Below are 50,705 nucleotides of genomic sequence, written 5' to 3' on the forward strand. Positions count from 1 at the left end.
AAGATCCTGAACAATATGCTCTAGTTGACCCTGCTTTGAGCAGGGTGGTTGGACTAGATCTCCAGAGGTCCCTTCCAACTTCAACCATTCTGTGATATTATAACAAAATCACTTTGTTCTTTCTCTTGAATAATGTCATGCTTGTTGTTAAGCAATGATAATTTGCAAAAGAACAAGGAGGTAGAACCTAAGGGTAAGTAAGGTCTGGTAATTTGGGCAATTGGCTACAAGGTAGTTGAGCATCTCATGGTGTAGAACTGGTCAGTGGGACTGAGCTCTCTGAAACACTCCTGCTTTCCTAAGAGTGAGGGAAGTGCTGACTGGGACTTCGAGAGAGTAATGTGATGGGACAGGAGTCCTACCAGGAAGATTCCCGTAGGGCCTGCTGATCATTCACCAGTGAGACTTACGGGTGAGGCTCACTTCCTAGGTCTGGTAGAAGGAGAAGGAAGCTGTACTGAACACGTCCCCAAGGGAAAGGGAAGTCTCAGTGCTAAGCTTGAAGTATCTCAGGCTTGGACTTTAGCTACCCCTGAGAGAAGACCTCTCCAGGAAACAAAAAGAACAACTCTCTTTGAGTAAGGACTACTGCTTAGTATGAGGATTAATTTTAAACTCAGTGGGGCTGATTCTAAGCTCCCTATAAGGTAGGAGATTACATTGTGGTTGGAAATAATAGAATTCCCAAGGACTGGATTAGTCCAAAGGCCAGATAAGAAGACAAATATATCAAATTTTAATGGTTTTAATGTTTTAAATAGATGACAAGTTAAAGATTAGTCCCTTGACTTATGTGAGTCACCCTCATCCAATGACTTTACACGTGTGCTCTGATAAGGTATATTCCAGTGATGTTTTCCAGCAAAGCATATAATAATAACAACTCTGGGAATGCAAATATTAGCTGATGTCCACCAGAAATGGAAGTGAGATTTATCCTTTGATTCTTTACTTAGTTGCCAGCTCCTTCAGGTAATGCCGTACTGCTCCACATTCTGGTTGCACAGTAAAAGTGAAAGCTTTTCCTTCTGAACTTGTTTCACAGCCTTCAAAGGCTATCTTTTCCTCTGTTTTGTTGCTTTTTTGGAAAATGCTAAGAATCAAGAGTTTAAAATATTAAGTAAAGACTAGTATATTGTGGTTCTGACTACTCTTCTAGTGGCATACAATGTTTCTTTGTAAAGCTATTTTCAGAATTGTGTTGCTTTCTACACTGTACCTGTATAGATGCAAAATGATGACCCTATCCGCAGAAAAGCTTAAAACCCTATGTTTGAAATCTGCAGGAGCTTCTATTCATTCTAATCTCCTCTTTTTGAAACCCCTGTTGAGTAGCACAATTCAAGATTCAAAGATTAAGAATGTTCTAAACAGAGGGTTTTAGTCAGCTCACTATTTTCCTTTTTTTCCTCTCTTTTTTTCCTCTGCATTGTATACAGAACACCATGCTGTTAGGTAATGCCTGTATAGGCATTCAGGCTCCATTGATCTTAACCTGTGAAAGTGTTTGCTGATCATTGATTGACACAGACTACCTTTTTTACATCTCTTGGCTTCTCCAAGTCTAGTCTTCCAACTCCCAGCTGCTGCTTTTCTTAGGGTGTAACAGAAAATAACCTTGTCTCTTCATCCAAATTTTGAGTTACAACTCCCCAGTACAAACACTAATTACTTTAACACAGGTCTGGCAGCAATAACCAGTTCTAACAAACTAAACTTTATCTAGAATAAGACTTTAAGAAAAAGAGAATCAGTCTGGAAGAGACATCATATCCTGGATCTTCTCACAGCTCTATCTTTCAAAAGTTTCTGTTGAGTTTGTGTTAGCCTATCCTTTGCTTAAATGAGCCCCTTCTCCCATCCTTTTTCTGAAGAGCACTTTTGCCATTATTTTTGAGTTGTAGTTCTATACCTGGCAAAGCAGATGTGTTTTTTTGCCTAGAACAGCAAACTTACTGTCTTGAACCTTTTCTTCCCTTATCAGAAGTATTTGGAATGACTGTTTTGCCTTTCTGTTTGTTTTAAACACATCTCAGTCCTTAAGATAGATCAAAGCATCATCCACAGGGCTCTCTAAGCCTACAATACAGTAGCAGTTTCTCACCAGTCACATTTTACGGAGTCTATAATATCATTGCAACTTAGTAGTCCCAAATTCCTATGGCCTGTTTCTCATTGAGTGACTGTACAAATGAATATAGGAATGCTGGAAGGTTAAGGAAAAATGCATAAAGTAGTTACAGATCAGCTTTCAGTGAGCCTACAGATACACTATACCTGTAAAATACATTTTTATCAGCAATGGGAAATCTGAAGGATGAAACTTTTAACAGTAGTATTCTAAAATAAGCAATCTGATCTTACTACAAGATTTTTTCCTGCTATGAGTAAGTAGTTGGAGCAGATGACCTTCAGAAGTTCCTTCTAACCTAAATTACTCCATGATTGTATGAAAAACAAGGACCCTGTCCCACCTACCCAGATCTCAAATTATAGGCAGGAAACAACAGGTAGATACAGAGAGTATATACAGGAAACAATTAGATAATAGTATTCAGCACCATCAACAGTGTGTGGTTTTTTTTTTTTTTTTTTTTTTTTTTTATCAGTTATCTATCTGATACCATTTTTTCTGTATGCTTCATAACAAATGGGGATTTGGGGATAGGATTTGAAGAATAATGAAGTAACTTGGTGCATTTCCAAGAGAGTTGTGAGTGCCCTGTAGGAAGATCAGTTTAGGGAAAAGCCTTCTATACAAGTTCTTGTTTGAAATTTTCACAAGTGATTCTGGCAATGAATTTATTCAATGTTTTGGTAGTGAGTGAGAGTGCGAGCTAATCTGTGGAAGGCCCTTAAATTGCCTACCCTCATTTCATGTGGAGCCTTAGAGAAAGGTGGGTGTTGGTAGAAGGAACTTGAGGAGACAGCTGAAGTAATATGCAGTAGCTGAATGATCTTTGCAAAAGCAGTTTGCATAAGCCTGAGTAGATCAAAATGGCGCTAGTCAGAGAACAGAATGTTAGAGAAAAAAACAATTAGCTGCATGGATGCACATGCTTTGGAAATCACATTTTGGAGCTGTTATACATGGAAAAAAAAACGTAAAGAAAGAGATAGTTATAATGTGGAAGGGAAGATCTAAAGAGATCTAAGTCTAAGGCATTAACTGGGCTGTAAGCCTGGAAGACAGCAGAGATGTTGATATTGTAGAAAGGGATGGATGCCAGGACAGTCTGGAGTAAAATAAAGCTATATCTTTCTTCAGCTGCCTGATGATGACAAAAAAGATGCCCGTTCATCCATTTTAAATAAATTATATTTGGGGTTGTATTATTTGCTCAAAGTAGCTCATAATAACGTGTTGGCATATAACAAATACAGTCTTAGAAAAAATTTTGTTTCTCTGAACAGGATCAAAGACTGCAGATGTTAAATGAAAGTTCATAAGTTTAGTAAATAACACTGTGAATTATATGCTTTTCCAGTGAAGAAGGTAAATCAAAACCTATTGAAATCAACAGGATTTATAATCCAGTTTCTTTATAAATCTGCACATACATGAATGTTGAACAACTGCTAACATTGATGAGCTTGTAACTGGGGTTTGGCTTTATTCCGTGTCAAATATGGATATGTTGCATTATCTGCTAAAAGCAGAAGCAATCTCAACTTGAAACTCTTGTATTTTTCAGTGACAGTAGAAATCTCGTCTGTGAGCGTTAGGGTAGCTTAAATGGTGTCTATGGCCACAATTTACTCGCTATTTAATTTGTGGAACAGTGAGAAGGCGGCAGCTACTGAAATACGATGAGTTTTAGAAAAAACTTCTTACAGTTCTTCAGTTACAATCTCAGGAGTCTCAGGAAAAAAAAAAAAAGCTTTGAGGGTGTGGGGGGGAAAATCTTTTTGAATAGCCTTCCTACAATAATTGCACCAGCTTGGTGCACTGCAGCTTGGTAACTATTACTTTGGTTCCAAAGAGCAAAGCTAGGGAAATGTTTCAAGCCTCCACCTTCACACTTCGTTGCAGGTGCTTTGTCTATTCTTTAGACCCTCTGCTGGGTAAATCCGTGCGTGTGTCACCGTTTCCTTGTCCTTCGCCGTGTCCTCACCCGCGCAGCCTGCTTCTGAAGCCGCGGCTGCAGGGCAGCACCGGGCCTCGGCAAGGAGGCCCGACCGAGGCGAAGCGCGCCGTCCTACCGGCCCCAGGGGGAACGGCGTGACGCCGGCAAACCTCACGGGAACCGCGGCAAGCCGGGACTCAAAATGAGTGAAAACCGAAGGGTGGGGGAAATTAAAAAAAGAGAGCACGGCCTTCGGAAACCCCCCATTCCCCTGCCCTGCAGCACACGCACCCCCGCCGGCGGCCGTTGGGGCCGGCGGCCGTTGGGGCCGGCGGCCGTTGGGGCCGGCGGCCGTTGGGGCCGGCGGCCGTTGGGGCCGGCGGCCGTTGGGGCCGGCGGCCGTTGGGGCCGGCGGCGCGCGGGCGCCGGGCGGGGGCGGGGAACGGTACGAGCGGAGCCCCGCCCCCTGACGCCGTGGCCCCACCCTGTGCCGCGGGCCCGCCCCCTCCCGCTCGGGCCCTGGCGGGTTCGTGCGTGGCCGCGCGCTGATCCGCCGCCCCGCCCGTTCTGTTCGCGGCCTGCCGGCGAGGCTGCCTGCGCCTCAGTGCGCGTGCGCCGGCCGCGGCGGGGGAGAGACGGGGCTTGTTGTGGAGCGGCGGGGAAGCACGTGAAGGGCGCAACGTCATCATAAACACTCGTAGGCAACATGGCGGCGCCTCCGAGCGGCAAGGTAGCAGCGGCCGGGGGGCGGGGAGCGCCGCGGCTTTCCGCGGGCGGAGCGGGCCTGCCCGCCAGCCCTGCTTCCCGCGCCTGCGGACGCGGACCGGCCTCCGCCGGCCAGGCTGGCGGCGGCGGCGGGAGGCCCTAGGGCCCTCTGGGCCGCCGCCGTGGCGGGCGGGGGTGTCGCGGCGGGGCTTCGTCCCGCCCTAGGCGGGCGAGGCGAGGCGACACGTCGCAGCGGCCTCCGGCGCGGCCTCCCCGGTGCCCGGGCCTAGGGGAAGGCCGCTCCTAGGGGCTTGATGCTGAGAAAGGAGATCTGTGTCGTCTCCGTGGCCGTGTTTTCCTCAGGTGCGGGTAGACGTTACTGGCCTTTTCCCTTAGCCCGCACTTGAGCCGTGCGCGTGTGTCGGCCCCGGGGTGGATGTAAAGTGCTGTCCGTCGGGTCGCTTTCTTAACGTAAAGGTGCGCTGCAGATTCTCTCGAGTCTTTTTGAATGAACCTGCAGAGCTTGACAAGGAGAAACTCGAGAGTTGGTTTTCATTCAAGTGTCTATTCTGGTTTGAGGTCAGTGAACGGGACATGTTGCCCCCTTCCCCCACCCCCCGCAGAAATCTGAGTTGTGTCCTATGGTTTTATTGTACAAATACTTACATTCAGCGTTTCGGTCTTCTAAAACAGTTATTGTATAACACTGAGCTCCTGAGCAGGTAGATCCTGTAAGATTAACAATTTAGTATAATGTCTAACTGTATTTAGCCAGTGTTAGAGTATGACCAGTTTACTCTTCTGTTAAATGACAGCAAGTGGTTATTTCAGCTCATGCTGAATTCAGAACATATGTAGTAAGTTAGATCTGTACTTTGCAGTGGCTGCTGCAGGTTTTAAGCTACTGAGATCATTTAGTGGATGTTTATGTGGTAGAATTTATAGAGAGACTGATCTGGTAAGCCAGTTTATGATATCCTCTGTTTTAATCAGAAGTGGAGCAGGCAATTTGCTCAGCTGGAGTTGTTACAACTTTAAAATGCTGTAAACAGAGTTTTTGACAGCTGGTAGGTGCTGTGGCCCTACTGTCCTCCCAGCTATGCAAATCAAGTTTGCATATAAGCAGAGAGAAGTTACTTTTCTGTTTCTTCTCTCTTGAGTCTTGAAAATGAAGCAACTTTCAGCTTTTTGATGCAGGGATAATGGTTTTATTAAGAAATATTTTTCCTAGAAAGTCTTAAAAATGAGCTTTGAATCTTGCTGCTGTTTCAGTTCTGACCTAAATGAAACTTCTGGTTTTATCCATTTTAAACTCAGTCCAGCAGTTTATTGGCTGATGCTGAGTGCTTTCATTTCTCATTTTCTCATAGTTTATTTTCATATTGCTTTTATCAGGAACTTGATTTTTCTTTCCTTCTTTCCTTTCTTTTTTCTTTCCTTTTTTTTTTTTTTTTTTTTTTTTTTTCCTGGAAGTATATGTGGGAAACAGAACATGAAAAATCAGTTAGTGTTGGTATAGGCAACTTTATCATAAATGTCCACTTTTCTAATATTTAAAACATCTAAATCTTTCCTTCTCATAAATAGAGTGGTGACAGGCAATGGCCACCACGGATTTGCAGACTTTATTTACTCTTAAATAACACTTTTCAGATGTAATTCATTTGTTTCTGTATTGGATTTTGAGAATAAACTAAAAAGAAGTTTACACATTCTTTATATGACTGATACTTCACTTTAGGCTTGTGTATAGGTTAGGTAGAAAATGAAGCCACATGATTCTATGTCACTCGGAGAAGATCAATATTTCTCATTTTACAGACCCACTAAACTTTTTGAGTGGTGATATGAATCCCTGTAAAGCAATGAAAGCCTAATAACAGTTGCTAGTATTCTCAGCAAAATGTTCGAAGAGGTACTGCATCTTGAATTTCTTGCCTTTTTTTTTTTCTCTTTAAGAAAAAACACAAGCCTTTTCTCCCTAAGAAAAGACATAAGCCAAAGGCACATAACCTTGTTCCCCTCCCTCCCTATTCTTCCTGTTTGAATTCTACTATCCATACTATGCCATGATAGAAAGGTGGGGAAACTCCTGACTGCTTTCTAGCTTTTGTTTCATACATCTCTTAGAACTGACCGAGAGACCCCTAAATTATATTATCATAGTTATATAAGAAGCTAAAAATATTATCAATTAGTTATTTGTAAATTTAATATATATTCTTTGTTCCTGTTTAAGCAGTCTGTTAGGCCTGGGACTTCTACGAATTTCTAAGGTATTGCAAAACTTACAGTTATGCCACATCCAGAACACTAATGGAACTTGTTAACTTCTAATTCAGCGACATATTTGTATTCTTCATGTATTTGAATTATAGCATCTTAAAAAATAGAAATACTTGATATAGAAAACAGAACTGTCTTTCTTTCTCTAACACCTCATGAAGTGGTTGATCTGAAGTTTCACCGCTGTCAATGGAAGAGGGTCCATCCTTCTCTAACTTTTCTATGTTGTGTGCTACCCTTGTACTTGCTTGGATTCTCATTTGATCTGCCTGTGATTTGATTTAGCAAGTTGGAACAATTCAAAACTGTGCACTTATTTTTGGCAGGGTTAGTATTTTGCTAATTTAGACAGTGTATTGGATCACACTGTTTCGGATGTCATCATGGTGCTGGATGTGCTTGTGAACTATTGAAACTTCACTCCAAGTAACATAATGTAATAGTAAGACATAGTGTAACTTGGTTCAGACTCCAGCATTCTCATTTAAGGTGTTACAGGCGATGGATGTCCTAATTTAATTCCTCTTTTGCTTCTACCTGTGCTGTGTTGTAGTGATGTGTTCAGGTGGTAAACTTTTGAAAGAGTGGTAGCTGTTAGCTTGTGGGGTTCTTTAGTCTCATTTAGCAGCTTTTATTGCATGCTGTTACTTTTTTTGCAAAATATTACACAAGGTAATTGCCATGGAATGCTCATGGGACTGTATTAAATAGTTGGAGTAGATTGTCTCAGATTTCATGGAATATTGTGTTTCAGTGCACCATATCAGGTTGTGTTTTTGTTATATTTTTCACCCAGTTCCTCTTACTCTTCTCTCTTTTTTTTTTTTTTTTTTTTTTTTTTATTTCCCAGCTGTTACAAAGAATCATTCCATTAATAATTCAGTTATTCTGTATCTTGTTCTCTCGGATTCCTTGATTTCAGCTGCATACTTTACTGGGATATGACCTGTAAATTTAGTCACATCATTGTGACTATATGTACTACTTTCCTTAGATTTTTTTTTTTGTCATATTTATTTTTCTTTTTAATTCAAATCTTAGAAGTTGTTTGTGCCTCAAAAGAGTCTGTTTGGTGTTTTTCTCTGTATAGTTAACTCAATTCCAGAAAACTTAAGTTAATGCAGTGGACTTCTGGTTCATGACTCATGCCTTATTAGTGACCGTCTGCACTAGAGCAGTGTGAGCTTCAGTTTTCTGTCCTTTCTTAGAGCTGCCAGATTTTTCTGCAAGTAGTTTGACAGTACGGTGTTTCATTTCCAGTGCTTTTAATGGCATACATCAAAACAGATACACTTCATCTCCTTCTGTTGCTTAGCTAAGATCAGTTTGTTTTCCTTTTGTCAGAAAACCTGCTGTGGGCTTCACCCATAAAATAGAAAGTATTAGACAATGAGGTTAAAAGTTATGTGTGGGGAGAAGTATGAACTTTAACTTTATTTTTTCAGTATATAGGCTATTATTACAGCTGGCTTACTCTTATTATAGCTATCTTAAAGACAGTGATGACTTTCATGTTTGTTCTTGGAGTTTGATGTATCTTTGGCATATGCGTTGGTAGATCTTACTCAAATTACCAATTGACGTGAACTGTCAGAGAAGATATTTTTTACTTGCCTGTGCCCTTGCTCTTTAAGTTAAAGCTTGATCTGAGCTCTTGTTTGTCCAGTGTAATTTCAGCAATTAGGAGTATTCAAGTAGCACCGTAGCTGCTACTGAGTAGTAGTGCTGTGAAGCATAATTATTGTTGTTTTTTTTGTTTATTTTTAAATATCTTTGCTTATTCTGGCTATAAAATGTGGTTTGTATAATTAGCTTTGCATCTTTTAGGTAATTTATTGGTAGAGAGAACAGCAGAAGATTTTAGATGTAGATATAGCCTATGGTTTAAACAATGTCTCATAGTACTTTGTAGTTAAATTATGGGACATAGACTCCTTTATTATGCATATTGTTCTAATCTAGTAAGTATTTGATTTAAAATGATCACTATTTTTTCAGCCTTTATCATTTACTATTTGCAGAATCCTAATCTTTTCTGAATGTTCTGTACTTTATAAGGCTTTTTTTTGTGAACAGAAGCCTTTGCTTCTTTTGAATTTAGTTAAGGCTTTGTTATACTCATGTAAATCAAGCAGTTCATTGATAATTCTGAAATTAATGTGTATTCTTTCTATTTCTTATTCATTAAAGATTTTTGTTGCAGAAACGTTCACGATATAAACAGTGTGTTACTGCCTGAGGATCTTACTCTCAGTATCCGTAATAATTTGTATTTTCACTGAAATCCCACTATTGCTTCGTAAGAAGCAAGAATATGTGGTAGATTAAGACTCTTGCAGCACACTTAAGGCAGAACTTGGAAAAATTACCTACTGCTGTCAAGCAGGAAATCCTTCTTATGGTATGAAGTTCCCAGTGTTGTCAGTTTTTTTTATATTTATCACATCATGAGCAATATTTGTAGATGCATTTTTTTTTTTAACCTCACTTGGAAACGTGGTGTTTCTGAGACTACTGCTGTCAAGACTAGAAGGACCAGAAATCTCTCTACTTTGGGAAAAACGTTGAGCCATCAGCTCAGGAAACAAAAGGCATATAAAGTTATGGTTTTATATCTTTATTAAAACTTAAATTGGGGTCTTATTTTGTTACTGCATTTGGAACTATAGTAGTTAGATGCAATATGTTCCAAAGTTCCTGCAGTACTTCAGCTCTTTTTTTTCTTTTAGCTTGAATAAGTGTTGCAGTAGTCGGATATGAACTGATGCCTTCCCAAGCAAAAGTCTGTGGTAGTAAAGAGACGGGTAACTTAGAGACTGGTAACTTTCATATTTCCATTTTTAACAGTGAATGGTTGTAAGTAATAAAATGAGCAAATTATATGCTTTTTCACTGATTGAAACGGTTCCTGCGTTAGCTAGTCCTCCTTTTCTATAACCTCACATTGTCCCAGTACTTTTTTGTTTGTTTGTTTTTTTTTTGTTGCTGCTGTTAGATGGTTTTCTGGTCCTTTTAGCTGTCAAATATTATCATATAACCATCTAGCATATAATTTTTCATATTGTTTAGTACTGTTAGCTTTATAGCTAGTGTTACTAGAATTGAATTGCAGTGTGTGGAGTAGTTCTGTTCTTTATGTTGGATGTGAAGATTCCTGTATTAGTAACTTTTGGCCAACTGCTTTTACAGTATTTAAGTAGCTTCAGATCCTTTTTTTTTCCCCCTTTCTCTTTCCTAGTCCGTACAGCAGAGACAGTAGTTTAATGTTCATTTGTGGCGATCTATTAGTCAAGAAACGGAGAGCTGATTTTTTGGGGGGTCTCTAGAATAAAAAAATACCAACTTTCACAGTTTAACAACAACAAAAAGCAGATGAGGTGGGGAGGAGATCAAGTACCAGGAGTTCTAGTGTATCTTCTGTGGATCGGAAGATCATATTGGTTAAGTAATGCTAGCTTGATGTTCTGCAGAGTGCTCAAGTATACTGGTATCTGGCCATTGAGAGCAAATTATTGATGCAGTGGCTACTTTAATATGCTCAAGGACTTCTGATGTTAATGTTTGCAGACAGCCCCATCTTTCCTTAACTTGTGTTTTGGGAGCATTCAGACCATGGTTGCTTTCTTAGGAGTGTGCCTGCTTCAACTCTTGGGTCCACAGTGAGGTCCTTCCCCGATTCTCCAGTCTGAGGCAAAAAATAAAGTAACTACTATTGAAAAGTTGTTAGAATCAGGATTTGCACAATGCTATAATTGTTTAATGATCTGAGAGTGGTGACTGGGTCACAGTATGAGCACTACAAGCTGTTTCCATCCATCATGAGAAGCTAGATGGCATCTTGGCAGAGTGGTATTGGCTATGAGCTGTGCTCTCTGGCAGAAATGGAGACTGAGTCTGATAAGAACATAGATAGCAAGTTTGCTGTGTCTGGAAGATGGGACTAGTTAACTAGACCAGAGAGTTGCAATTCTTTTCCAAAATGTCCTGTGTTTGACAGGTTGCTACTCTGTGATGGAGAGGTAATGAAGGGCAAAAATAAGATATGAACAATCCATGCATGTGAAGTGAGATGATACTGATCAGTCAAAAAAAAATGCTAAATGAGTGTTTTTGAGACATCTTTACTTAGACAGTAATACATATGATTTAAAGCCTTCAAGGAACTTAAGGATATCATAGATGGGGGAATAAATCTGCATTTGGTTACTCTTAATTTAGTGTGATATTAAGGAAATTGTTATGCATAGAATGAACTTAAGTTAGTAAGGTGTCTGAAAACCTTTGAGTTATGATGATATATGTGCAGTAAAAAGACTGATTTTTTAATGATATTTAACCTGTGGTACTTTGCATCTTCATTTACCTTTTCTGTTGTGTTTGTAATTTAATGCGTTTCTGTCAAACTTTTTTTTGTTTACTTTTAATTTGTGTATTTGTTGTGGGGCCGACAGGATCTGCCTTCAATGTTTATAATAGCACCTAATCCTGAGGATCTGTTTATCTTTGTGCAGGTCAATAAATGCTTATGTAGAAGAAAACAAAACTGAGATTATCTAAGTCAAAGTAGTTATGCCATTTAGGGGAGGACAATTTATTAGCTTCAAGCATCTAAGCAACATGGCTTTGCTTCCCTGGGGCTCTGTTCCCATCATTAGTTACTCAGCTATGCAGAACACTGGTGTCTTACTCCAGGCCATGAGGATGGAAAGCTGGAGAGGCAGAGGGTATCTTGGGGTGTGGATTAAAATCTTAGGTACATGTCAGTTCATTGGTTTGCTGGTGGTGTGTGCTTACTAATAACACAAACTTGTCTTTTTTTTTTCCCCTCTATGATGGCATTATTAATGTTGTAGACTTAGAGGAAGTAAGAGTGATCACTCTAATCATATGAAAAGAGAACGAAAGATTAAGCTTGACTCCCTACTTCTCACTTTTTCAAAAGAGTTAATAATGAAATATTTACAATAATGAGTAGTACAGAAAAAGATAAACCAGTAGCTTGTTTTGTTATCTAATAATACAATGAGGATATTCAAGTAACTGAGCAGATGACATTCTTAAAACTGTTAAATTCTTTCACATTGAATATGAGGATATTTTAAGTTGTCCTCGGTGCTGAAGCCAGAAAGTTACCAAGATTTAAAGGAGAGTGGAACACTTACCTACATAGAGACTGTTGACAGGTAAAACTGATACAGATTTTGGTAGGTTTATAGAACTTTGTCTGTTGGGGGTTACAATTACTTTAACCCCTAATAATAGGGCAGCAGGAGCTCAATTGCTACTCAATTTATATTTGTTCCTTCTACTCTCTCTGTACATACCAGGAGCTGTCCTGAACAAGCCACGACTACATAGATTTTTGATTACACACCTTCTAAAAGTTTTAAGCATTTTAACACGCTGCTGATCTTCCTCCTATGCTCACTTTGTATTCTCCCTTGCTTTCTCATCTGCATGTTCCTCACTCACCTGCTGGTTAGGCAAGAGGCAGCATATGCTGTTGCCCGTCTTTGAACGTCTCTTGGCCGCCTACGTGTGCGCTGACTGGCCGGAAGTTTGCGTGATCATTGGGCTGCTGAGGCCCTGAGCAGGTGTCTTTGTGGCTTGTGTTGTGCTGAGTTGAGCTAAACAATGTTTGACTACAGTGTAAAATCATATTTTAGGTAGTTGTCATATTGTTGGTAGTTGTTGATTCAGACCTATTAGTATACAGACTTTTAATTTGATACTTTATTATGTAATACCTGTATGTGTAATCTAATGTTACTTTCTCTGTTTTAATTGGCTAATAGTTTGCCATTGCTATAATAGCAGAAAACAAAAAGCAATTGCAAATTAGATTCTATTGTAAGATGTGCTATAAAAAATACATAACAGCTTTTTGAATTTTATATTATAATTTTATAAAGTACAATGAAGCACAACAACTCAGTGTATCATATAATTCAAAGATGGCAGTTTTTCATAGCTGTTTTGCTATGTGATAACCTGTTAAAGTACTTTTTAGATATTATTTTGTAGGTTTAGTGCTCTATCTTTCTTTGAGTTACTTTTTTTTCTCCAGTATTTTTTTTAATGCACTTTTTAAGCTCAGTTGTATCAATTCTTGTTAACTGTTGGAGCAGTTGCTACAAGATTTGCTGTATTACTAGATAGGAATAAAACCCAACCGTGTGGCCTTCTGGCCTGTGAACTTGGAGAAGTTTCTCTCTAGAGTAATGGGAAAAGGAAAGTGAACAGTGGAAAACCCTGTTTTACTGACACCCTCCAAACTTGGAAGTATGTTCTTGTTGTTTTGATTTTTCCCCACCTTCTTCAGTGGGGCACAGGGGCAGAGAGGAGGAACTGTTAAGGCTGTGTGGAGTAACATATTTCTTCAGTTATACACCAACTAAATGTGGCATTAGGAACATTTTTCATGTGAAAAGAAAGTTTGTGTTTCTGAAAGATTAAGAGATTGAAAGTAATAAAAACATTATCTGTTGCAGGAATGCTTTGGCATGGAAGAGCTGGTATAATGGACTGGAGAAAGTGCTTCTAGACTGACAAGTTTTACTTTGTGATACTTAGTAAAATCATTGGTAGAAATGCGCTTCTACCAGTATACCTGATACCAGAAGGCTTTTCTGATGCAGCTGTCCTGATAATTGATAACTTTGGTTCGTACTTACGACTTACATGATCATGCTTGTAGATCTGGTCCAAATGACAGCCTTTTAGCTTATTATTAACTAAAAGGTAAAATTTGAATAGTGACTGTGTTTTCAAAAGAAATATTTGGTAGAAATAGAGGATCTTTTTGGTAGAAAAGAAAAAAGCTGTAACAGATTAAAGGAAAGAAGGCTTCCAGTACTTGGAAAAGAACTTGCTGTAGTGTTGGCAGTAATCCTTCAGGAGGGAGACTGGACTAAATGACCTCTAGAGTTCATTTGATTCATAGAGTTCATGATTCAACTTGACGTTTTAGAAATTTCTTGCTTGTGTAAAGTGAAAAGAAATTCATGAAGTAAATCTCCAAAAGAAGGAAAAAGTAAACTGAGTTTTACTGATTTCTTTTCTTTCTTTCTTTCTTTCTTTCTTTCTTTTTTTTTTTTACGTGTCTAGCTGGTTAAGCTTAGGGACCTAAATTTTTAGTTAACTTGTCTGATTGAAAATATATGAAAAATGAGTATGTTGAGAAAGAGCTATGGAAATTTCACTACTGAAGAAGTATAAGATCAGTCTCTGATTAGAAATTTCTGTTCTGCTTTTAAAAATATGTATTTCTTCAGACAATATTTGCTGCTTAGATTGAAAAACTAACATGATTATAAAAATTACTGTTGATATTTGTATTTCACTTCCTCAAAATCTGAATTTGGTATATTAGGGACTTTTCATTCTCTCCTTTAAGAGTTGTTTAAAAAAAGAAAAAAAAACCACAAACTTGTTTACATAGCCCTTTTTATAGAGCTTTTAAGAGGATTTATAATGTGAAGCACTGAGGAGCCTGCTGAATTTTGCCAGGGAAGAATTCTTTGGGGTTTTTGAGCATGATCAGAATACTGTGGGGAGTGTTTGCCCCAGGTATATTTTTGTACGGGCTTAAATGCTAAAACTCTGGGCGAAACACTCTGTGTATTCCTGCAAACCTTCTTTTGACACTTTAAAATGGAACCTAAGCCATTATTTGATCTAAGTCTCTGATTTTTGTGCAGTTCATCTTTTGTGCAATAAACTGTTGATTTTAATTTAAATTTAGCTTATCATTTCTATATGCTTAAATGGAAGGTAGAGAAAAGGCAAAATATTTAAGATAGCTTTTCAGTGTTTGAAAAGCTGTGTAGTATTTCCATATGAACCTTTGAACAATAATTTTTTAAAAAAATGGATACTGGGTGTATTTTTTGTGATTAGTTGATAAAATAATAATGGTGTATGGCTTAGAGAATAAATAACAGTTTAAGTAGTTTCAATTTCATTTGCCTTTTGATAATAGGGAACTGGAAAATTCAGATTAGGAGGGGCCAGGGGAAAGAAAGGTAATGAAAACCCTAGCAAGCTTCAGGCATTTGCTTCTCAATTTTGTGTGACTCAGAGTCATAATGACTACAGCAGGTGGTAAAAGCAATATTAAAATGTTGCCATTTATTTTGTTGTCCTCTTCGTTATAGGTTGCGTATGAGCAAGAAGGAGTTTTCATTCATTCACCTTGTGGAAAAAATGATGACCAGGATAACTTAATAGCAGGAATACTACGTGTCATAGAAAAGGTATTTATATAATACAGTTATAGAATCTTCTTAAATATGTTGACTAAGTACCTAATGTATGTGGCAAATCTTAAGAGTTGTCTTAAACATTGTTTTTTTTTTTTAATGAAGATCAATATATTTGATGTTTTCCACATAATTTGTATATTTGTGTAAGTTATACTCTAGTCATGCCATGAGTAGATAGGGAGCTGTGTGTGCTTTGTTAATTATGTTGTATTGAATGTTTTTATGATTGTTTGTATATTAGGAAAATGAAGTAATAGTTGACTGGAGACCATTGGATGATACTTTGGATACTTCTAATATCCTCTGTGCTGGAAAGGTATGTTTGTTATTGTTGTTCTTCAGAGACTTTCTGTTATAGGTATTTGTTCACTTATGGGTAGATGGTCTCATATCTGTTGGCAAAATCTGTTTATGTGACTATCAGTGGTATTAATAGTTACACCTAGGAATCACGTTTGTTGACTGCAGCCCTGTTTAGATAATTCTTTGTATTATATATGCGGATGATACGTGATTCATGCATAAAAAAGAAGGGGGCCATTTATATAAATAGAAAAGACCGAATGAGTGTAAGCAAATCAAGGGATACCAGTGACCTGCAATGACTATGTTCTAGTCTGGTGTTTCAGTTTTCATAATTAAGCTCAAAATATAACGATACTGTTCTAATGCAAAATAAAAATAGTCTATGGACATTTAGGGATCCAGTGAAACATAGTATTTAAGCAGTATTAAGATGATGTGACTAAAACAGAAAGATTCAATCTCACATTTAAATAGAAAGTTTATTAGTAAATGTTGGTTGGGTCTACTAGAGATGCTAAGATATATTTTAATATGATACTACATTTATCATGGTAAAACCTCTTCTGTTTAGTCTTAATGATAACTCAGATTTGCCTGTGTTGAACTGTATCATATTTCTAGAAATTTTAATACCACAGGATTTTTTTTGCCAGTGGAAATAAAGATGCTTATTCTTATGATCGTTTAATCAGAGAAATGAGCTCAATTTTAGTATATTATTTCTTTTGATATTTATTTTTTGTTCAGGATTCCAGTTCTGTTGTGGAGTGGGCTCAAACTCCTAAAGAAAAATCGTTCCGAGGAGCAGATCGTCCTAGTAGTTATGAAGCAGAATGGGACATGGTCACCACTGTTTCTTTTAAAAAGAAGCCTCATTCAAATGGAGGTACTTCCAAAATAAGTGTGTTTTTTGTTTTGTGTTTTTTTTAATCATAGTAACTTGTAACTCAAGAATTGTCTTTTAGATATGGTAAAATGGATTTATTAGGAATTGAAAAGCTGGGGTCATTTGTGATAGTGAGTCTCTGGGTGTGGAGAAGAATTTATACAGGACCAACTTGTTCCAAACTAATTTCTTCTTTAAATTACGAGAGATGTGTATTGAGAAGGCATGTTAAATCTAACATCTTTCTGTATCATTAGACGATATAGCAGTTTTATCTGCATTGGACTATTGCATTCTTCCAAACAAAAACTAGTTTTATTGCTAGAAGAGAGAATGAAAAATGTGTAGTTTACTACTCAAATGCTTTTTCCTACTGGAACAGCAGAGGGGGATGAAGTATACAACTATGTGGTGCCTGGATCTGTCTTGTGTGGAAACTTAAACTATTTTTCTTACGTCTAATGCACCTCTTGGCAAAATACTTGATCTCGTAGCTATATCATTCTTATTATAAAGTCTGAGTAGACATAGGTGTAAAAACCAAACAAACCAGAACACCCAAAACAAAAAAAAAATGGTTTTCAGGAGTCATCTTTTTCCTTTGATTCTCCCATGTTTTTCTTTGTAAAGATTAGTGTCTGTCATGCACAGAATGATTTATTTTATCACTACTTCATGTTGATTTTTACATCTTTAGAGTACATCTTCATCCAAAGTCAGTATCAGTGAGCAGTACTGACTTGTTTTTTTTTGTTCTTTGATGCTTTTTACTTATTTCAGTAGTTCTAATTCCATCGGAGTGGATGGGAGTGAATGGGAGGGGGTGTCAGATCTCCTGCAGTCATGCTGGCTGTTTTATGTCATTGGGCATTGCTTCAGTTCGAATGTATGTAGTCCTTGCCCTGTATTAGAAGAAAAGAAAAAGATTTTCAAATTCCTTCTCCCTCATTTTGGTAGTAGCCTTACAAGGCACGGCTAATATTGTGTGTGATATATAACATACATGATTGTAATATATATTATGTTTAGTTTGAGTTCGAGTTTACCTGGCAGAGATGTAGGTGGGATTCAACTTGCTACTGAAATTTGATATAGTTGTGGTATGTTAACCTGCTGGGTCACTTTTATAGACTGTAAGTGCAGCTTTAAGGAAGCAGTTGAATGGATTTGCTCATTATTTTTAAGAGTGAAGTGAGAATGCACAATGAGAAATCAGGGTAGTTGCAGTATACCTTTTATGACCAGAACCAGTGCTCTGTGTTTGTGTGTTTATGGAGGTTTTTCTTGAACAGTGATGGATACTGTATGTCTGTAGCTGCTAACGCTGGAAGTCAAACTAAAATCTTGTGGTAATCTTGTTTTTTAAGATGCTACAACTCATGCAAATGGAGAAAGCAAGTGGTCATTCCTGTTCAGTTTGACAGATCTGAAATCAATCAAACAAAACAAAGAAGGCATGGGATGGTCTTATTTGGTGTTCTGTCTAAAGGATGATGTGAGGCTCCCAGCTCTTCACTTTCATCGTGGAGATAGCAAGCTATTGATTAAATGCCTTGAAAAGCATGTTGTGCTGAGTGAGTAAGTATCGGACAACTCTCAGTTCTGATTTAAAGTATGGATTATTAGTTTACATTTTAAATTTTGTAATGTATTTTTCAGATCAACCCTTCCCTTTTTTATTAATGGAATCAAATTTCAGGTGACTGAAACTATATAATTTCACATATCTGAATGTCGGCTGAAGTTTAAAATTTTTGAATCAACATATGAACTATTTTAGAACCTAAGTGTTATGAGCTTCACAGTAGCTCAATAGCCCTCTCTAGTGGGTACAAAAGAAGATTGGGAATAAAGTTGTAATCTCATATTCAGATCATTTAATTAAAATTAAATCCTTGTCTGAACGACTGCTGTTAAGTGGAATTAACAATTTGTGTTAAAGATTGAGATCTTCTACTTTGTGTAAAATATCTGAATATTGACATCAGTGTGTGAGGTAATTTATAGCACTGTCATTTAGGTGAATTTTATATAAATATTTTCCCCAGAAATCTTTATTTATTTATTTATTTATTTTAACTGTGGGGAGTATGTTTTACATTTGATCTTGACTCTTCAAAACAACTTTCAGAATGGATGCGTACTAGTCCCCATATGATGTTAAATACTTCAGGTTGTTATGTGTTCATATTGTGTAATCTCCAAGTTCTTCATACAGTTAAAAGCCTCTTCGGGCAAAGTGTAGACGCAGAGCAAAGTAGAATGTTCTACTGTCAGCATATATCATAAATGTATTTTTAAAGGACACTCTGAAAACAATTACTCAATTTACTCTACCTGGTTGCTCTAAAAAAGGGTAATTAAGGATAGATAAAGCATTAAGAAACAATGAGATTTCATTAGAATAATAAATATGCTGTTATCAAAGGTGTTTTGTTAGCATCACTTGCAAAATAATTTTCTTATGAAAGGTCTGAATGCAGATAGTGAAATGATTTTGTGAATCCTTATAGAGAACTCCTCATGTGTTAGGAGCATCTTGAGGAAGGGGAAAAAAATGGGCCAAAGTTGCTTTTTACAAGTAGGTGGAATTGTGCTCAACTAATATTATTGGTATGAGACACTGTCAGTAGGATAGAGGGGCTGTATGTTAGTTGAACTGATTTGCAAGAGACCTTGGCAATGCCAAGATGGTGCCATCTGTGTTTGTGATAGTCTGAAATTGTGCTCAACTTGGAGAAGGTGACATGGTCAAAGTGACAAACCAGTGAAATGGTATTAACTGTAGCACTTTAAAAAGGTTTTAAAGGAGAAAATTCATGAAGACCAAAACAGATGATATTAGACACACGAGATAAAGGTGTAAGAGAATATTCTCTATACAACTGGAGATGAATAAATCCTGGATTACAGCTTCATCTTAAATCCTGAGATGTTTTTCTCTAGTTTCCCTTTCAGTTCTTCCCTAAATCTCTTCAGTTCTTTTCTTAATTTCATTACCTCTGCAGGCTCCAGGTAAGTACTCTTGACACACCCCCAGCCCTCACTCCATGAAAGAGATTGTTTCCTTTTGAGCATACTGGTACCGCTGCTTTTGAGCTACTTACTTGCAGGTATCTTCTAGCCTGTTGCTGTTAAGATAGGGCAGATTTTTGGGGCAACACACGTAGCAAACACTGGAAAAGCACTCTAGTTTTGTGTTGAGTTGCAGAAAGCTTTGTGTTGAGTTGCAGAAAGCTTTGTGTTATGTGTGATCTGTTAACAGTGTATCGCAACAATTTACTTCATTTTTTATAAACTAATTGCAGTAGTATGTACGTAATGAACAGGACCAAATTATAAGCAGGTCTACCGAGTACTCTTGACAGCACAGATAACAGATTTCCATTGACTTAGTCAAAACTTTTTTATAATTGACCCTTAACTAGATACTTTAAAGCCTGGTGTGAGGCTTTTATCAAAAATTTTTAGTTCAAAATTTTCCCTTGTACCTTTTTTCATCCAGTTGAGACCTTAACAAAGTCTGTTTAAAATTTTGATTTCACACTGCTGGGTTTTTTCACTGCAAGAGTTTAAAGCATGTCATATTTGAATATGTATAAAACAGCAGTAAGCAACAGAAAAGTTAATTAAAATCCAATATTGCAACTACTGATCTATATTGCAGTTGTATTAATTGTGGTAGAGTTCCATGTGTTCAGTATTAATTAAGACACCTGGATTAAGCTTGATTTTTTTTTTTTTTAACCTCAAAGGCATAAAATGCCTGAGACGCTGCTATGCTGTGTAACAAATCTTTCCATATTCGGAAGATTTTCTAAATATTTTGCCTTTGCAGTTGAAAGATTTCAGAATTAGGAATATAAAATAACACACTGGAATACCTTAAACCATTTACTGAAGCCACACGTTTAAGTTTCTGCCAGATATTTGGTCATCAGTTTGTGTGTAATGTTAGTTTGTGTACTACCATGGATTATTTCCAGTCCTAGGGTCACGTGCTGCAAGCTAACATGCTTTGTATTGCTACATAAAGTTAATGTTTAGTGGCAAGTCACTAGATGAGTAATGATTTTGGTTCCTACTTCAAATGCTGTCTCTCAGGTGCTTCATAGCAAGTGATTAGTTACTTACCATTCTTCCTTTATGTGACCTAGTGCATCCTTAGTTCTTGTCCTTCATAGACTCTGGGCAGTTGATGGGAGCTTTTCTGCTGAGGCAGTGCGAAACAACATTCCCTGTTGGATGAGGGTAGAAACTTGTATTAAGAGGGGCAATCATAATATCCTGTGTGCTCCTTTTTTGAAGAAGGCACTTGGTGATCTGTAACCAGGTATATACTGGAGTCTTCAAGAGACTTACCAAACAGAGCTCCCTGGTAAGATGAGCCAGAGAAACCTGTGGTCGTATTCAAGCATTTGGGATGTGTTGAGCTGCTTGATACTGCTTCCTGAAATGGTCCTGAGTGCTGCAGATTGGAACATCAGGTGCTCCAGCTATGGAGATCAAATTTGAATGAAGTTAAGCTTTGGTTGAGCAGGGACTTCCCATTTTGCTTTACTTAGTTTCCTATCTTCTATTTAACGTTTACTTTTGGACCAAAGTCTTTTCTGTGGGCTGGTTGTGAATTATGATGCTTTTTTAAGGGAAGAAAAAAAATATACTGCATAACTTGTGGAAGTCGCAAGCTTCAGTCTCTATATAATTTTTATAATCATAATCTTTCCTAATAATTTTGTGCTATTATGCATGTAAATATAACATGCCTTTTAGGGGAAGATTTTACTTAGTTGTCTGGATACGATAAGCAAATACTTGTTAATGTAATCACTAGTAGTTCAACCTTTGGTTTATATATGTATGTGTGTATATATATACACACATACATATATATATATGGGAGTATTGACACTAAAGTAGAGTTTAGCTGTTTTCTAAAATATTTCTGTCATAGGCGGTGGGTTTTTTTTCCCTCCATTTTTACTGCCTCAAAGGTTTTTGCCCTTCTCTAACATTGTTCCTTTATAAAACGTTAGATCATTGCTGAAATCATTATGTGTAAATTGACTAAAATGGAACAAAATATTTGTGATTTTTTGCTTTGGAGACTATGTACTACTTAGTTTGGCTGCACAGGTTTAGTATTGAGAACAATACTATGCTGATCACTTTCTAAATATCTAAACTTGCAATTTGTTTTGAACATTACCCAGATAGCTGTAGCTAACCAAGTAGCTGCCCAGAGGGAACGTCTAATTAAAATGGCAATGTCTTACAAACTTTTTGTTCTTGTAGTTAGGGAAAGCATAATACATGACTCAGCCTTTGCCCTTGCTGCCTTTTAGCAAAAGCCAGTTGAGCTTTATTAACTGTTGCTGCCTCAGATCTCTAACTATGGTGTCTGGGTGTCTCAAAACGAGATCCTCTGTCGGCTTTCATATCCGTCAGTGTTAAGTGCGCTGTCGTGATGGAATTGAAGAGAGATAAGGCTTATTAAAGTTCTTATCTTCAACTTTAATATCATGGTAGATGATGCAAGAAGTAATAAATATTTTTTTTTTTCGTTTGGAGGCTGGACGTAGATTTCAACTTTAGAAGAGATCAATAAAGAAGGTATTTTATAAATGTAAGGTCTATGCAATGGATTAAAATCAGATGGCTGAAGTTCTTAGCTTTCCTCGGTTTTGGCTATTTTTACTTCAAGGCTGGGATGTCAGACTGGCTGCAGTCCCTCAACTCTCTCAGTTCTATAATGTATGGACTTGTAAACTGGGGTGGTTCAGAAGCTGAGTAATGAGTTGATCAGGTATTCCTGCCCAAGGTGGGGAGTAGAGATTGGGGGAGAATGACAGCAAAAGAGTAGAATAAATACTAGGAGCAGCATGGTTTTAGCTGTCGTCTTTTATCCTTTTCATCTGTCTACGCAAGCCTGTGAGAGCATTAGATCTTATACTGAAGTATAAAAGTGTGTGAATACATTGAGTTAGGCTAAATAAAGTTGATGTAGCTTTTGGAGTCTATGCAAAAAGACATTTGTACAGCTGTAATGAAATGGTTCTGTTTCACAAAATGTCTATGGTGTTTATAAACTCTATCAATATGAATTTTAGAATTGTTTGGGCTGACAGTAGCTGTTGTAATACTGTTGGTTTGAAACTTGTTGATTTGGATACATTCAATGAAATACAGTTTGTATTACTTATGTATGTTTTACAGGGTTCCTTAGGGTAAGATTTACTAACTGATAAAAAGAATTCCTTAACTGTATGTGGTGACTTGGACTCTTTTTCACTTCCTATGTTACGTTAAAGGTATTTCACCATATATATGTAGACACTGACCATGTCTTACTCAACTTCCTTTCCTATATCAGCTATTTTTTTTCCATTGTCAGATACAGGAAATACTATTTATTCTTAAAGATAATTTTGAAAAATTATGATAATGAGAAATTACATGTGGGTAACAAAGAATAAAAGATATAATTCAGAATGAGTATCATGATTACTAATCATATGACAAATGAAAGTCCTGTTTTGTGATTTGTTAGCATTTGGACTTGTGCCAAGGGCTAAGAATGATCTTGCATCAAATCCTTGCCAAAAAAAAAAAAAAAAAGTGATTTCAAAAACTGTAAGTGTTCTAAAACATTCTTCTTATAGAAAGTCTATGCTTTTACTGTATTGCAGATCTCCCCAGGATAAAAGAATTCTTCTTGTGAATTCTCAGAGCAAGTCTTTGTCTCAGTCTTTTGAAAATCTCCTTGATGAACCATCATATGGCTTACTACAGGTATGTATTATCTTTGAAACATTTTATCCCAAATCCGTTTTTTTTAAAAAGCTTCCATTTCACAAATATTCCCTGAATCATTAGCATTCTAGATCCATTGTGTCCTTAAACACTTGCTATAAAAGTCCAATTAAAATAAGGATTTTTTTTTTAATATTCCTAGTCTGTCTTAACCTCCATACAGAACTGACTATTTCAGACTTACAGAATCACAGGCAAAAATTAATTTGAATAGGTTTGGGTAGAGCTAGCTTTGAAAATGGGAAGAAAAAACAAAGTATTTTAACTAGAATATTCTAAACTGTTTCTGGAATATTCTTCTATATTTTTTGCCAATCTTAAAGGGATGCTGGAAATATAGCAGAGAAAGATTTTACTTACAAGATTTTTTTTTTCTTGAAAGCATTGATTATTTGGTGGATTTTATAACCTTGTGAAAGTCAGTGGCAAAATTTCCGGTGACTTGAATAAGGCCAGAATCTTGACCCACTGATTCATTTAAGAAAATCTTAGTAAGTGAATTAAATCAGTTTCTGGACTGGGTGATCAAAGGTGGTTTTGTGCAAGATTACTAGCAGATAATCATGATGCTTCAAGATGCATTTCTTCTGTGAAGGCAGAGCAGCTAGGAAGAAGGAAGACTTTTGGGGACATTAATCATTGGAAAGTAAATAGAAGATCTGATCTGTTTTTACACATAGGTCAGATTTCATCAGCATACTACTATCTAATCTTTCAAATCATTTAGTGGTAATTACCTTAATACTTAAGATTTCATTACATTATGATAAAAATCCAGGTAAATATGAATATACTACATGAAAGTACTGATACCTGAATCTTTAAAGATTTTTGAGACCTCCTTTGGATGTTACTGCTCTTTCAGTTTTTTTATTTACTTTGAGTACAAGAATTCCAAATAATCTGAGACTTTTCATATTTTACTTGTTTTCTTGTTACAACACAGAAACTGAAGAAAGATCCATACACAGCAACGATGGGAAGATTTTCCAAAGTCACAAACTATATTTTTGACAGTTTTCGATTAACTGACCCTTCAACTCAAAGACGACCACCATCAGAAATGGCAGACTTTCTCAATGATGCTATTCCAGGTCTAAAGATAAATCAACAGGAAGAACCAGGATTTGAAGTCATTACACGAGTGAGTGTGTAAATGAAGTATGAATATGATACAGATGCATAGTTTCCTTTTATGCACACTTTTAAAGTAATTTTAGGACTTAAAGCCTGATGAGTTACACTGATCTGCTTAGTGATCATGGCATATGCTGTCCTGCCTTTTATTGATGAGAGTAAGATTGGCAGCTGCTACTTCCACAATATATATTGTTTTCATGTCTGAACAAGAATTAGAAAAAAAAAATCTTTGCTTTGAAAGAAGAATGTTGTTATTGCTGAAATAGGGGTTATAAAGCTCTTTATCTTACAGATTCAGTACGCTACAAACTGAACTGCTGACTCATTTCAAGTTTAGTGTTTCCATCTGTGATCTGACAGTTGTGTTAAGTAACTTGGGGGTATGCAGGTTAATATCTAAATCTGATGGCTAATCACTCTAACATTTCATTTTGTTTAAAGAATATTTTAAAGTGTTTAATAGGATCATTTATTTCCATGTAATGTATATATACAGGTTTATGTATGGCTTGAACCAAATACAGAGGAGCTTGTAATTAGATCATGAAGTGATTCATGAACCACACTCTTGGTATCTTTTACAGATAGGTGGATAAAATATGTTTTTAAATGCTTGAGATTACTATTTAAGTAACTGATGTGTTTTTAGAGCATTATATTATTCTGAGCTCAGGAAAATAGCATTCAAAACATGTTAATAACTTAGCTGTAGTTGTATGAACTAAGCAACTTGGACTCTGAGAGCTTGCTGCATAGTACTTAATCTGTTGATTTATCAAACAGTTGCAAAGGAATTGGCTTTGATTGCCATGATCAAAATATTTTTAGAAAATAAGGAGTTCCTGTCTACCAAACTCAACTATGCTTAAATGTGTAAGCTGGGGATGGACAGGCTAACCTCTGAACTGTGAAACTGCCAGGTGCTAGGAATTCTGAAAGCATGCATGGTGCGTTTTGGTTTGTTTTAAGGGGGCAGTGTGCTTAAATTATCTTCCAACTTCATTCTCCAGTTTGTGTAGGAATAACATTCCTGAACCAGAGTTGCTTTTTGGCTCTCTTTCGAGGTGCAGTAGTGCATGTTAAAAGCACCCTTTTGAAGTGAAGCTCCTTGTTGTCCCTGTTCGCTGTGTTGTACATACCTAATGCACTCCAGTTACGCAGAAGCGTTCAGTCCGTGGCACTATTCTAAAGCTAGTTCCAAAGTGCTTGTGGGGGTGGAAGGTTGTTGGGAGGGGCTGGAGGGGAACCTATAAAATTTGAAATACTGTGGATACCTAGGTCCTCAGCACCAAATATCTTACTCTACAGACTTTTTTCTTTTGGTCCACACTATTGTCTAATGTATTCATAGCCTTAGTGTCAGAGAGTCCCTAAGGTATGTTCATGTGAAAATGTAGTTGCACTGAATATGGAGAACAGCAGCTTAGTACTATTTACACAATTGTTAAAAATAGTGAAGTATTTCAGTGGGATTCATGTAACATCTTTGTGTTTCAGATTGATCTAGGAAAACAGCCTGAAGTTAGTAGAAGAGAGCCTGTGTCAGCTGAAGAGTGGGCTAAGAATATGGATTCTGAAGGAAGAATTTTAAATGTTGACTACATAAAGCAATTGATATTCAAAGGGGTAACTTGTTTTTCTGAATTCAGCAAGCCCTGTGGATTGTTTCTGGCCCTCTTTCTGTTGCTTCCCAGACTCTGGTTATGCTGTTTTCATTAAACTTACAATCCTTCATGCAGGACTTCAGGCATAAAACAGCCAGTACTGCTGGAGAAACTTTATAAAGTGTGATTTAATGCTAATTGAGTACCTCAACACTCTTAAAACCATGCGAAGTGTTGCAGAAGGAAAGAAATCTTGTGGTGGCAGGCTGAAGGGAATGAGTCAAAAAGACGAAGGCTGAATGACTGAGAGGAGAAATCAAAGTGCCTTTCAGTAAAACATCAGTGCTTTAATGCTAGGATGCTAGGTTATCATGTTTTGTTTTGTTTCAAGGCTGTTTTCTTCTTCTCCAAAGCAAGTTTCCTTTGTTTGTGCAATAGTTTGCCTGGATTTGGCCCTTCTCAGAGTGGACCCTGATCAATTTCCCTGTACTACTATTATAATTGTGTTAACTCAGGCTTTTGTAACATGAATGTAAATTCATTCTCAGTGCCAAAAATGTTTTGAAAACTTTAATTATACATAATATAGTTATTCTGCCTAACATTAGTTCACCCTCTGTGAAACAATGATGTGTGGGGTTGGTTTTTTTTTTTTTTTTTTTTTTTTTTTTTTTTTTTTTTTTTTTTTGTGGGAATCCGGTTATTTTAATACATTCTTTGAACACTTGTATGTTTACAAGCATGCAGTCTTGCATTCTGGGAGTCTGGAGGTAGAGAATGATAAATTTGTTGTGTGTTGAATTTTGGTTTTTTTTTGTTTGTTTGTTTTCTTTTTTAAAGACTTATGCATAATAAGGAATGTACTGTGAAGCGTGGAGCTAAAATGAGGCCCTCTTCAGTTCATGTGACTGTTCTTTAATTAACTTGTGCTGAAGGTGCCCACATAAGGATGCTGTTGCAAGTATGAGAATTATTAAACAAAAACCTTCTGTCCCAGTACTTCAGGTTACCTTGTCATCTCTGTTGTCCGTTGCCTGAGATATTAAGTGCTCAATAGTATTCAAGCATGACTCAAGCCTGAATAAATCCCCAAATATTAAGTGCAGATCTTTTAAGGAGGCAGTGATTCTCTTGAATCATTTGCACATTAGATGAAAATTTGAATTATTGTTTGGATAGAGCAACAAATTTCAGTTGTTAATGCTACTTGCTGCACCATCTCCCTTGCTGTAATTTAATGGTAAATGAAGAAACATAACAAGGAATAGAGCAGTATGCTCAATTGAGTGGGTAAGCTGATGAGTCTCATACTGCAAAAGTGTCCTGTTCTCATGGTTTTGCTATAGGAGTTGCAACAATTTCTTTTGAGTAGGATATGAATCAGTACTCTTGTCATATACAAATTCTGAGCTTTATTGGAAAGATTTGACAATAGTATCCTTGAGTGCACACTGGTATTTTGTTACATGCAAGGTTCATCTGCATGTTGGCCATCTTTTGTTAGATGAAAAGGTAATCCTTAAAGATCAGTTTGGCAATGAAAAACAGCATGTTTAAATACGAACCTCTATAGATATTACAAGGCAAAAAATGTAGCTTTGATGCCTTAAAGCCTTTAGTTTCAAGCAGTGAGGCAAAAATATAGGAAGAAATATACTTTGTAAAATTTTTTCTTTTTTTTTTTTTTTTTTTTTTTTTTTTTTTTTTTTTTGAAAGGATGAATTCAGTGCTTCTGCAGTTTTCAGGGCATGTGAAATTGATTTTTTTTTTAATTGTGGTTACCTGACAAATCTAAGTTGTATTGCAGCTTAGCAGGTGCTAGTAGCTAAATGTTGAGCACATTCACTTCCTCCTGTTTCCTCAAAGTGTGGTACAGAGTGAGCAGATAATTTTTAGCTAAAACATAAAAGCTTACTTGGAAGCTTACTCCAGTTTTCCTCTCACTTAATTGTTTTTCTCTGTAGTCTTAAGTTGTTGTTTTAATTGTTGTATTACTACAGGATAGTTTTCTCATAAAACTTAAGTCTTTTTGTTAATGTTTCCTATCTGTTTTTCCCTAGGGACTGTGCCATACTTTAAGAAAAGAGGCATGGAAATTTCTTTTGGGTTATTTTCCTTGGAATAGCACTAAGGAAGAGAGAGCAAATCTGCAAAAAAGAAAAACGTGAGTACAGATTTTTCCTCCTACATCAAAAATTTTTTTTTCTTTAAGGCACAGAGTGATGTAGAAATCTTTTTGGAGGGTTGAAGGACAACTGTTTAATGTTGTTGAATGCAGTGAAGTGTTTTTCAGACCTTCTTAAAAAGATTAATATAAAAGATTATATTAAAGTAAAAATATTACATTAATGGGTTGTTATCCCATTTATGCCAAAGAACAGAACAAATAACTCTTTAAATAAAAAGCAATAATAAGGATTGTAATGATTGAGCATATTTTGGTTTCAAAATGATCTTTTTTTCAGGGATGAATATTTCAGGATGAAACTGCAGTGGAAATCTGTCAGTGAGGAACAGGAAAAACGAAATTCAAGATTAAGGGACTACCGGAGTCTTATAGGTAACTTTAGATTTATAAACATCCCAAATGTACACACTCATGTGCCTTTAGAAATTAATGTGAAGCTGAAAAGTAACCTTTTGAGGAATCTGTATGAAACAGCCCTAAAAGCCAACATGCTGGTATTTTCAGAGGTGCCAAAATTTCATTATACACATAACACTAAATTTTTTTTTAACTGGAACAATTTAGAACTTTTATATCTTAGTGTTACATATTGGCTGAATCTTTTTTCTTTTTTTCTTAATAGCAAAACTTCTTTGTTCATGTCACTTCATATTGTAGTTTTACTTAGAAATTTCATTAAAATAATGGTGATGTAGTAAGAATGTGACACTTCTCTGTTTATATTTTAAATTTCCTTACAAGCATTTGTATAGGTATGTTCATGTTTGTTTTTCATTTTAAACAGAAAACCTGAAAAAAATGTTTCACAAAGTTCTGCTGACTGTGCCCCCCAGTTTTCTTTCATAGTGGCATTGGGTACCAGTTTCTAGGATTACCAAATAGTTATTTCTGGAGGTGGATAAGACTGTTGTGATATTCTGAAACATTGGCTACACTTACTGTAGCTTGTTATTCAACAGGCATGCTAGGAGTTGAGAAAGAGCTTGGGCTAGTAAACCATCTTTTTTAAAGCATGTGTTTAAATATACATATGCATATTTATATATACATTTTCTCAGAGTTCAAAAATGACTGAAGTTGCATTTCTGTCAAAGCAGTGCTGTTAATTGTTTGAAATGTACATGATAGGTGTAAAATAGATCTGAAACCACAAAATTCTTTTTTAAATGCACTCAATTTTTCTTATTTTAGTACAGCAATATTTAATTTCACATTATTAAAGAATCTACTCTGTGTACGTATGCCTGAGAAACAGGCAGTTTAAGCTCAACGAGGATTATAGGAACTTGGTAAACAAGAACTTAAGAAAACATGCTGCATGAACTACAACGGTGTAACTTTCCCACTGCAATTTATGCTCTTGTACACTTATATGAAATTGTTCTTAATCCCTTTAGGTGTAAAACACTCACGGTATCATAATCATGAACTCTTCCATGGAAGTACTTTATGAAAAAAAAAATTGAAATCTGTTTATAAGTGAATCCTTTTATGCTAGGCAGGAAGGATCATCTTACTTTAAAATATTCTTTATTTCAAACTGACATTCAGTGGTACAGTTATCTTATTAAACACTTCAAAGCTTTGCAACAGTGAGGAGGAGAAAAAAACCCAGCCGCTTAAAAAATATTCTGAATTTGTTAGATGCTGGCTTAGAACTTGTTTTGAAAGTGTTTTTCAAACCTGACCTGTTTCTTTAGAAAAAGATGTAAACAGAACAGATCGAACAAATAAATTTTATGAAGGTGAAGATAATCCAGGATTGATTTTACTTCATGATATTTTGATGACCTATTGCATGTATGACTTCGACTTAGGTAAGTTGTGTTCCTCTGAATTTAAAAGCCTTTTCATTTCCTATTTAGTTTTGCTTACATGAAGGCCTGTTAATGTGCTTGAACTTTTGTTACTTATAATGCTCTCTATAAATGTCAGGTTTTATATTTTAATAATGTAGATAACTTTGTTCAATATCTTATCCTTCTTCCTCCCCACTGCCTAATACTTATCACAGGCATATGCATACAACAGTGGAGGCTCAGTTAGGAGTTGAGTTGCAGCTTGCCCTCACTGTAGCCCTCCTGTTTTTTGAGAGTTGAAGCAGCCTTGCTTTTCAGTCTTTAACTGGGTTTGGGTATTCAGAGCTTGACTGTTATTAGTATGACAGTCCTAAAAATGGGTATAAGAATAATAAACCAGCTGCCACTGCTGTAATAAAAACTCAGCATGTTGAACCAGCCACTTGTAAACATGAATATTCTTATGAATACTTTTAAAGCTGGTGCTTGAGAAGTATACTTAAGTCTGTCAAAAATTATACGTTAGTGTATGCATCCATTGTGGAAGGAAAAGCACATAACATCTGTTAACCACAGTGTAGCTGAGATTTCTGAATTTTTAGCTTTTGTTACTTGTATAGGAAAGGAGGGAGGGAATACATGTTTTAAACTGGTTTCCCTTCCTTCACACCAGCATGAGATTTGACTGTTCTGGTATTTTTTTATTTTATTATTTTATTGTATTCTGCCTCAGAAAAAAGTGCTGGGACTGTGGAAGCCCATTTCATGCCAAATTCTGAAGGCAAAAAGTAGGAAGACTTCTTTAACTGTTAGTGAACTTGCTGCAGAGTGACAGTATGTGTCAGCTTTTGTCTTTTTTATCAAGTCTGAAAAGAGTCTTGAAGTTACGTTGAAGAGGATGAGGAAAAAATAAAAATGATTGACACTTTAAGAAACAGCTGCATTCCACATGTCTTTCCACGTTTCGGCTCGTATTAACATGCAGTGACATACATCTTTATGGAATTAAAGCACGTTTACCAATCACTCTGAAAACATCGTTTAAATGGCTTAAATATATGTAGTGGTTGTCTTCTATTTTATCAACAAGCAAGAAGAATAGAAATAGGCTGTATTTTACATAGTTGCATCTACCCAAGGATTCTAAACTACCTGAAAGTATGAAAATAACGCTCATTTCTTTTACCCTTCAACAGCAGTAGTAGAGAGGTCTGGGTGGTGCTACAAAGTGCCAGCAGAGGCACAGAACATAATAATTTCACTCAAGTAAAATAATTACCTGTTTTTTCTTCCTTGTGCCCTTTTCTGCTCACTTCTGCATTCATTAACTCAGCCATCTTTTCAGTGTTCCAGTTATATTGCTACGAAATGAAATTGGCAAAGCTTGAGCCTGACAGAAGTGTTAGGTCATAGTAACCAACCACTAATGGTAGACCTACGCGTCGCTTATGTCCTCCCTTATTTAGGGAGGTCAGTAGCAGTTGGGGCAGTAGGTAGATTGACCTGAGATTAGTAATAAGGTAGTTTGGGAGGATCAGGAAGATCCTTGTCCTCTACTCTTAATTAAGATGTTAGTTACAAACAAGCTGGAAAAAACACTTAAAAATAAAATTCAGAAAACATGATGCATACAGCTAGAACTTTCTAGCTATTTGTAAAAATGACGTGCTCTGAAAAAGAGCATTTTATTCTCCAGTTATGCAAGCTTTTCTCATAGGGTATATGAACTTGATCCACTGTTTCTAGACGTGGAAACCTAAAAGCACTCATGTCAGGTCTGGATACTTATTTCTTTTATGCTTCTTAAGTGTACTTTGCTATTTCCTCCATTCTTAGTTTGATAGGGAATCATTTTTTTTCTTATGTCTGCTTGATTAATCTTGTCTGCTCTTGTGGTCTTAGGCATTGATGGACTTAAAATACAATCCCTACTGCATTCTCTGCATACTTCTGAGATGGTAATACAAGTAACCATCTCAGGAAGAGTTCAGGATTCATAGGAATATGCAGGATCAGGTCCTCAATATGAAATGCTTTGAGTGAAAGTGACTCATTTTTCTAAAAAGACATAGTTACATCTCTTGTTCTCCAAGCAGAACAGCTCCCCTCTCTGCTTATCTAAATACAGTAATCCTTACAGCATAGTCAGTGCCAGGAAAAAAAAAGTGCAAAATTTTCTTCACTCCATAAAAACTGTTGTATTGAATATTTTTCTGGAATTGAAACTTGACATTTTTACTTCAAATTGAATTTAAAAGAAAATCTTCAATTGCGGGGGGGGGAAGAGGAACATCTTAAGAGATTGTAAATATATGGAAGAAAGCAATCCAATCAGAGATGGAAAAGAGAATAAAAATCAGTCTGTATTTGTGATGGTGTAAGATATATCTTAAATCTTAAAAATGTCAATATTTTCTTTCAAGTTAAAACAGTGATTAAAAATGGGAACTTTTTATTACTAGAAATGCATTCCTTTGTTTACTCTTTTTTTTTTTTTTTTACATATTTTAACAACTATAAAAATGTGTTTTATGTTCTTTTTAAATCTGCAGAAACTGCTGATAAATCTTGTTAGATCATCTGGATCCTGATTATTATTAATACGATTATTACTAATGTAATATTAGTGTCTCTTTACTGGTTGTAGAATTGCAAAATTATAATATCTCTACCAACTTTTGGACTGCAAACAAACATTTGTCTCTTTTCACGAAGCAAACATTTTGCTCAGTTACTGATTTGTTTCATGAAACAAATGTTTTATGTAGTTGTTCAACACAGTTAAATAATCCAACTGTTGAATTCAACTAAATTCCTCTCTGCTGTTTTCTTCCCTTTCTCAAGGTTATGTCCAGGGAATGAGTGACTTGCTTTCACCTGTCTTGTATGTTATGGAGAATGAAGTTGATGCCTTTTGGTGCTTTGTATCATACATGGATCAAATGGTAAAGTATAAGGCTTGTTTAGCCTGCGTAAACAGATAAGGTGTGGATAGCATGTGATGTTAATTTTATTGTATAGACTTCATTGCTTTTAGATTCTTTTAAAGAAAAGGTTATTTTACATTCGAGGTCAATATGCTGTGTCTGATTATTGACACAAGTTATGTGGGTTTGTGGTGTTCTTAGAGTACAAAGCAGACAAATTTGGTACTTGGAAATTCCCAAGTAAGTCCGCTAGCATGGCCAAATACACGTTAGTCCAGAGTCCTCCAGTTCAGGTGATGGTTCTCTGTCAGAGCTGCCTTTTGGCACATGTTAAATGCAATTTAGACTTTTTCACAAACTGAAGCTTTTTAAATTGTGCATCTGGTGGAACAACATATGACTGGTGTGAGAATAAAAGAAGTCTTCTCTGGTTTGAGAGCAGTAATGTTGCTTGGAGGTAGTGAGAGTAGACTGATATATGAAGTATAATTTACTAGGTATGAAAATATGTAAAGAAATTATTGAAGAAGTGTAGGTTATTGCTTTATTTGAAACTTTCAGCAAAAGGCAGAAATTTTGTTATATACTGGTACAATCCTTTAACTGTTTCACATCTTAAATGTTTTAAGAATGAGACTGCCATGATAAAAATTTGTTATAATTAAACAAGCTGTAGATTTCAAAACTATGGTTATTTGAATTAATATAAATACCTGACAGTGCTAATATTTTATTCTACCCAGCATCAGAATTTTGAAGAGCAGATGCAGGGTATGAAGACACAACTAATTCAGCTGAGTACTTTGCTTCGCTTACTAGACAGTGGATTTTGCAGTTACTTAGGTAGGTGTGTTTGTCACACAATAAATGAAACGACTTAGTACATTTTGTGTGCATTGATATCCTGACCAGTCTTTAAATAGATTTCTAATATGATGTTATATGAATACAGGACTCATTCATTCCAGTAATTTGACTTTGTACAATTTTTGTAAATTAAAAATACCTAAAAGACTTAACTGTTCCATATGTTCTAATAAAGGGCATCTTATTATTGATTTTAAATATGTTATCCTCCAGCAAATATCAGTGATTCTGAGGAGGGACCTGCCTTCTTAAAAATCAGTTATATGATTATGTACCTGTAAGGTGTATGTATTTTTTTCCTACTGTTTAATGTTTATATATAAAATCTTATTCCTAGAATCTCAAGACTCAGGCTACTTATATTTCTGCTTCCGATGGCTTCTTATCAGATTTAAAAGGGAATTTAGCTTTCAAGATATTCTTCGACTCTGGGAGGTAAGATGTTTCATCTCACAAACTTCAGAAGTCCTTGGAGTTCTATAAAATACACTTCTTTAGAACAAAAACGTGGATTTTTATGTAGTGATTAATACCCTAACAATTTTTAAAAATCAAAATCAGTTCAATGAGGTAAGGATGTACTAGCATATCTTGTGTCCTCTTAGCTTAAAGAGCAACTTTGAGTTAATGAATAAAATCTTTTAAAGATCTGATGGAGATAAGTTGGCTTGTTCAGAAAACTTTGGAGAAGATCCTTCAGAAGCGGTTCTGAAGTGAAAGTATTAAGTGTAGAGGTACCAGGTGGTTCTTTTATGGAAAACAGTTTACACTAGGAGAAATAGCATGATTTGTTTCTTCAACAGTTAATTCCTCATCAACCTGACACTTACCTTGATACAGGCATTGGAAAGATAGATTTTTTTTTTAACAAATTTCAAATTTACAAATTATGTGGAACGAGGCACTGGAAGAGTAGTTTTTCTTAGCAAAAAACATAAAGAGGATTTCAGAACATTGTTAAACTTGATCAGGCCTCATGATGTCAAGTAACATAATACAAAGCATATGAAAATGTGGAAATACTGGTAATGTCAAGTTAATGAGACTAATTTTTTGACTGAGATGATTTTGAGGTTCTATGGAGTAATTAAGGCTTACATCTTTAAACATTCTTTAATTTGTTCCAAAAAAAAAAGTGACAACAGTGCAGCTCTATTGTCTAAGATGCATTTCAAAAGAATACAGAATCCATTGAAAGCTCCCAAACAAGAGAATAAAATCCTCCTAGGAACAAAATGAGCATTTTCTAAGATAAAGCATTGCATAGAGTTATGGTGGGCAGCAGAAGGATAATGAAAAGAACAGGACTGAGGTGCATAAAATTTATGCTCTAATAAAAAATGTTCCTGCTATAGTAAAAAAATAATACTGATGCCTTTCATTTTTTTTTCCAATAATGAAAATGTAATTTCATAAAGGAAAGGATCAATATTTAAAACCGTCTAAAGTAAATAATATTAAGCTATTTTATAATCAGTTGTGGAATTTACTATCATAGTATGTGGAAGCAGTATTGTAACTGAAGAGGACTAAAAAGTTTATGAATAACATTCACAAATGTGAACCAGAATGTACAAATACAAAAGAATTGTCTCTTATTCCAAGGTATAACCTGATAATTAATTCAGAAAAAAAAAAAAAAAAACACTGTCTTCTCCTTCTCTCCTCAGTGTTTTTTCTCTTTGTCTTTCTCTTTTTTTTTTTTTTAACTTTTTTCCATTTTTGATCAGTCTGTTTTGCATAGACAAGTGCATATGAGATGCAAACGCTGGAAATGACAGTTTGGCCCAAGTGATGTAGCTTGTAAACCAGCTATGTAAACTAAACAAGACTCCTTTTATAATCTGTTTTATTACAACTTTCTCTATAAATAGGAGTTTTTCATTAAAACTGAAATTGAGAACTCTATTTATAATCGTAGGCTACAGTGTTTAATACCTCTGCCTTAACGTGTATACACAAAAGAAATTTTTTGTATTTCTATCTCCTTGGTGTATTTTTTTTGTCTTGGGGGCATGGTGGAATGACTTTGAGAAAGGATAGTCTTGCAGGTTCCTTTCAACACATCATAATGTATATTTACTACAGGTATTCAACTTCTTCACTAAGAGAAATTGAATCACAAAGGGGAGATCTCATTTTTATTTTAAAAACAAACTAATTAAAGTATTTATCTGAAAGATAGTGCTACCTTTGTCACTAAAGTCCAGTTTACAACAGTTTATTTTCGTTATGCTGCTTCATTAGTATCAATGGGCTCTACCCATGGGATTAGCAAAAGCATGTAGCTTTTGGCTACATGCTACAAGCTGTAGGCTCAGGAAACAGTTTTTATTGTGTAATCAGGGAGAAATGAGCTCCTTTAACATTATTTTTGTATGAAAGCATAATTCACATGCTATCTTGTAATCCAAAGTTAGAGACATTAGGGAACCTAGTTGACTGTGATGTTACCCAGACAAGCACTCACTTGCAGAGGATAGAATGAGGAGGAGAAGGTTGCACCTGAGATTCTAGACGCAGCTTCCAGGACTCTGTTGCTGTGAGCTGCTTCGTTCTCAATATGGTGCAGGAAGACTGGGTGGAAAAGAAAGAACCTTGACAAGAAAATTCTGTTTAAAAAAAAAAAAATTACAGAGCTTGCTCACTCTTTACTTCCAAGATTATGCTAGTACAACTCATGGGGTAAAAAATTGTAATGACTTAGTGATAGATTACTTGTGTACTAGCATTTATTACCAATATTCATAGGTGCTGAGGAAGCATTAGAACAAGTGAGTCCTTCCTTATAAAAATTTATCAGAAAGAAAAAGGGGAAAAAATGCTGTTAGACTTAAATGGTATATCTTGATATTCTCAATTTCAATGCTGTTTTTCTGTTACCATTTTCTAATCACCCGGTGATACTGCTGCCATCCATTTATCTCCACAAACTAATGCCCATGCTCTGCTCCAAACTTTGAAAGGCATATAAAAAATGGCAACAAAAAGTATGGAACTGTCATGACAGCTGCTGGTTCTCTTCAGAGATAAGAAAGTGAATGTCTCTAAACATACTTGCTAATATTTTTTCTTTTCTTGAGGCCCATTTCAGCTTCCACTGAAGTTAAAGCTTGAAGCAGATTACTACTTAAAGTCAATATTCCAATAGTGTATCCTTAAACTGTAGGTATGAAAGTTAAATAGTCTGTTAAACAGATCTGTATTTTGGTTAGATTCTTCCATATCCTGCACAGACATGTTTCCATCACCTATGTTCAGGTTTGGATTTAGTTCCAAGAGGCAGCATACTCTTTGCTGTGCTTCATTAGTGATTGCCGTATGTAATTAACCGTATGCCTACCAGGAGAGTTTGAGTATACTGTAAAACTACAGTGGTTTGTTCAGATGCAGGCTTGATGTTGAACCAAATCTATATACAGCTCTCAATATTTCCTCCTTGTGAACTAGGAACAGAAACTAGTATATAGGTGAATGGTATTTGGTAGAGTGTATGCATTTTTGCATTACTGTTACTGTTTATCTTATTCCTTTTCCTGGAGTGAGAGAATGCATTAATGGAATATGGAATACCTGAAAAAGATACTTAATCTAATTCAGGACTGAGTGAATTGAATATCTTAGCGTTCAAGATTAATTGTACTTTATTTTAGCTGATTTTGGTTTGGATGTCTTTCTGATTCATGCAATTTGGTTGAAGGACATCATACACTAGTTATAAAAGTTCCAGTGCAAATAAACTGTTGTTGAGTTTTAAGATTGTATTCTACAAATAGTTATAGTAGAAAACTATTACTAATGAAGTAAAACCGAATCTTTTATTAGTCTACTCTTTTTACTTGTCTTTTTGAGAGTAAAACATTTGACTTTAATCCCTTAATCTGTGTTTGTGAGTAATTTTGAGCAATTTTTTGTAACTTCCCTTTTCGTTGTCAGAACTATTGCCCTCCAACTTTCTGCTCATCATAAATGTTTTATTCAAATATTCAGTTTTTGTCAAAGACTTGACTCTCATGGACATGCTAAAATAGATTATTAATATTGAGGTTGCATACTCAGTCCCACTAAACTTGAGAATGTGCATCTCTGGCCTGTGTGGGACCAATAATTGTGTCTGCTGTCAGAAAATAATACTGCCACAAAGTATTATTATATTACATCTGCATGTACATGTTTTTAGGCTATGTTAATGCTGGGGGAATTAGGCACCACACTGAAATTTATTTAGAACCTTTAGCACCTTCGGAGGGATTGCTAAGCCTAACACTTTTATCAGTTCAGATGATGCACGGGTGTGCTGAGCCTCATAAAAGCAATTAAAACTAAGAAATGCTTTCTGTGTAATTATTCATTTTTGAGTAAGAGAATTTCACATGAGCTGAAGCAGAACAAATGGATAGATGTTCACAAGACTGCAAGTTCAGGTAGCTTAATTGTATTATAGTGGGCAACCTGGGGGGGACGCTGAAGTCTTAACCAACTAAGCATGTAATGACTCAAACTTGCCAAAGATATACTTAGTTGGCTTCAAAAATAGCTTTTTTCTTATTTAAATTACTAGGCTTTAGGGCCTACTAAAGCTCTTTTAAAGCTTTATTTTAAACATCTGCACTCATTTTTCAGAGGAAAAACAAGCATTTCAAAAGAGGTTTTCATATTTTAACAGGTAATGTGGACAGAATTGCCTTGCCAGAATTTTCATCTTCTCCTCTGCTGTGCTATCTTAGAATCTGAAAAACAGCAGATTATGGACAAGCATTATGGCTTTAACGAAATACTAAAGGTACTGAGTTCTTGTGCATTTTTAAATCGTAATTAACTCTTGAGTTAATACAATATGTTTATATTTCATGTTGTGAGGGAAGGAAAGAGAAGCTATTAGTATCTTCTGAGAGTTAAACTTGAAGTGAAATGTGCTTTCAAAAGTATTTATTTTTGATTTGTCTTTAATGTTGTTTATAACTTCTGAAAATATGAGCTAGGGTAGATCTGTGTGCTAGCTATTTTGTCAGGTTTGGAAGTGCTACGGATTCCTCTTATGGATCTTGGACACTGAAAACCTGCTGTTGGATACTAGATCTTTCAGTACCCATTTGTGAATGCAGGAATGTTTAGCCCTTCATAGACTGAAGTGGCAAACTTACATGGTATTTATTAGCAGTACAGTAGAGTAATATTATAATTTTATTAAACCATATTTCACACTATTTGTCACACATTCTTTGTAAACATTTTTAGCATGTCAATGAACTGTCTATGAAAATTGATGTGGAATACATACTCTGCAAAGCAGAAGCAATTTCTATGCAGATGATGAATTGTAAGGTAAGACTACAAGTGTATCTACTGTGAGCCTTTATAGACAATATGTAGTCACTGTAGTTGTACATGTATGATGTGCTAATAATTAAATGCTTGGGTATAATAAGAGTATGCTGTCTACCTTCATTGAAAAAGTCTGTTGGTAAGAGTGATTACTTTTATATGGGAAATGTTCTCAGGAGGAAAAACTGAATTGTGCTTTTTGGTCATGATGTCTTAATTTTTACTAGGTATGGTAGAATACAAGTAATTTAATGTTTGCACTCAAGAAGGATGAGGTGAAAGGTGCATTGCACTGAAAGTGTATCAAACTTTGGGAGCAACTAATTGTACTCTCAAATTCAGTGACCAAAAGTCTAATTAGGGTTTTCTGGACTTCTGTTTTTGAGATAAAGACTATGTTGTTGATCAGGAATTGAGTATTGAGCCACTTACCTTTACTGTGTTTTTGAAAAGCAGATATTACAAATGATAACTTAATGAAGCTCATATGGAATTAATGTTGAAAGATATGTTTTCAGTACACTTAAATTCAGATAAATGATTAGTTATTTGGTGGGAAAAGCAGTGTTAATTTTTTTCATTTATTTGATTGATTTTTTTTTTTCTTCCCGCCCCCCCACCCGCCCCCATAGGAATTGCCTCAAGCAGTTAGTGAGATCCTGGGTATAGAAAGCAGATCTGTAACACCAGATTCATATATTGGAGAGGATGAAAGTGGAGCTGTGTTGAGTTCTACATCGTTATATCAGAGTGTCTCAACACCTGTAATTGTGGCCAATGGAACAAGAGACAGCACCCAACAGATGTCTGAGAGACAGAGCTTGACACCTGCGTAATTACAGTTGGTGAAACTGAAGAAAGACTTTTGCTGAGCACGTTTGTTTCCCCCCCACCCCAAAAGCACTTGAGAGGAGGATATTTAAATTTGGTGTTGATTAAGCTTTAAGGTTGGAAAGAAAATCTGTACTGTAATGCTCTTGCATTAAAGCTTTACAACATGACTCAACTTAATTATTTTTGTAGTTTCTTCTACCAAAATAGCCTTTTGTTTTCAATAACATTCCTTAATATTTTTGTAGCCAAGTGCATTTTCTTTTTGCTGGTGAACTGGAAATGGATGGTGATTAAGAATGAATTTGAAAATGATGCATCTGCTGAGCTTCACATGTATTGATCTAGGACAGTGTGAGTTCTTTGATTCAAGCAGATTGAAAATAAGTCAGCTGAAGCTGCTGGACAAAACTTCCAAGCTGAAGAGATGCTGATGTGTTAGATCACTTTGTAAATGAATGGGGTTTCCCTTTCTCAAATGTTTACAAAAATACTTCTGAGTATTTGTTGCTGGTTGAATGTAGATTTGAAATGGACATTTTTACTTACGCAGTTTAATGTCCAAATACTGAATTTTGTGTAACTGGGAGTGGATGAACAGTATATTTTTACATTAACATATCTTCACTTTATATATGCGTATATATATTTACACACATACACACACATTATATAGATAAATGTTTGTGAATACTAAAGGAATAGTTGTATTTTCAATATCTGAATAAGCTTGACTGTTCATTCACGTGAATCAGTTTGACCAAATTAATGCACAGCTCTAACTTGGGCTCTTTTTCAAAACTGTTTTCTAAATGAAGATAACTTTCATGTGAATACATTCAGTCCTACGCTTAATCTAATTTTGCAATTGATTTCTTGCCAACTTTACTAATGTTTATCTTTGCTAATAGATTAACTGATCAATAAAGTACTTTCACTGTTTTTATGCCAGATTATTTGGAAAATCCATAAGCAGGTTTAAAAAAACCAAAAGTTGTCACAATTATATTAATGCATTTTTTTGTATATGCAAAAGGCAGTGTGAGTTTATTCCATGCCATGCTGATGTCCTTTGAAGTTATGTGAAATTTAACATAACTGATTCAATGTATTCATTATTTGGTAACTATTGTACATATATAAAATAAAAATCAAAGCTGATTTAGTGTTTTTAATTAAATCATATTTAGAGAAAAAAATTCTAGTTGTCTGGTTGTTGATATAACATGAGATGGAAGAGATAGGTAACAGCAGTTAGTCCATTGATTCTGTATATTTTGAATGTTTAATGAAGAGCAGTGGTGAAATCTGCTTACTACTGAGTAGAACATGTTGTCAGTCATCCTTAGGCTGTTGATGTTTATGGAGCAGTTTTTCTTTTAGAGCAGTTTACTAGTACAAATGTGATTTGTACCATCTGAAGTAAATACGAGCAATACAAAAAGGCTTTAATAGATGAATCAAGTTGTTACAGTAACTTGAGACCCAATTAAACTTCTCACAACAATTGTGGACAAACACTGTGAAGAGCTGAATCAGTATAGATTTTGTTTTTAATACCTTCAGCATGCTATCTCTTCATCAGTTAATAAGGAAGACTCTTACTTGGTGAATGTCAAGGATTCACAGCTCAGCGTATCTACAGCCTTTCATTTCCTGTTCAGGAAATTACAGTGAAGCATCGTGCCTTTGTTCCCAGTTGAGCATTGTGTTTCTTGGCAGATCATTTTACATAGCACAGAATATGTAAAGGCATTAGAATTTATATAATCAACACTTTGGTTCAAATAAATTAAGCAAGTTAGTTTCGGTATTTTTGGAGCAAGTACCTTGGTTCACTTGGACTTTGAAGTGCACTTCAAAAATGTTTTTGTCAAAAATTGTATTAAAATAAAACTCTGGGAGGAAGGAAAATGTCTAAAATTGAGAAATATAATATAAGTCTGCCAAGATTAACTGTGCCAGGTTCTTATGCAAGATATGCAGTCAGATTCCCCAAAGGGGTACAGAAGTGTCATATTAAGACTTTTTCAAGATGTTAATAACTGGATAAGCATGAATACTCAATTTTCAGGAGAAGTGTATGTATTTGGTATTCTGTCATTTCTTTCAATTGCAAGCAAGGCTGATAGGAATGCTAGCAGTCTTTTTAAAAAATTAAAGTTTGCCTTTTGTATTTGGGACATAAGTTATAATAAGGGACATAATAAGTTATTAACCACCCCTCAGATGTCAAAGATGAGAAGGTTGCTCTTGAATTAAACAGTGACGAGTTGCTCTGGAAGGTTTGAAGTGGGTAGGCTCACTTTACTTCCCAGGAGCAGTAAGAGCAAATGCCCCTGCAGTATTCTCTGTCTGTAGTTTCCTTCCTTCCCTCCCTGCTCACAGGCAGCCTTGTAACATACTGCAATCACAAAGAACCTCTTCCTCCTCTACTGTTTGTTAAAGACAGATTTAGTCTAAGCTGAGACTGCAAACACTGTGGAAGTGTTCAGCTGAATCTCAGTGGCTGAAAAATGCCGTGGGTTGGGGGTCCTGATGTATTTTTCATACTTGAAAAACCTAGATTGGATAGAATTAAAAAATAAGAACTCTTATTTTTGGTTAGAGTTGTCAAAGATGTACAAGAGGCAATATCTTAGTTCCTTCAGAGCTGTTTTGTTCTATAATGCTTGACTTGTAGATAATTATTTTGGGAGGAGTGAGCGGGGTTATTTAAAACTTTGTACTTTTCAATCATAGCAGTGTTATAATAGTAACTGTTCCAAGGTAAAACTTATACCTATCTAGCTCTCTCCTGAATAGATCTTTACCATTTTGCATGTTCAGGCAATTCTATTTGCTTTGAAAATGTTTTCTCAATGATTCTTGCTTTTGTTTGGTGGGAAGAGGATAGCTAACAAAAAGGAGAACTGGACAAAGCTTTTATGTTTGGATTACTGAATGTTTATGGAATGGCTTTGATACTGGGAAGTTTAAAAAGAAAAAAACACCCAAAAGGATGATGCTATATTAAACTGTGTAAACACTTTAACATTTCAGTTCTATTGACTGCATTTGTGTGTCCCTGCTGTTTCTCTGTAATTGTTGTATTTGTACCCAACCAGCATAGTAGTCAGTGGCCTTCAACCCCATTTCAACTGTGGAAGTTTCGTAGTTATTTGTCATGGGTAATCTCGCTAAAGAAGGTAAAGTGGATACATGCACACATACACAGATACACACTAGGTGTTGATTGCTTTAAGAACCAGATGTTGAAATGCTGCGATGTTGATTGTATTAGCTTTTTTGTTTGAGCTATAGCTTAATTAAGGTGTTAATGTTCAAGTCCAGTTTTGTTGGCAACAGTGGGGTTTTTTTTGTTTGTTTGTTTTAACAGCTATTTGCATTTTTCCTCTGGGTGTTTTAAGAGGCTGATGTTGCTTACTCAATTATTCTCTACTTTTTTTTCCTCTCACATATTACTCTGCCTCCACCCCCTGTAATGAGCAAGGCATTGAGGAATGTTTTCCTGCTACTTTCAAATGTAATCTTGACCACTGAATCAAGGCTTCAGAAAGCAGCAAAAAGTGATCTTGTAGCTTCTGCGATAATGTTTTAGCTCAAAGTTTAAATTGAGGACATTCCCTCCCCCCCCCCCGCCTTTTTCTAAAGTAATTCTTTCCTATGAGCCTTCTGCCAAAACTTTAAAATAGATCTCACTGTAAATGATTTGGCACTCAGAATTTGGGCCATGAACAGAAGTTTTGGAGCTACTCATACTGCTCATATATTTTTCCAGTATGGTGCAGATGAGCCATACCAAGTTTGGGCCTGAATTTTTGCAGGCAATGGTCTGTTTCCTTAAACTGTTCCTTGTTAGACTGCAGCAAGGAGAATGCTGATGAGGTTGGTGAAATCTTTAAAGTGCATCTGTGAAGTCACTGATAAATGTGTTTGTAAATAATTTTGTTTTAGCTTAGCTACTCCCCAGTCTCTTTAGTTAGTATTCTTGTAGAGATGCAATTTGGAAGTTGCTAAGGTTTGGTTCATTAGTTGTAGGAAAGTGGCTGTTAACATGGCTTTGTCTGTGGCTGAGTAAGTACCTTGAAGATTTTTTAGTTCAAGTGACTGTTCTTTTGAACACTTCTAGACAGTGGCTGGTGCCATCTCTATATAAAAAGAATCATGGCAGAAAAAAAACCTAATGCTTGTTCCTGCAGGAGGAACTGAGCTATTTTGGGATGAGAGTATGCATGAAGAGGATAAAGTAGGAAGTCCTAAACTGTACTGCAATTATATACCTTTATCTAGCAAAAAAGTTACTATGTCTGTATGTGAGCATTGATAAGGTGGTAAGAGACATGTATACATAACTGAGCACTTAATAGACTGACTTCATATGTATGTGCAATTGTATTTGATTTAAGAGACACCTTCAAATGCTTTTTACTGGGGTTAAGAGAAGAAAAGAATTGTGATTCATTTTTACTGGGACTTGATAGTATCTCTTAATCAAGTGTTACTGCAGTGCAGGACTCAATTTTAAATAAAGCTCAAATTTCATTTTTCATTTAAGTGTGAGATCTTAACATCTAAGCTTTTATTTGCTTGGAGGGTTTTTTTTTTTTTTTTTGAAAATATGTGCTATATTTTCATCTAGGTCTTTGGCAGAGACTGAATTTTCTGATGAGCTGCAAACCAAAATCAGCTGTAGGATGTCACTTTTTTCTTCATCCCAAATGACTTTCCTAATTGAACAATTTGAAACATGTATTTGAGTCAGGAAATTCACATTAAATTTAATCTTCAAATAGGTTGTGTTTTGGAGAAATTGGATTATAATTTATATTTTGATTATACAGGCTACCCTACCTTAACAAACTAGAGTAGTTTTTAGACTGTTTATATATATATGTTATCTTACTAATTACTGTCTGCAGAGTCCCATTGTAGAGAATTTAAAGTTCTACACAGGCTAGCAGCTCAGGAAGTGGCTGGTCACTTGACTCGTGTGTGGTAACAGCTGTTCTTGGTGTCTGATCTCATGCTAGAAATAATCTTTCCTATTGAAAATGAGATTTTTTTTTTTTTTTTTTTTTTTTAGTGTCCATTTAGGCCTAATCTAAAAATGGTAATATTACTTACAGGTAACTTGCATTCAGTTGTTTGATTGTTGTAACTCAGTGAGATGAAACACCAGATACTTTATGGAAATACCTGTGGTATGCGAATTGGTCTGGGTGTTCTTTAGGTTCCAAGAGTGCGTGCTCCCATGGGCCTTGGTCACACGCTATTCTGGTGTTACTGTTAAGGTAAGTACGACAGGAGACCAAGGAAGTCTTTCAAATACAGACATTTGGGCTCAAGGACATGAGAATTCCTCAAGCAGGAAAACAGTACCACTGCACTTGGTGCCAATACCTCTTTTAAGCTGGTGTAATCACTTAATGCAGGTGTATAATGAACTACATAAAGGAATTGATACCTTTCAGAGCCTTTTTTTTTTTTAAGCCAATTGATTATACCTCATATTTTCACCATGCTCTTCAACTAACACTTGTATCAGTTCAGAAGAGGAGACACTGTATAAGTAAAAATGGGAGGATGGAAGGGACAGTGTTTTTTACTGTAAGTGCTGGTTTATGCCAGTTTAAACCAATAGTAAACCTGCAGCATAAGGCAGCTGTCTCCTTTTTAAATTAATACCTATGCCATATATGTTCTGCATGTGGTTTGCATATTCCTGAGTGTATACAGAAACCTTGTTAAAATCATAGGTTTGTAATACTGGAAGACACTTCTCAAACTTAGGAAAATAAAAATAGATGGACTCTCTACGTTTGCAATGCAGATCTCACTTCTGCTAGATGTTTGATCTGTTTTTAAAGGCTTTTAGGAATCACAGAATAGTTGAGGTTGGAAGGGACTTCTGGAGATCATCTAGTCCAACCTCACTCCTGCTCAAGCAGGGTCACCTAGAGCATGTTAGGATCTCATGCAGGTGGGTTTTGAATATCTCTGGAGAAGGAGACTCCATAACCTCTCTGGGCAACCTGGTCCAGGTTCTCACACTCGCACAGAGAAGAAATTCCTCCTCATATTCAGGCGGAACTTTCTGTGGTTCAGTTTGTGCCCATTGCCTCTTGTCCTGTCACATGGGACAACTGAAAAGAGTTTGTTTCCATCCCCCTGCCACCCTCCCTTCGGGTACTTGTACACATTGATAAGATCGCCCCAGTTTTCTCTTCTCAAGGCTAACCAGGCCCAGCTCTCGCAGCTGTTCCCCATAGGGCAGATGCTCCAGCCCTCTGATCATCTTCGTAGCCCTATGCTGGACTCTCTCCAGTAGCTCCATGTCTCTCTTGTCCTGGGGAGCCCAGAACTGGATGCAGCACTCAAGATGAGGCCTCACCAGGGCTGAGTAGAGGGGCAGGATCATCTCCCTTGACCTGCTGGCAAAACTCTTCCTAAGGCACCCCAGGATACCATTGGCTTTCTTGGCCACAAGGGCACATTGCTGGCTCATGGTCAACCTGTCATCCACCAGCACTCCCAGGTCCTTCTCTGCAGAGCTGCTCTCCAGCAGGTCAGCCCCTAGACTGTAGCAGTGAGTGGAGTCTACAACCTCCACAAGCAACTATTCCACAGCCTCAAGGTTCTTACCATTGAAAGGCATTTGATGATGTCTAGACATGAATACTTCTTGTTTTTTTAAGCAGAGAACTTTTTCTCTCCACTGCTGACATGAAAAACATCGTCTTGTTTTCTCCCCCTCTGCCCTCCAGCAATCTTTTGTGTACTTCATTAGTTTTTTCCTTGTGTGACTTTCGCTGAGGCCAAACAAGCTTAATTAGGATAGTTTTTTTTTTTTTTTTTTTTTCTTTTTCCTCCCCATACAGGCCACCTTCCTTAGCTTTCCCATTGATGTTCTCTAGACAAAAGATGGTCCGTATATTTTTGTAATGTTGAGATGTAAACTGGACAGAGCAGCCTGGGTGCAGTCATCTCTGGGTTGAAGAGAAGTAAAGGATAACTTCAGCCTGGCAGGTTGTTATGCAGAAATTTCAAATGTTTTTTCTTCTTTCTTAGCAGACTGAATGATCACATTTAACTAGGTATCTCCTGTAACTTCTGATTTCTGTGATATAAAACTTGACTCTGCCTTCTCTTGTAATTGTGCAGCAATTGGTCATCTTTGAGTAGCATTTTTTTCCCTCTTCCAAAGACCAATTTGAGTTTTGTAACCCTCAGAGCATCTCTGAGGTAGATAGTCCGAAAATTCAAGGGTGGCCTCTATTCTGTCATTTAGGCTATTACTGAATAGTACCTGTGGATGTCCAGTTTTGTATGCCCTTCCCTTTAATGCTGAATCCACCTCTTTGCCCAATCTATTAATTTCACGTGGACTCTTCTCACAACACAGATAAGGAAACATTATGAGACACCATGCCAAATGCCACCATCAAGATGCATGACATGTATTGTTTTGCCTTGGTCTGTCATAAGAGGAAATGAGATTTGCTTGACTCCATTTGTTCTTGACAAATCCATCTTGCCAGTTTAATCATCTGTTATCTTCTGCATCCTTACAAATGATTTATCTGTACTATGTTTTCTCAAAAAAAAAAAAAAAAAAATACTGATCTGTACTTCTTCAGCTCTTCTTCCTTCCAATATCTTCTTGAAGATGGACAGCACTTTAGCCTTTTCCTAGTCTTCTGTCACGTGTCCATCCTCTGAGTTTTTAATAATTGTTGATAGTAGAGATTTAATAAGCCTAGTCTGCGAGCTTGGTTGGTCTGCCAAGTCATTTGAAAAGATCTGACTTACTTCAAGTATTCTCTAGCATTGACTTATCTTACTAAATGCTGAGATCTTGCTTCTCATCCCTGCTATTAAGTATGATAAAACTCTGGTCACAGTTGATTCTTTTAGCAAAAAAATGATGTAAAAAAAAATCAATAGGTTTTTCTGTCCAGTAGTTTCCTTCTGTTCAGTAGTAGCCTAACACTTACCTTGATTATTCTTTGTTTATTGCTGTATTTCTAGCAAGGTTTTCCTTTAATGCCCTATACTAATTACTTAGGCTGTGACACAAAAGTTCAAATTTTTGTCTCTCTTCATGTTATATTTTGTATTTAGTAGCTCATCTCCTGTAAACTGCTTTTTTGGATTGAAGGTAATGACAGACTACTAATTTATGATACTAATAAAAGCCTATTAGGAGACCACACTTCCTAGCCTCTATAGGGGAGTAGTTCATAGATGAGATTTAAAATTTTTCTTTAAGCAACTGCCGCATTTCTTTCTGAGCGAGGTTTCCTTCCCTTGAAGGCTGTAATAACTCTGAATTTATTGAAGCCTCTTTTTCCAAAATCTGTCAAGTTCTATTTTCTTCTCTGACCCTTCTTTTGCTGAAGACCATGAATTCAGTCATGGTCAATTTTACATTCAATCTTACTCAGCCTACCTCCTTTTTCAGATCATCTTCGACCAGTTCCTCTCTGTTGTCTCAGGTCAAATCTATAAGAGCCTTCCCTTTCTTTTTTCCAAAGGCCCTTTCAAAAATCTATCACTGGTGTATACAAAGTATTGCCTAGGCAGTCTGTTGTTTGGGATTCCTTTCCCAATAGCTGTTGGTTGATTAAATCTCTCTGCTTTTAGAACTCTGGATGATTTTGCTGGCTGCTTGAAAATCTGCTTCCCATATCTTTATGACTGAAAAATCTATGAATCCATGTTCTCATTGCAGTTTTTTCAGCAGACCTGTCTCAGAGAAATGGACTTCAGAGTTCACATGTGCATCCACGGCAATCTGGGAAAAGATTGTCTGCCTTTCCTTGTTGAAGAAACCATGTCTGTTGGTCTATTTGTGAATTATTTCACAAAGTCCTTGTTTACCAAATAAATTTTGATTTAGTTATGCATTAGGACTTCTGTTTCCTGCATGTGTGAACATACCTTGCATTAATAATAAAGATACTTGTTCTCCTTGCACTTTTTGGCTTTATATTGAATAACATTGTTATTTTCATTTTAGGTCCTTCTGAATTCCACCTTTGTTTTTTCCATACTTTTTCATAGCTTCACTTCCTTCCTCTTTCTGACAAAATCTGACTTGAAATTTCACCTTCTTGCTATAACAAGTCTGTATACAAAGACTTAGTAGTGATCTGGGAGAGCAGACGTAAATTCAGATTGTGTACACTAGTTACTCTGCACTATCAATTTCATCCTCATGTTAAAACCAAATGAAAGGACTTAAGGTCACTAGCACATGTTATCAAAATATGGGATTTACTGCAGATACTGATTTTAAGGAAAATTATGCTGAAATGGACAGACCAGTATCTCTAAGGGGGAAAATATCTGAAACATTGAAAGCATCTGACTGCTAAGCTTCAGTTTTAAAGTTCCTGTTGAATTCTACATTTATTAAGCTTAAAAAGTGGACAGTTTAGGCATTCAGACAACTATGACTCTGTTCTCTCATGGTAAGGGGAGGAGAAAAATGTATAAATGTGTAAATAAGAAGATCTTATTTTGTTTCTGATTATAGGTAACAAGATGCCTTTTATAAATAAATGCATCTTTCTAGCACACACAGATAAACTTACTTTTATTTCTTAGTCTCAACATTAACTGTATCTTTCAAAGTGAAATAACTTCAAATTTTTGACTACAGATTTTAAGTGTTTATTTGTATGTTACATACATGGTACTGCGAACAGAAAGAGAAATAATTCTGAGCTCCAGAGAAAATCTATAGTTTAGCAATACTTCCAGGGTAATATACCAACTCTGTTATTACATACTTAGACCAAGCAATAAATATTGTTTACATAAATGTATGTTCTTCAATCTGGCCTTGATATGGAAAAGTCCACATACAAAACAGAAGCTACAAAAGAAAAAATTTCTCCCCAGAGAGAGGCAGTCTTGTTGTGGGATTTATGGGCAGACAGGATTGTTAAAACAGCTGAATTATTTGAGTCTTCCCTGCTCATTTGATAGCATACACTGTCATATTGTGTCTTTATCTGTTCTGAATTCATGAGCCATCTTGAAAAGGTTAGGAGAGATGGAAAACCTTTGTCGCACTCTAGTTACCAAACAGATGTGATAGATGGCAAGGCTACCGGTCATCTTTAGTTCTTTGGCTGGGACATCACGCAAATCAATGTCTAACAGCAGATAAAATCATGCACTATCATCATGCCGACATAAGAAAAATCTGCTCAGACAGGCTTGTTTTAGTCACCGGAATATTTAGAGAGTGCTAAGCAATCTTGCTTACATAAATTGTACAACTCGGGGAACTGTACATAGGTATTTCAGGCATAGGCAGGAGTATCAAACTTCAAAGAACATGACTTGCCTTTTCATTATTAAAACAAACATGACAGAGGGTATCTCTTGATAACTTAAGATACGAGAGTTAACTAATGCATGTAAACTGCTTTCCCTCGACTGTAAAAATGAAGTAAAACTTTGTGTTTAGCATTACAAAAATGATTGACTTGCATTATAGGAACAGGTAGAAGAACTAACAGACAGTAGAATCTTATTGTCAAGCAGAAGAAAGAATCGTTATCCCTTTTTACACATGGGGAAACTCTGGAAAAGTGAGATCAAAAAGACTTGCTTCAGGCCTCCCAAAAATTCAGAGGTGGCTATGAACCAGTCCAAACTTCCCATCTTAAAAAAAGAAATCG

The 50,705-nt window shown here is 36.2% G+C and overlaps 1 protein-coding gene across 2 annotated transcripts; it reads left to right on the plus strand.

The window, feature by feature from the left end:
* Positions 1-4,726: 4,726 nt before the first annotated feature.
* Positions 4,727-43,042, plus strand: TBC1D15 (TBC1 domain family member 15). Of its 2 annotated transcripts, none has more exons than XM_062584607.1 (17): positions 4,727-4,797; positions 15,215-15,313; positions 15,564-15,638; positions 16,376-16,514; positions 17,882-18,092; positions 23,204-23,306; positions 24,274-24,471; positions 25,965-26,093; positions 28,132-28,235; positions 28,537-28,631; positions 29,960-30,076; positions 32,903-33,003; positions 33,729-33,828; positions 34,190-34,287; positions 38,519-38,635; positions 39,091-39,177; positions 39,810-43,042. In XM_062584607.1, the coding sequence occupies exons 1-17, from the start codon at positions 4,774-4,776 to the stop codon at positions 40,011-40,013; spliced, it is 2,001 nt and encodes a 666-aa protein (XP_062440591.1). In that variant the 5' UTR covers positions 4,727-4,773; the 3' UTR covers positions 40,014-43,042. The 2 variants fall into 2 exon arrangements, with proteins under 2 accessions (XP_062440591.1, XP_062440600.1); XM_062584616.1 differs by lacking the exon at positions 4,727-4,797 and adding an exon at positions 5,331-5,351.
* Positions 43,043-50,705: the final 7,663 nt, after the last annotated feature.

The sequence above is a fragment of the Rhea pennata genome, chromosome 1 (genome assembly GCF_028389875.1).
Source record: "Rhea pennata isolate bPtePen1 chromosome 1, bPtePen1.pri, whole genome shotgun sequence".
Classification (NCBI taxonomy): Eukaryota; Metazoa; Chordata; class Aves; order Rheiformes; family Rheidae; genus Rhea; species Rhea pennata.

Coding starts and splice junctions, on each gene's coding strand:
- TBC1D15 (XM_062584607.1), top strand. CDS start 4,774: ATGGCGGCGCCTCCGAGCGGCAAG. Junction 16,515..17,881: donor GAAGCCTCATTCAAATGGAG/GTACTTCCAAAA, acceptor TTGTTTTTTAAG/ATGCTACAACTCATGCAAAT. Junction 26,094..28,131: donor AGCAATTGATATTCAAAGGG/GTAACTTGTTTT, acceptor GTTTTTCCCTAG/GGACTGTGCCATACTTTAAG.